This window comes from Diabrotica virgifera, chromosome 5 (assembly GCF_917563875.1).
Source record: "Diabrotica virgifera virgifera chromosome 5, PGI_DIABVI_V3a".
Taxonomy (NCBI): domain Eukaryota; kingdom Metazoa; phylum Arthropoda; class Insecta; order Coleoptera; family Chrysomelidae; genus Diabrotica; species Diabrotica virgifera.
The window spans coordinates 20,326,598-20,398,686 of NC_065447.1; the positions used below are offsets into that span (position 1 = coordinate 20,326,598).

Here is a 72,089-nt window from a genome sequence, read left to right on the forward strand (position 1 = left end):
AATGTATTAAAAAAGATAGGTGAGAAAAAGGAGGTCTGGGGTGCAGGTGCACCCCGCACCGCCTTACGAGGGTTAAGAAGGGCGTTGGGTTTGAAATCAACATTTCAAGCACATTTTTGTGATTTTTTTTTTGTATGGCAGTGAAAGTTGGAAACTGGACTCTGAAACATAAAAGAGAATGCCTTTGAGATGTACGGGTGTTCCAATAAGAATGGCTCTCGGCCATATCTCAGGAACTGTTTATAGTACAGCTTTGAGAAAAAAATATTTATAACAAAAAAAGTTGCCTCCGGAAAAGCCTGGAAATTATTTTCATAATTTTAGGTCCACAGCTAGGGGGCGTAATTAAATATCAAAAATTAAAAAATCAAAATTTTACAAAATTTACCTAATGAAAGGGCACTGGAAATCCAATCATAGTATTCTTCATAAAATTCTGCGCATATTTAATTTCACAAGTTTAAGTCTACCTTTGCAAAGAAGAGGTGGGGATGAGTGGGAACCTTCTTATGAAAAAATGGCTGTAAGTTCGGTTCTGCTAAATCGAATTTTGCATACTTGGTCTTGTTGAAAACAGCTCTTTTTCGTCAATGTAAGAGTCTTATTTTCAAAATAGCCTAATAAGTGATATGCCAGCTAGTAGGCGTTATTTAATGATTTTCGGAAATCTAGTTTTCTTTGGAGAATATTAAATAGAAGTATGCATTTTTAATCCTGTATTACAAAATTATACCAAATTATCAACATAATACCGAAAACCGCATATCGATACCTTTTTTCTATCTCGAGATATCTTAATAAAAGTGTAAATTTTCAACAACTGTTAATGTCACTAGTAAACTAAGTTAAGGAAAAGTAGTGTGCTATGGAAAAAACAAAGAAACATTTTCCAGATGTAAACGTATATAATTAATTAAAACAATAATAAGACAAACAACACTATATAATATAACAAAGAAATAAAAGCAACTACTTACTTAGTGACGACTTAAATATTCAAATTGTTGCCTATCATTTTCGATGCAAGCATTTACTCTTTCAAGAGTAGATTGAACAGCAGTCTCAATTTCTTCTTTCGCAATGCTTTGAATGGCATTTCGTATTCTTTAGATTCTAAATCATGTTTTCTCGAGTAGTGGGCCTAGCGGCAAAAACAAGGTCTTTAATCCGTCCCCATAAATAAAAGTCTAAAACAGTTAAATCTGTTGCTATTCAATCTACTCTTGAAAGAGTAAATGCTTGCATCGAAAATGATGGGCAACAATTTGAACATTTAGGTCGTCACTAAGACTAAGTAAGTAGTTGCTTTTATTTCTTTGTTATATTTTATAGTATTGTTTGTCTTATTGTTGTTTTAATTAATTATATTCGTTCACATCTGGAAAATATTTATTTGTTTTTTCCATAGCACACTACTTTTCCTTAACCTCATTTACCGGTGACAGTAACAGTTATGTTTCAAATTTACACATTTCTTAAGATATCTTGAGATAGAAAAAAGGTATCGACATGCGGTTTTCGGTATTATGTTGCTAATTTAGTGTAATTTTGTAATACAGGATTAAAAATGCATACTTGTATTTAATATTTTCCAAAGATAACTAGATCTCTGAAAATAATTAAATAACGCCTCCTAGATTGCATATTACTTACTAGGCTATTTCGAAAATAAGATACTTACATTGACGAAAAAGAGTTGTTTTCAACAAGATCAAGTATGAAAAATTCGAATTAGCAGAACCGGACTTACAGCCATTTTTTCATAAGAAGTTTTCCACTCAACCCCACCTCTTATTTGCAAAGGTAGACTTGTGAAATCAAATATGCGCAGAATTTTATAAAGAATACGATGATTGGATTTCCAGTGCCCTTTCATTAGGTAAATTTTGTAAAATTTTGATTTTTTAATTTTACTGTAGGGCCTGATAGGATGGTTTGACCACTTATCTACAGAAATTTTTCGTACAGCAGTTTCCAAAGCTACAGTTGCCATTTGGATCACCAACCTTCCAAAGGAGACGGCTCAATAAGAAGAAGAAGTGAAAATTAAGTTAATTTACTATGTTATTGGCCTATATTGCCTATAGGTTGCCTATATGTTAAGATTTTTCTTCAATTTTTGTTGCCGATAAATCCGAGCTCTGATAATAAGAGAAAGAAAAAGAATACTTTCACTTTGAATGTCTTCTACATGGAATATACTCACTAAAAGAATAAAATACTACAATCTTGACGTGTTTTTCAATATTCTAATAATTTTAAACAACAACAGCTACAAGCAAACAATCTCTAACTTGCGTTCGAGCTGTCAGAGCAAGAGACAAGAGTTAACTTACAGTGTTGTGTACGTGAATATCCTCATTTATCTTAATTTGTGGCGCGTATTTTAGTCATAGGGATTCTTGGTCCCATAAACCAGCAGATATCGTTTGTCTGTCTTTACCGCAAACTTGAGCCGCACGATGGCGATGGCTCGATGCGAAAAGACGCACTAACTCAAGATATTGGAGCTGGGAGTTGAATTGACGACCCAGGCGGCACGCTGCTAATTGCAAGAACGGGCGAAATCCCGGCCAATATGGCTATCTTTTTCTTTCTTCAACTATAACGGACGAGTTCTTATTATGTAACCAGGAATTTATTTGCCATTTGATACGCGATTTGCTCAAAAATTACGACGTCATTGTTCGTTCGCATTCGTTTTTTCATTTGTCTTTATATCATCGGGAAATATCTAACCATTAATAAATGGTTTTTTAATAACAATATCATCTTCTGGATAATTGTCGTACAGCTAGATTTTTTTATTATTCACATTTTTAAAGCACCCTTAAATATTAAAGGCATAGGCGCAAAATGTCGCTTGTCAAAATGTTCAATGTGTTTTAAATGTATTAATTTTTGAAGTTATACAGTCGAACCTGCTTATTGGTATAGCATTCGTGCCAAGCAAAAGTATTCCTATGACCGGAATATTCTAATAACCGATCATTAGTGGCTAGTAAAACCGTTTCGGGATCTCAAATTTCTATTCCTTAAACCGGTATTCTAATAAGCGGGTTCGACTGTACTTCTTTAGGCACGAGGGTAAATTTTTACATTCCCTGGCGCATGCGCACACCGACAGTATGTTGTTAGTTGCTAAATCATCCAATTTATGTATGTATCAGCGCAACTAAGGTTTGAAAATAATATATTAGTGTTTTTAGTAAATATATTTATTATAATTTTTGTGTCTTTTGATTTGTCTTTCTTGGGAGTAAGATAATAAGTATTTTAAAAATTTTTATATTTAATACTTCACTTGATCTATTTGTCACCGTCGTTTGTAATTACGTCCCAGAAGCCGTAATAAAAAAAACCCTAATGGGTTATTGGTAGAGCATTCGACTACATAACGCGAAGGTCCCGGGTTCAAATCCTAACACCGACGATTGTTACCGACCTTTTTTTTAATTTTTGGTGTTGTTTTAATAAAAAAAAGAGTGTGTGTACTTGTGTACGCACGTAAGAAGTTATACTTATTTGTCGTCATAAAAAACAGTTTTTTTATATATCTCATACAAAATCGATAATATTTTATATAAGATGGTTATATTTTAGGTTTTAGATCATGCAGAACATTCTATAACTTTTCTTTCGTAAAATTAATAACAAAAGTTTTCATAATTGAAATAACAGAAAATAATGTTGATGATATATGCCGAGAAAAATTTTTAATTTCTTTTTCAATTAGAAGGATATAATTGCATATTAGAATATAGTTCTAATTCCAATTAACTGTTCATAATAACAATGTTCAGTATTGTAAAAATGAAGCTACTTTTCTCTTGAGTGAAATTCATATTTTTTGACATACCCTGTGTAATACCCATAAAAATTTACTATCTGATGGTTGAATCAGAGATTCTAGATATTGCAGAACCTTTTATGTAGAACAACTATTTTTCGTAAAATGAATAATAAAAAAGTTTTCCATATTATGGTTCCAACTTACAGGGACATACTGTATATTATGACAAAAATATTTTTAAATCTGTAGGCAAGTCAAAAGTATAAACTCAACCTTAATTTAACAAGAGTTATAGTCGGTTCGCTAAACTCAGACACAACTGGCTAGTGTTTTTAGTAGATATTTTTTTTGTTTTTGGCCAATTTTGCGAAAATTGGCAAAATTACCAACTATTTAGTAATTATTTTCTTGCCAACTTTACAAAATTGGCAAAATTATTTACTAAATTCACTAGCCATTTGTAGTAACACTGGTGGTACTCATTATTTTCTTTTAAAATATCATACAATATATTATTTACAAAAGTATATACAAATCCCGTATAATATCCCTACTTTATAGCATTTTCAATATCTTCCGTAAGTCCAAACGGTGAGTTTAAATTTTTTTTCAAGGCGTCCAACTTTCTTTGAAGCGAAGCTGAATTGTTCAAATATAAAAAAACTCTCCTGCGGTGTTGTCCGTATGAGATGATATGCCAGTCTCTAATGCATCATTGTCCTCTATGTTTACTTTTTGATTTATCTGTATAGCCTACAAAAAAAATTAATCCAATTTAAATTTTAGATCACAACTACACCTGATATGAATAACATTGTAACTCCACTTATAATGTTTTTCAACTATTGCTTAAATGATTTCTATAAAGGACAACTTTCATTTTGATCTAAAAACTTTTATCCTATCTTATGTACCTAAATATAAAGTTTTTAATAAAATAACCTCATTGTAAGTGCAAATTTTGAATCACTCAGTGGAAAAAACTTTGTAACCAATGTTACAATACTATAAATTTCTATTATTGATGAATATTTTTATAAACACATTGTAACATCTATATAATTTACGAGTGAACTAACTTCCACTGTTATATCTGATGTTCACAGTGGATTACATGTTCAATTACAACAGCGGAAACCCCTTCCTGCATCAAAGGCATTAGTTTTATTATTAGATACGTCTGCTAAGGAAAAATTTCCAAAGAAGAAAAATCTTGGAAAGGAGAGACAAAGAGATCAAAGTGTTTCCAAAATTAATATTTTGAAGAAACTGAGGAACTCTGACCAAGAATACACTAGAAAAACTGTAAAATTAACGTAAATGAGAGAATTGGGACCTCGATGTAACGATAAATGTAACATTAAATGTAAATCGAAATTATATAAAAAAAGAATGACTCAATTCATTTAATAATTTTTGGGCAATAGCTGATCATTATAAACAGAGTGATTTATGTAGAGTTTGTAGAGCATACTTATGCAGATATAGTCCGTCCGCTCTAACTTTTCCCATACGGTATGAATCATTTTCAATCAAACTAAATCAAAACATAAATTGAAACGAACGTCGATGTGTATATACATTTTGTATACTGTATACTATATACTACACACATCGGCATACGTTCCACTTCCTGTTTTGACTTAATTTGATTGAAAATGAATCGTACCACATGGGAAAAGTTGTAGCGGACGGACTATTCTCAAACAATAGAGAAAAGTTAAATGAGTCCACGTAAAACTGTTAAATATGAATATAATTTGCAGTTAGCAGAACACTGACACCAAGTTCGTAAGAAACATTTTTGGATACTTAACCAGATAATATATGGTTAACTACGCTATTCAAAAAAAGTGGCATTGCAGCCCGACTTAAATCAGAACCATTAATGCTAACAACAATGTGATACATGAAAGCGAAAAGCTGAGGAAAAGTTATAAAATATGGGTTAAGCAAATTGTAGCTGGAGCATCACATGAGCTAATGGTTTATTGCATATAAGGAGACAGTCTGCAGTTCTGCTGCAAGAAGTTGCAGCTAAATAGAACATGTTCATGCAATTTTTTCTGCAATTGTTATATATAACACATATTATAATTTTCTCAATAATCTAACCTTTTTAATCTAATATCTGATAACTCTACTTAAAAAATCACATTTAATTTATAAAAACAACATAACCTAAAATTTATGGTTAGGTCAAAGTTTCTGTCTATTTCATGTCAGCTTATGCAATTACTTGTACCCTGTAATCATTTTATTGCAGAAATCTAGTTGCAGGTTGCAACTGATTGCAGAAGTTCTTGCTGCAAGTGCTGCAATTTGTAAAGTGGCTATGTTCAAATGTAGGAACCAAATTTTATCACCTTATTTTTAAAACACTTACCAGTAATCATTGACAGTAATAACTGGATTCTCCGATTCTTTAGTTTTGAATAAGTGAGATCGTAAATCGTTCCGGGTTGATTGATGTTATCCACAACAGTTCTCCACACTCTACCTCTTCGAGCGAATAGGTTTTTATCAGTAATTTTGCGATTGAAAATGGCACTCACACAGTTTGGGCTTCCACAATGACATGCAACAAGCATGTTAATAAGTCCAAAAATATAATATGAAAACTATTTAAAAAGGCAGTATAACAACCACTCTATATTTATCAATCAACGACATAACCAAAACCGGTCCAAACCACAGCTATGCTACAGCTGCCATATTGGATAATTTCTGACATATCATTTGAACATCCAATCAGAACAAAGTTATAATGCGCATGCGCCCGGTCGCTAGGTTTTACCATATAAAAAATTCAGCCTCTATCGCCGGTAAAGAAGTATAACTTCAAAAATTTTTGAAAGTGGTAATATTAAAATTAGTTTATTAATTAAATAAAATACAAATAAACTTTTAAGTACATATATTTATTTCGTTGAAATCATATAATAGAAGTATAACTTCTTACGTGCGTACAACGTACACACACATTCTTTTTTTTTCGAAACCTGGAAAACTAATAAGTATTTTTAAAAAATTTAAACGCAGTATGAAAGATTGCATTATTACCGAGGGCCGAAAGTCATTTATGATAGCCAAATTTTTTTTTGAGTGAGATATTTGCAATTAAAAGTCACACTATAGTTTCTCTTCTTTTAACCCCTTTAACTTCTTAAAATAAACATTATAGAAGTTTTCAGGGACTTTCGGCCCTCGGTAATGACGTAATATTTCATTGTGCGTTTAAATTTTTCAAAAATACTTATTAGTTTTCTCAGGATTCGAAAAAAAAAATGAATACATTTAAAACACATTAAACATTTTGACAGGCGACATTTTGCGTCTATGCCCTTAAGTTGTTATGAGATGTTTTTATAACAAACACATAATTATAAGGGAAAATCTAAAGGATTTTTAGTAACAAAATATAATTAAAATAACTTTCTGGTGTTGATACTTCTTCAGAAAGTAACATACCGTGGTATCGTATATCCCATGTTTAACAAGTTTTTAGTATTCTTTTATTTAAACCAAAGTTTAAGGATTTGTTGCTCGTCTCTATATCAGATTTTACTTCGTAATTTCAATGGAGTCTCACACTTCTTTTTTCTTTTCAAATATTTTTGGAGTCAATTGGTAGTCTCCAAAAAGTGTCTGCAGCCTGTAATTGCATGACCTCGCAGTCTTGCAAAATATGCTTGACTGTTTCAGGTGTGGACAGGCTGTTTCAAAGCAAATTGCTGCTTATTTTCCGCAGTAATTCTGATGGTGATTTTATAGATCCTCGAGGAACTACAAATTATGGTGGAGGAGCTCGTAGACAACTTCCATTACATCGGACTACATTTATGAATATGAATATGACAAAAATAAAAACAAAGACAAAAACGACGGCCCTAGACGTATAACTATAAATGGCAATGAGGAAGAATAAGTCCAAGAATATATCTACTTAGGCCAAATTCTGAAACTTACCAAGAAGAACCAAAGTGCACCAAATCACTAGAAGAGCAAGATTGGCATGGATTAGATTTGGAAATCTCAATTGGATACTTAAGAATTGCAAAATACCCCAATACTTGAGGAGCAAAATGTTCAACCAGTGCATCCTTCCCATCATAATATATGGATGTCATTGTTGCAGAGGTTGCGTCAGTTGAGTGTGGGAAAAAGTTATAACTCAATAATATTGTAAGCTCCTTTTCTAGTCTTATTATAGTTTCATCAAATACTATATAATATAGACTGTAATACATACAACTCTTGACATTTCCCATTAATTTTGAGGAAGCAAAAAATAGCGCAATCTAGTGGTATAAGTAGGATAACAAGAGCAATCTAACCTTACATTTATAAAATTGCTTTATTATTGTTTTTGTGTAAGTGTTTGAACTATTTTTATTTTAATTTAATTTAGCAAAATTAGCTCGTTATTCAAAAATTTATAAAATTAAAATTTGACTGTTTACGTCAAATTTTACGTTGTCAAAACGTAGTTCAACTCAAGCCGACAGTGGCGCTAGTGGCAACGTGCTTCCAGATTTCTGTGGGAGTTGGATGTATTACAGTCAATAGTATTTGGTTTCATGGACTAAAAATAGTGTCATCTGTCAAATGTCGCCTGTGACTTCTTGCCAATCGTCTTGCCAATCCAATCGTCTTCTTTTATTATGTACTGTCTTCACTAATTTCAGGTTAGTCAACTCGTGTCTAGCAAATCGTTTGTCAAATCTTTTTTACGTGCCGCATTGTCCTCTTTTTTATCCTCTTTATTAAATAATGTAAGACAGGAGAGAACTTATATGTTACTAAAGAAGTTTTCTTATTAACCCAACTTTTATTACAATCTATCTATACGCCCTGAGCTTCGCTGGTGTCGCTCCTAGCGGATTAGTAATGCAACTTTCACCGGTAATTTTTAAATTTATTATTTAATTGTTATCGCTTAATATTTACAACGCAAAAAAGTAATTAAATTGTAATCGATTTTTTTAAGATTTTGCTAATTATTTTGACGTTCTATTGATGAAATATTAATTTCTTACTTCGGATACTTTAACAATTATCGTGTGGATGGCGCTAAGATTAATAGATTAATTTATAATTACACATTACAGAACATTAAAAAAACTTAAATTCAGTATTTAAAACGTAAGTATATTTAAGGTAAAAATATATACCACAAAAATATTACCAGCTAATATTTTTTATAATCAATGTTTTTATTTTTAATTTTAAATTAATCACTTTGACACTTATGTCAAATTTCCAGTAAACGTTTACAGACTTGTGACTACTGGCGTTCACGAATTTTTAAATATCCCCTCTACGTGCGAGCTCACAGCGTATACAATCTCAACCTAAATGTTTAGGCAGATAGAAGGTTAAGAGTTATAGAATTGATACCCAAAGGGGCCTTAGACCTGCAATGTAGTGATGTTGATTATAGTTACTTTCGAGTATTCGTTACAAATCATTACTTTTGTATAAAGTAGTCATTACTTTAATTACTTTGATTACTTTTGTTACTTTTGTATTTGAGTACCGGTAATCATATCGAGAATCGTATTTCTCAGTAGGTAGATATTTTATATAGAGGTATTCCGATATAACAACGACCTTCACCGATCTGTTTAAGGTGAAGCAGTAGCGATCAACAGGTAGCGAAAACGCGTTCCAAGATTGCGGCTGTAATTTTGAATATTTTTTCGAGATATTTGGCAAACGTATTCGTAATATAATAAAGAATGGCGGTACAGAGCCCAATTTGAAAAATATATTAATATGTGGAAATTACTCTGTAATTAAATACAATATTAAAAAAAACGAGCCTGTAGCCCCATTAAGAAGAACAATAAAATACACTTTCTTCAAATAAACTTTTTTATCCGATGCCTAGATTTTGTGTCATTTTGGAACTACTAATGAAATAAAAAATTTTAGTAGTTCCAAAATGACACAAAATCTAGGCATCGGATAAAAAAGTTTATTTGAAGAATGTGTATTTTTTGTTCTTCTTAATGGCGGTACAGGCTCGTTTTTTTAATAATGTATTTAATTACAGAGTAATTTCCACATATTAATCTATTTTTCAAATTGAGCTCTGTACCGCCATTCTTTATTATATTACGAATACGTGTACCAAATATCTCGAAAAATATTCAAAACTACAGCCGCAATCTTGGAACGCGTTTTTGCTACCTGTTGATCGCTACTGTTTCCTCTTAAGGGATAAAAATGATTTGATTACTATGATTACTTTTGTTACTTTTGTATTTCAGTACCGGTAATCATATCGAGAATCGTATTTCGCAGTCCTCACCCTCACACCCTTAAAACGCTTCATACCGATAATGATATTCGATAACACTCGTAAAATACCGGTCCCGTTCGTTACTCGCTGGGGTACGATTGGTAGAAAGTAATCAAGTGTACTGGTTGTAGATACAATAGTCGTTACTCGCTCTGATACGATTGGTACGAATAAATCAAAGTAGATACAATAGTCGTTACTCGCTCTTATACGATTAGTACGAAGTAACGAAGTAATCAGAGTAATCAAAGTAATCAAAGTAACGATTTGCCTCTCTGTGTAGTAATCGTTACTTTCGGTATTCGTAAGTAACGAGTACTTTGTAACGAATACATACTTTTTCAACATCTCTAGTGCAGTGCCGAGACGAGTAGGCCTATACGCTCTGAGCTTCGCTGGTGGCGCTCCTAGCGGATTACTAATTCAACTTTCACCGGTAATTTTTAAATGTATTATTTAATTGTTAGCGCTTAATATTTACAACGCAAAAAATTAATTAAATTGTAATCGATTTTTTAATATTTTGCTAATCATTTTGACGTTCTATTGATGAAATATTAATTTCTTACTTCGGATACTTTCACAATTATCGTGTAGATGGCGCTAAATTACATATTACGGAACATTAAAAAAACTTAAATTCAGTATTTAAAACGTAAGTATATTTAAGGTAAAAATATATACCACAGCTTTGACCAACTAATATTTTTTATAATTAATGTTGTTACTTTTAATTTTAAATTAATCACGTTGACATTTATGTCAAATTTCCGGTAAACGTTTACAGACTTGCCACTACTGGCGCTCGCGAATTTGTAAATATCCCCTCAACGTACGAGCTCACAGCGTATAGGCTCTGAGCTTCGCTGGTGTCGCTCCTTCTTCTTCTTCATGTGCCATCTCCTCTAAGAAGGTTGGCAACCATCACGGCAATTCGCACTTTCGATACCGCTGCTCTAAAGAGATCAGCAGAAGTGCAATTAAACCAAGCTCTCAAATTGTTTAACCAGGAGATGCGTCTTCTTCCGCGACTCCTTCTACCCTGTATTCTTCCTTGCATTATCAATTGTAACAAGTTATAAAGCTCGCCCCTCATAACATGTCCCAGATATTGCAGTTTTCTGACTTTAATTGTATTTAAAACCTCTTTATCTTTTCCCATTCTTCTCAACACCTCGATATTCGTGACTCTATCCACCCAACTTATTCTTAATATTCTTCTGTAGGCCCATAACTCGAAGGCTTCTAATCTGTCCGAAACATCCTTCTTTAATGTCCAAGCCTCCAACCCATAGAATAATACGGAGAACACGTAGCATCTCAGAAGTCTTATCTTTAAAGAAATTGTAATGTCCCTGCTACAGAGTACTTTTTTTAGTTTGTTGAAAGCATTTCTTGCCTGTCCTATTCTTGCTTTAATCTCTTCTGTGTACTCATTAGTTTCATTAATTATTGTACCCAAATATTTATATTTTTCAACCTTTTTAATTTGTTCTCCATGTATTGTTATGCTTTCTTGGCGCTGTTGAACTTTTGTGATTACCATAAATTGTGTCTTTTTTGTGTTTAGGGACAGTCCGTTTTCTTGGCTGACTTCTACCACTCTGTCAACCATTTGTTGTAAATCCTCAAGACATTCGGCTAATAAAATAGTGTCGTCGGCAAACCGTATATTATTGATTGGTCGACCATTTACTTTTATTCCCGTGGTTAGGTCTTCTAGTGCTTCCTGGATTATTTCCTCTGAATACAAATTGAACAAAGTAGGAGACAGGACACAGCCCTGTCTGACGCCCCTCTCAATACGTATTTCATTTGAAAAGGCGTTGTTCTCTTTTACCACAGCGATCTGATTATAATAGATAGCACTAATGATCCTGATGTCCCTCATATCTAAGTTTTTCTTTTCAAGTAATTCGATAAGGCGGTTATGTCTGACCTTATCGAAGGCTTTGTTGTAATCCAAGAAACACATATATACTGGCTGATTAACATCCATGCACCTTTGCACAAGTACATTTACAGCGAACAGGGCTTCCCTCGTTCCCATTGCATTTCTAAATCCAAATTGCGTGTCGCTTATGTCCTGCTCAAGTTTGTTATGTATTCTCCGGTGTATAATTTTTAAAAATATTTTGAGTGTATGACTCATTAAACTTATTATCCGGTGGTCTTGGCATTCTTTTGCATTTGGTTTTTTTGGCAGTGTTATGAACGTTGACAGCAGCCAATCTCTGGGAATGATTCCTGTACTGTATATTGTATTAAATAAGTCGACCAATATTCCAATTTGCTGGTCCTCTATTAACCGTATTATGTCTACAGGTATTTGGTCAGGACCTGTTGCCTTGTTGTTCTTTGTTCGCTTTATCGCCTCTAGTACCTCATCTTCTGTTATGTCTGGGCCGTTGTCGAACTTTTCCTGCTCTAGTACTATTTCAGTCCGTTCGTCTTTAAATAGCTCTTGAATATATTCCTGCCATCTTTTAAGCCTTTCACCGACGTCTATAATTATTTTTCCGTTTTTATCCAGCAGTATGTTTGATTTTTTCTTAATATTAGTGCCTGTTATTTCACTAATTTTCTTATGAAGGTTTAAGTTATCATGTTTCTCTACCAACTGTTCAATCTCTGCGCATCTGTCACTATACCATCTTTCCTTTGCCTCTCTGATCTTTCTCCTTATTTCTGTGTGTATAATATTATACATGTTTTTGTCTTTGGTTTTATAAGATCGCCTTGCTTCCATGAGATCTAGAATCTCCTCGGTCATCCATTCATTTTTATTCTTAATTAGTTTAGGTGTAAGTGTTGTCTCACATGTGCGGATAAGAGCATCTTTTAACATGTGCCATTTCCTGTTCGCATCTTCAGTAGGAATAATTTCTATTCTGGTGAGCTCTTCTTTAATTTTTAGTGTGACTTGCTCTTTTGTTGATGGATCTCTCAAACGAGATACTTGTATCGTCTCTACTTTAGTTTTAACCACAGGCTTCTTTAGATTAATTCTAAACCTTCCTACAACTGGGTTGTGATCTGATCTCACATCAGCTCCAGGGTATGATTTTACTGATTTTATGGAATTTCGGTATCGTTTGCAGATGAGAAGGTAGTCAATTTGGTTTCTGATGACGTTATGTTGGTTGTCTGCTGGTGATTTCCATGTATAGAGTCTCCTGGTCGGCAGATCATAATAAGTATTCGTGACAATAAAATCGGTCTCTTGGCAGAATTGAGCCAATCTTTCTCCTCTCTCGTTACGAGTGCCCAGTCCAAAGTTTCCAATAAAATCACCTTGACTTCCTCTACCGATTTTTGCATTTAGATCTCCCATTACTATTGTAACGTCTCTAGACTTGGTTACTTCTAAAGCTTGTTGTAATTCGTTATAAAACTGTTCGAGCTCTTCATCCGATTTATCTGCTGTGGGAGCATATACTTGAATTATATTGACTCTAGACTGGGCTGTTTTGAGTGTTACCATCATAACTCTATCCGAGATGGGTAAGAAGCCAGTTACAAATTTCTGGGTGGTTTTATCAACTAATATCGCTACCCCGTTCCAGTGATTTGGGTCATTGTCATTACCAGAGTAGTATATCTTTGTTTGGCCTACTAATATGTCACCTGAATTGGGCCATCTGGTCTCACTTAATCCTAATATTTTTATGTTAAGTCTTTCCATTTCCTGAATGACATTATGGACTTTACCTGCTTGGTATATTGACTTAACATTCCACGTGCCTACCTTCATGCACTTTTTGTCGATTTTAGTCTTCTTTTTGGACGATGTGTTACTGATGGGTATTTCACAGGGATTTCGTTTGATATCGACCTGAGAGGCCCTGTGGTCTATCTGTGATTTGCCTCCCCTGCCGGATCTTGGTCTCCGATATCCATGATCAGTAACAGAGTTACTTTTTTGTACAGCCATGACAATTGTACTAGGGATATCCGTATATGATCTTTAATGTAGTGGTTTCCCCTTGCCTTCTACATCCTTATGCCGTTGACCGTTTTTTTTTTGTTCATCCGCCTTCGAGGCCGATTTCTCAACCCCAGGACAAAAGAGTGCCCTACCACTTACTAACTCATCCGCCCGAAGCCGTTGGTCGGTAAGTGGGAGATTGCTTATACCGGCAATCACTCGGTGAAATTATCGCCATATCTGGCTACCCTCACTTAGTTTAGCCTGCAGACCAATGCAGTTGCCCGGGGTGTGGCACGTGGAGCCATAAGTGAGAGTTAGTTGTCTTATGAGGACCAGTTATCAAGAACCATCTCCCGTCTATGACGCTTGATGTGGTCGTTCCGATAAAAGGTGCTACCTCTATAACACAACCCTACAACCCTGGTGTCGCTCCTACCGGTTACTAATTCAACTTTTACTGGTAATTTTTAAATTTATTATTTAATTGTTATCGCTTAATATTTACAACGCTAAAAAGTAATTAAATTGTAATAGATTTTTTTAAGATTTTGCTAATCATTTTGACGTTCTATTGATGAAATATTAATTTCTTACTTCGGATACTTTAACAATTATCATGTAGATGGCGCCAAGATTAATTTATAATTACATATTACAGAACATTAAAAAACGCAAATTCAGTATTTAAAACGTAAGTATATTTAAGGTAAAAATATAAACCACAGCTTTGATCAACAAATATTTTTATAATTAATGTTTTTAATTTTAATTTAAAATTAATCACTTTGACATTTATGTCAAATTTCCGGTAAACGTTTACAGACTTGTCACTACTGGCGCTCACGAATTTATAAATATCCCCTCTATGTACGAGCTCACAGCGTATACGCTCTGAGCTTCGCTGGTGTCGCTCCTAGCGGATTAGTAATGCAACTTTCACCGGTAATTTTTAAATTTATTATTTAATTGTTATCGCTTAATATTTACAACGCAAAAAGGTAATGAAATTGTAATCGATTTTTTTAAGATTTTGCTAATCATTTTGACGTTCTATTGATGAAATATTAATTTCTTACTTCGGATACTTTCACAATTATCGTGTAGATGGCGCTAAGAGTAATAGATTAATTTATAATTAGTTATTACGGAACATTAAAAAAAACTTAAATTCAGTATATAAAACGTAAGTATATTTAAGGTAAAAATATATACCACAGCTTTGGCCAACTAATATTTTTTATAATTAATGTTTTTTTTTACTTTACTGGTGCTCGCGAATTTTTAAATATCCCCTCTACGTACGAGCTCACAGCGTATACAGTTTATCGTATAAAGCTGCATGTCATATCGTTAGAAAGGTTAGTATATTTTTTAGGCGTATTTCATAAAAATAAATAATTTTTTTCTTGGTAATTTTTCGAAAAATGCTGCTTCTTTGAGTTATTTGCAATTTTTGGTTGAGAATTACCTACAGTATTTTTCATGATCATCTTTCAGTGCGTCACATTTTTTCGATTTCTTTCTAACGCATTAAATTGTATGTGACAGTAAAAAAGGCACGTCGGTGACTACATTTCGTCGGTGACATTTTTATAAAATTTATTCTAGTTATTTTAGTTGTCGATAGATGTCGCCATAATAAAAAATATTTTTTTTAATTAGATAATAATATTACAAATATAATCTGTATAATTTACAAGACTATACAAATTAAAGAAAATACCATTTTATAAATGCAAGAAACACTTTTGATATGTTTTTATTCCAAATTGAAAATAAAATGTGACAACTGTCAGATTTAACTAAAATGTCATGTTAGAATAAATGTCATAAATGTGTATTATCACGGACTTACCCTTTTTCCTATCATTTGTTACGCACTGAAAAATGATCATGAGAAATACTGTAAATTAGTGACTTTTGGGAATCTTTTTCTAAAAAGTTGCAAAATAAATTGCAATTCTACAAAAAGTTTTATTTGAATATTAAAAACATTAAAACATTATTAAAAATATTAAAGCTTTATTTAAACTTAAAAAATATAGAATCGATTAAAAAATAATTGGTGCGGTGGAATGTGGAATGCAAAAAAATAATTTTCCAAATGTCTTTTCAGGGGCAAACTGATCGCCTTGGGTCCATCTTTTCAGTAGGAAAGAAACTATCTGACCTTGTCGAAATATGTTCACTTGTATTTGAAAGTTTAGAGATTATAAAGTTTTTTGTAGCAATTTATTATTATTAAGTCAAATCAAATCGAATAACAATATTCTTGAATAAATTGAAGCGTAATTTACGCGTTGAAACACGTAAATTATTTATTTTACTATAATTTATTACATAAAAATATACTGAAATCTGAAAAAGAGTAAATTATTGATTTCTAAAATAATGTATAAAAACACGTAGCACAACTTTTGGATTAGGATAAAAATAAAATACCTTTTTTGTATTTTTTGTACCTTTTTTAATTTAACTGCAGCTGCATCATGAATTATTTAGCGTATCGAAAGGTGAATCTTTGACAAAAATTCTGCACAGTCACATTCTCAAGGTAACAAAATTTCTCAGTTGAGATAAAGCAGAATTTACAACTGAAGAATTACAAAACGCCTGTAAAGAATACAATCAGTGGCAAAGCGAGGGTGGCACTCGTCGACAGTGGCTAGACAACCTCCTGTTGAAACCAGTCGACTGACTTAAAATTATGATCCCGATGTAAAAGGCAATGGCAGATTAAACTTTGCGACATTCTTAACAGCACTTAATATACATACGGTATTGGTCAAAATCAACAATGCCGAAATCAAATTGTAGGTACTTGACGTATCATTAAAAGGCTACATCAGCGCGTCATCAAAGCAGAAAACGCGTTCCAAGATTGCAGCTTTAATTTTGAATATTTTGTTGAGATATTCGACACATATATTATTAATATAGTAAAGAATGGCGGTACAGAGCCCAACTTGAGAAATATTTTAGTATGTGGAAATTAGTCTGTAATTAAATAAAATATTACAAAATCGAGCCTGTACCGCCATTAAGAAGAACAAAAAAAAAACTTTCTTCAAATAAACTTTTTTATCCCATACCTAGATTTTGTGTTACATTGGAACTAATAAAATTGATTATCTGTAACAAGACATCAAAAATCTTTTAACTACTTAATAACTGATTAGGCAACATAGAGAAATAGTCACTGTCATTTTAACAAACCTACGTCGGTTTTCTAAGTGTACCTAATAGCACGATTCTGTTATCTGTTCTGTTATTTGTATGGATATCTGTTCAGTGCAGCATTGTATTATTTTCTAAGAGATTGGAATTCGTTAGTCTTGATCCATAGTAAAGTAGTGTTTGTTTATAATTAAATTATTATATTTTTGTGTAATAGAAATAAGTTGCCGGGCTATTTGAAAAAAATAGATTATTATTAGTTTTATAGGTAAGTATATTTTACATAAAAATATTTCGAATTCTAATGCGAGTATATAAAGATTTAGGAGGATTTTTTATTCTAGAAATATCATCAATCGTTTAAAAAAATGGGAAAAGTTTATCAAACGAAAATAAAGTGAGGACTTCCAAGACAAGTCCTGTAATAACCGTGCTAAAATTATGCGAAAATCGAAATTAGAGCCGCCACAAATTTTAATAATGTAAGAAGTTGTCACTGTATACTGTTGTCATAAATAAAAAAGTGTGAAAAGTTGTTTCACCGTATCAAAAAAGACACCGCCACTATTTGTAAGTGAAGAAAATAAGAAACCCTTTTTACAATATAAAATACAAAAGATGCCGCTATAAACGAATCAGAATTAGACAGGGGATTTCCTAAGCCTGGATTGCTCAACCTGATCATGGATGAAATAATAGGAAAAGTAAAAAAAAGATTAGAAATAGGCGAAGCACTTCTCATGAACTTACTACCCATTTCGGATATTGATATTATTAGTAGACGACACCAAAAAGAAAATTGGCAAAGGTATTATCGAAACACTAGAACTGGTAGTAATTACAAACGAATTCATCCTGAAATTCCAATTAAAATATGGTTTCATTCTGTATCAAATCGCCATTTCATAAGAGTTATAAATAGGTTGAGATGTAATCATGCTCTTACCCCCCTCCATATGTACAGTTTGGGTCTCACAGAGTCACCTAACTGTGAGTGTGGAATAGAAGGTGATCTACTACATATTCTGCTCGAATGTTCACAACAATCAGTAAATATAACCAAATTTTATGTTAATCTTAATATTCATATTTTCAAAATTCCACTTCCCGTTTATCTGAACAATTTGATATTTTCTGAAGATATTAATACAATAATAAAAACAATTTACGAACATATCATAAACGGTAAATATAGATTGTAGCAATAAAATTTACCCTGCATTTAAGTAATTTTGTTAAAACAAAGCAGGCATGTTTGTTAAAACAAAACAAACATGTTTGTTTGGTTGTTATTTTTTTATACCCTGTAGATTTAAGTAATTATTGGATATTATAATTGAAAAAAGAAAAGAACAAGAAAAAAAAAGAGAAAAAATAGCAAAACAAGCAAAAAAAAAACAAAAAAAAAAGAAAAAAAAATAAGAAGATGTAAACTGGGTTTATGTCTTAACGTAGTAAAAAAAACAATTAATAAAAAATAATAAAAAAAAAATAAAAAAAACAAATTAAAGATATAAGAAAAATACAAAAAAAAAATAAATATATACAAAAATATTCACAACAAAAACAGTGTATTATTTAGATAATAATTGTGATATGTTAGTTTGTTATGTATTTAGAGATAGAAATACAGAAAAAATTCCTCTGATTGAAAAAACAAATTTGTTTGTTTTTAAAATAACAAAATGTCTGGCTAATTGGCTCGACCAAGGCCATCAAATTCACAAAAAAAAAGATACCAAATGGAAGAACCGTCCAATCGCAAACTTTCGTGAGTCACGATCACACACCATGGCTCACGTTCACACTCAGATACGGAAGAATTCATTATTTTCTCCAGAGGTATATAACTTATTCGGTTTTTCACCGATTATTAGTTTAAAAAGAAAAAATTGGTTATCACCGAGACAAAAAAACTGGAAAAACCGATTATTGCGAAGTAAGAGCGGTTTTAGGTTATACCCGGTCGGTTTTTCCCGCCCTCAACTGAGACAAATAATTTTTTTAAATTAGAGGCTCAATCTATCTATCTATATATTGCACTTCATTTGTCTAAAGTTGAACGTAGGCCTCCCCCTTATTTTTCAACTCTTCTCGGTTCAGTGCTAATCCTGTCCATCTGGTCCCTGCGTATCTTTTTAGGTCATCCGACCATCTCATCTGCGGTTTGTCCCTTCCTCTTTTGTAGTACCAAGGTCTCCAGTGGGTTATCGCTTCATTCCATAATCCGTCCCTTTGTTTGCTGTTGTGTCCTGCAAATTTCCATTTGAGAGTAGCTGCATGTTTGTTTACGGTTTTCATTTTGGCTTTATTTCTGATCCATGTATTTTTCTTTTTATCACTTAGCTTGATACCCAACATCCGCCTATCCATTGCCCTTTGAGTATTGGCCATCTTTTGCTTTCCTTTGTGAAGGTCCATGTCTGTGCTCCATGTATGTAAGTACTGGTAGAACACATTAATCATAAACTTTTGTGCGGAGGTATTTGGCATATTTCTGGTTTTTCAGGATGTAGCTCATTTTTCCAATGTCACACATACGAGTCGTATTCTCCTTTTTATTTCTGTTGTTTGATTTTCTTTATTCAATTTTATTATTTTCCCTAAAGGTATATGTACTCCTTGACTTTCTGTATTGTACTTGTTCCTATTTGTATGGTTTCGTTGTCGTCTTCTACGTTTGTCATATATTTAGTTTTTGTGTAGTTCATTTTTAGATCTAACTCGTTTGCTTCCTTGTCCAATTGTGTCATCATTTCGTTAAGATCTTTCTTATTTTCTGATTTCACCGCTATGCCATCCGCATCCGCATATCTCAGGTTATTCAGCAGTTGTCCATTGATGTTGTGTCCTTTGTTGTGCCATTCAAGTTTTTTGAATACATCTTCTAGTGCTTGTGAAAATAATTTTGGTGATATTGTGTCCACTTGCCTAATTCCTCTATGTATTTATTTTTATTGATTTGGGGTTTGGGTGTGAATATTTTACTCTACTTGTTGCTTTTTCGTAGATGTTTTTCAACATTTCTGTGTATCGATAGTCCATCCTTCCAATTATTAGCGAGGATTGTATGGACCAGTGTTCAATACTTGATAAAAATGGCATCTCTTTTCTTATAACATAAATGGAATAAACTCGGCAATGTTAATATGCAAAAAAAGTAAATAGGATATTAAGTATTGAAATTTATCAGTTTTATGGCAATTTAGATCGCTTTTAGTAGTTCTAATACTAGACGATGTGCAAAGTAAGAACAGTTATTATTGGAAATGAATCAAACGTATTAAATCTTATATTATTAGTGTTTAATAGCAACCACGTACGACCAAATGAAATAAGATAAATACCTATTGAAGTGTAAAAAGCAATGATTGCTTAATACAGGATAAAAAATTACCTACCTCAGCGCACACAGTATTATAATAGCCCAGGCAATAAAAGCGACAATTTCGTGAAGCCAAACTATTGTTTTATTTAAATAATTATTTGAAATATTTAAAATAAAATGAAAAACGTCTATAATATTTAAAGAAAAAATAAATGATGTTTGATGATCCCGAGGGAATCTGTATCTTCTTTTTATTGTCTTATCTAAAAGACCAAATAGTCCAGAAAGCCACTGCGCATCCGCTAGGAAAAATATTTTAATTCGAATTTTTTGCACAATCTTACTCAAAAAGGACTCCTTTTAACAAATTTGCATGTTGCCAGGACCAAAAGGTGGTCAAAAATTTTTTGAACGTTTTTTTTTTGTTTTTTTCCTAAAATTATTTTTTTTGCATGGAAAAAAGTTTTTTGGGTTTTTTGGATCATTCCAAACAGAAAAGGTCTTCAGTGACTTTTCTCTAAAAGTGATTGTTTTTGACATATAATCGATTAAAAATTGAAAAATTGCGAAATCGGCCATATTTAACCCTCAAAGTGAAAAACTGAAAATTTGAATGTTGCCAAGGTATATATATTCTTTAAGCATCGATTGATAAAATCCCAAAGAGTTTTTTGCAATACAATATTCAAAACTCCTTTGTTTTTTAATTGCTAATCAAGCGTGCGCGACACTATTTTCCACCGACAGTATGGTGCAAATGAAAGGAATAAGTTCGTTATTTCATAAACCGGCGACTCTAAGGAAAAATCCCGAAACAGGTCGATTTTTATTTTTAAGTTATCATATTGTGGCATATATGGTATACTAGTGACGTCATCCATCTGGACGTGATGACGTAATCGATGATTTTTTTAAATGAGAATAGGGGTCGTGTGCTAGCTCATTTGAAAGGTTCTTCAATTCTCTATTCAGTAATGTAAACATTTACATAATTATTTATACAGGGTGTCCAAAAAATTTTTACAAATGTAAAGACTGAAAAAGTTTTGTACACACTTATGACAACAGGTAAAAGGGGGAGAAGTGTACTTTTGAAGTGTGTAAAATTAATAATTCTTAGCTGAGCGCTTTCGGCTTATAAAGCCATCTTCGGAGCTATGGTCAAAAAGGTCAAAATACCACTATGAAGAGAGATGGGTTCCATTTATGATATGAAATACTTCTGTTTCTTATGTAGTTTTTTATTGGTTGGAAAAAACCTTGCCTGTCTGTTTAAAAAATTGTTCAATTTGCTGCTGGTTAATTTTGTATCCAGAAAAGTTAAACATCAAGAACGAGCACAAAGGACTTTCACACGAAAATTACATTATATATAAAACGAATATTTGATCATGGTAAGGTCAAAAAGACCTTACCATTTGAATACTGCGGTATTCAGTATTCAAATGGTAAGGTCTTTTTGACCTTACCATGATCAAATATTCGTTTTATATATAATGTAATTTTCGTGTGAAAGTCCTTTGTGCTCGTTCTTGATGTTTTACTTTTCTGGATACAAAATTAACCAGCAGCAAATTGAACAATTTTTTAAACAGACAGACAAGGTTTTTTCCAACCAATAAAAAACTACATAAGAAACAGAAGTATTTCATATCATAAATGGAACCCATCTCTCTTCATAGTGGTATTTTGACCTTTTTGACCATAGCTCCGAAGATGGCTTTATAAGCCGAAAGCGCTCAGCTAAGAATTATTAATTTTACACACTTCAAAAGTACACTTCTCCCCCTTTTACCTGTCAAAAAATTTTTATTAAATTAAATTATTTGACAAAAAAAGAAGTAGAAGGACACCCTGTAAAAATAATTATGTAAATGTTTACATTACTGAATAGAGAATTGAAGAACCTTTCAAGTGAGCTACAACACGACCCTTATTCTCATTTAAAAAAATCATCGATTACGTCATCACGCCCAGACGGATGACGTGACTAGTATACCATATACGCCACAATATCATAACTTAAAAATAAAAATCGACCTATTTCGGGATTTTTCGTTAAAGCCGCCGGTTTACGAAATAACGAATTTATTCCTTTCATTTGCACCATACTGTCGGTAGAAAATAGTGTCGCGCACGCTTGATTAGTAATTAAAGAACAAAGGAGTTTTGAATATTGTATTGCAAAAAGCTCTTCGGGATTTCATCAATCTATGTTTAAAGAATATCTACCTAGCTTGGCAACATTCAAATTTTCAGTTTTTCACATAGTTTTTGAGGGTTAAAAATGGCCGATTTGGCAATTTTTCAATTTTTAATCGCTTATATGTCAAAAACTATCATTTTTAGAGAAAAGTCACTAAAGACCTTTTCTGTTTGGAATGATCCAAAAAACCCAAAAAAACTTTTTTCCATGCAAAAAAAACAATTTTAGGAAAAAAAAAACGTTTAAAAAATTTTTGACCACCTTTTGGTCCTGGCAACACGCAAATTTGTTAAAAGGAGTCCTTTTTGAGTAAGATTGTGCAAAAAATCCGAATTAGAATATTTTTCCTAGCGGATGCGCAGTGGCTTTCTGGACTAAAAGCAATTCTCTTTCAGTAGACGAAAAAGAGCGCATAAATATAAATGAATATTAAAAGCTACTGGTATTTAAAAGGAAGGTTCTCAGGTCCTAAAAAGAGATGAAATGACAGGAGAGTGGAGAAGGTGCCGTAATGCTGAATTGGTGACTGACTAGTACTGAAAACATCGTCAGACATATAAAAGGTCATGTGGTAAGGTTCGAGGAAGACAAAGTATTATGAGAGACCAGACAGTAGAAGATCAGTAGGCCGTCCCAGAAAAAGATGGAAGGATGATGTTGAAGCCGATTTATCTAGGATTAAGGTACAACAATGGAAAATAGAATAGAATCACCGCGAGTTGTAAAGCTAGTCAAGAAAAAGAAGATAAAGAACAGTAAAGAGGGATAATGAAAGAAAATTTGAAGTTAAACTACCTTTCAATTCAGGGACGTCTAAACAGCAAGCATATCCAAGACTGCTACAATTAGAGTACAAATTCCAAAGGGACGGAAAACTAGAAAAAGAGTATAGGAAATTTATAAAGGGATATGAAGACCTAGGTCGCATGAAGTAAAATGCAAAAGAAACTGGATATAAACAAGAACATTGTCTTCCCCATCATGCTACAATAAAATAAGATAGTAGCACAACGAAATAAAGGGCTGCGTTTCACTTTTCAAACTTCAATAGGAATCAGTCAAAATGATATAATGTGCCCTGCACCCCGTTTGCAACAAGATCTTACAAATATGTAGGTACATATATTAATAACTTGGAGGATGCATAAAATAGCATATGGAGCAGATCTATAGAAACTATTTAAACACCTAAAGAGGACCAAGTTTAACAGAAGATATTATGGAGAGAATCTGTAAAAGAACCGATAAAGGAGTATCAGTTATCAACAGTAACATATACTAAAATGGCAGTGCCATACCTTGTATTAAGGACAATACAGGAATTGAGGCCATGAGAGCCAGAGTGGCCTAACTGATTTTAACATTACATAATCAAAGAAAATGATCAGAAGCTAACAATGTCCGATTGTTTTAGTAGTTTTATGTTGACCAAGAATCATTATTGGTCAACATACAATTAATAAAACAATTGGATATTGATAGCTTCTCATCATTTTCTTTGATTATATGTAAAGTAATGTTAAAATCAGTTAGGCCACTCTGGCTCTCATGGCCTCAATTATTTAGAGAAGAAATTAAGATATCCACTAGCCAAAGAAATTGGTAAAATTGTTAATTAAATTTAAAATCTTCAGAAGATCGAGAAAGGACCCCGCAACACTCCTTATGGAAAAGTGTCCAGGTCAAATTTAACGAAAGTTTGGTCAATGATACTTCTCGATGTGTAGATTAAAAAAGTCCATGGGACCTGGGACTGAATAACTACTATTCTCGAGCTACAGCCTTCTGAAATTATTGGATTCGAGTGCTCGGTTTACGTGAAGTGCACTAACTCACGGTAAGGTGAACGAAAATATTTATTATTGGAATAAGAAAAATTCATTTTCTTCATGCATTCTTGCGTGTTGTATGTATATGAATTCGTGGTCAAAAATATATGTATCGTATTTTAGTCTTCAGAAAACCTCCGAAAAGTCCTCAGAAAACTAAAGAAATGCGATAAAAAATATGCTACTAGAGCAATATAAGAATTATCATGTTTTCATTTATGCTTCACAGTTATGCAATAACAGCAAAGCTGCAGCTCCGCCTTATCTTTAGAATATGTACTACTGAACAGTGATGGATCTAGGGGGAATGGGGTAATTCCACCCGTAACATGCTCCAGAATTAAAGAAAAAATTGTTTTTCATTTAACGAGAATGAACGAGATGGAGCCGTCAAAACACATTTATAACCAAAGACCGGATGGTGTGAGGAAAAGACGTAGGCCCAGAGTACGATTTAAGGACCAGGTGGAAGACGAGTTACGGGTGTTAAGAGTACGAAATTGGAAATCCAAGGCGAAAGATAGGAAGGAATGGAAGCTGATTCTTGAACAGGCCGAGGTCCACCAGGGGTTCTAGAGCCAGTGATGATGAACTTTTTAATATAAAATATTGTACAATGGAAGGTGCTACAGCTGAAGATGCTCAGCAATTATTACAGAGGTTATTAATTCCCAATATTATACAAGCTGGAGTTAAGAGTGATAATCTGATTAGAAGAAATGGTCAAAGGAGAAGGCTTCGTAATAATGATTTTGCCAACTTTCCTGTTTTCGACTTATAATAACTAAAAGACCTTACGATTGAGATGTATCAAATTAAATTGGCACTATCTTACATATTAGATAAAATAATTAGAGACAATGACGAAGAGTTTCAAATTGATGAGAATATGGATGAAACGGGATTCATAAGTGTTCGAATATTTTCTAGGTTTCGGTAAGCTACAAAACACCAAATATTCATTTCCTACACGGTTGATGAAGATGAGCCTGCAGAAGAACCGATTAGCGGGTAGTTTTGTACCTGTCATAGTGCGAGAACTGTGGGTACTTGTGCTCATATAACTAGCGTGCTATGGTTTTTAGGCTTTGCAAGACATCAACCCAATGTTAGTTATCCTGATAGGTCGTTAGTTAATACGACATATTATGATGCGAAATTAGCAAAATCTTAACGTACAGACAATCGAAGATGAGTTAAACCCGATTTTTCCATAGACAATTGTAATTAATATGTAGCGTTTACTGACTACCAGGTACTTTTCATGTCTGCTAATGTCTTTTTATGTTTCGACAACTTTTCTTTAGTTCTGGACCGTGTTACGGGAGGAATTTCCCCATTCCCCTAGATCCTCCACTGTTCAGTAGTATTATAAAGATAAGGCGGAACTGCAGCTTTGCTGGTAATGCATGCCTGTGAAGCATTCATGAAAACTCGATAATTCTTATATCGCTCTAGTATCGCACTTCTTTAGTATTCTGAGGACTTTTCGGAGGTTTCCTGATGACTTACGATGCATCTATTTTTGACCACGAATTCATATACAAGACGCAAGTATGCATGCAGAAAATGAGTCTCTCTTCTTCCAATAATAAATATTTTCGTTCACTTGACCGTGAATTAGTGCTCTTAACGTAAACCGAGCACTCGAATCCAATAACTTCAAAAGGCTGTAGCTCGAGAATGGTAGTTATTCAGACCCAGGACCCATGGACTTTTTTAATCTACACATCGAGAAGTATCATTGACCAAAGTTTGGTTAAATTTGACCGGGACCACTTTTCCATAAGGAGTGTTGCAGGGTCCTTTCTGAGTAACCAAAGACTCAATCTGCAAATCTGATATAGGATGGTAAACTGTTATATCCATTCAATTTTTATTTATGGAGCCGTGTCTTGGACTGTTAATGTTGACATAACGGGAAAGCTGGAAAGTTTTTAAGACGTGGTTTTTTAGGTGAATTGTGAAAATACCTACTATGAAGAGTCCATATTACGAACGAAATGGTGTTGCACAAAAGACAGAGCACTTTTGACCACCCTTAATGGAGAAAGACAGCATATTATGGGCACATACTTAGAAAAATAAGTACCTACGAGTTGTTGCAGCTGATTATGAAGTGTAAGATCGAAGGAAAAAGGGATCCTGGTAGACGACAAATATCCTGGGTGAAAAACATTCGCAACTGGACTGGATTAAACACACAGAGGCTTTTAAGAAAAGCGGAAAATAGATACGAAATTGTAAAAGTTATAGCCCAATCTTCATTAGTGGAATCGGCACTAGAAGAAGAAGAAGAAATTTAAAATAAATATAACCAAACATGATAAAATAACAAAGACTCTGGTATTAAAAAAAACAGCAAAAATATACTCATTAGGATGGATTGCAAGATATTCATACAAACATAGTTGTATTTGACTCAGAGGATTTCTCATTTAACAACGTAACTAGTGACGATACCCATTGTTATGTTTGTCATGATTATGTAGAAAGTAGTAAAATATCGGAATTCCATGAGAACTAAAAAACAAGGATAGCAATTGTGGACTAAGTGCTGTGGGACTTGACCCAGCATCTCTACTCTACAGATACAATGATATCAAAGTCCCTGAATCACATCTCAGCCAGCTGACCAAAAACATACCCTATTGCAACCAAATTTAAGTAACACTTTGGAAATAGTCCCACCTAGATTATCTTCATGTAATGAGATTAGATTTGAATTAATAGTTTCTCTGAATCATAAAATCTAAATGTTGGAGTTAATAATAATTCAAAAACCAAGTCTTTTTAGTAGTAGTAATAATTATTACTCTATGGTTATATTAAAATTATATGAAATTAACTGGACTATATTTTTTATACGTCAAGGCGGATTCATAGCTACTGGATTTCTGCTCCGGATTACACGCTCAATTACCAATTAGCGATACCTGCTAATTATCTTCTCGAAGAGTGACGAGAAAAGTCCGTTCTTTCTAAGAGTAATTCCATATCTCAGGACAACGCTACGTTACCATTTTATTTTTTGCTTTTCGTAAAGTTCGTCAACTTCTTAATCCCCGGACTTTTCTTGATACTGAAAGACGTGAGAACGTAGAAATATGAACGGACAAAAGGATTGATGAGAGTATTTTAAGTACGAGAAATGTAATAAAAGAGATGAACGGTAAGATTTAAATATTTAAGAGCATCCACTAAATGTAAATTATCATAATATATTGGGAAATAATTTTTTGTTTTATTAGACTATTGTTAGTTGCAATAACATGTTATATTTTTTAATATTTTCCAGGATATTTTCTTTAGCTTATGCCTCACCATCCGGTGAGTACCGAAGTACCGGTACCACAAGGATAGAAATTATTTTCATTTATTACATGTATCCCATAAAAATAATAGTGAAGAAAAGTCAATAAAATTTAACATCGGAAAACTGCTTATATGTCCATTGGTCTCTATATGTCTGTCATAAGCCTCTGTTAGTCCAGATTAAATCAAAAACTTATACAGTAGGAAGGTATCTAGCTATATTTAAAAAACAATTAAAAACAATATAAAAATAATAGCAAAAGGAGCATTTTAGAAGGATAAATAAACCAGATTAAAAAAATTTTAAAAATCAGGAAAATACTGCTATTATGCAATACATATATTTATACAATATAGGTACCAGAAGTGTAACCAGGATGAGCCTAAGGGGGGGTTTCAACTACTTGATGGTCTCCGGGGGTATCGAATAGTAATGGTGTTAAGCATATAGAGCTCAAAGTACATCCCAATGGGGGGGGTTATAACCCCCAAAACCCCCCCTGGTTACGCCTATGCAATATAAAGTATGGTGCAATTGTCTGAAATAAATTCGATATTTCGTAAACCGGCGACTACAAGGAAAATTCCTGATTTTTATTTTTAAATTACGATATTTTGGCATATATTTCATGCGAGTGACGTCATGGATGTGATGACGTAATCGATGATTTTTTAAATGGCACTAGGGATCGTGTGCTAGCTCATTTAAAAGGGTATTCAATTCTGTATTCAGTAATATAGATATTAACATAATTGTTTATACACAGTGTCCAAAAAAAATTTAAATTAAATAATTTGACAGAAAAAGAAGAATGTATGTAATTTATTTAATTTAAAATACCTTTTACTGCTGTCAGAAAACAGCAAAAAAAACATGTGTGTGTACTTTGTACGCACGTAAGGAGTTATACTTCTATTATTATATATGATTCCAACGAAATTAATATATGTACTTTAAACGGTTTATTTGTATTTCATTTAAATATTGAACTAATTTTAATACTTACTACTTTCCAAACATTTTTATTAAAGCAATAGATACCAAAAATAAAAAAAAAATAAAAGAATAAAACACACACAAACACATCGAAAAATGCACCAAAGAAATGATTTCTGAACAATAATTGTTGGCAAAGATTTTAACTAAATACGCATTTTCTGAAAAAAATTATATAACGAATATATTCACAATCATAAAATGTAAAAAAAAATAAAAAAAAAATAAAAACTTGCATTGGCATTCGAACCCGCGTGCTTAGACATGAAATCCACTTACACACACCCGTCTTGACCACTAACACGTACTTGTCATGTGGGAAGGTAGGCTAACTGAACGTTATACTGCTTGGCAGTTCTGAACTTAATCAAATTACAGTGGAACCTCGATAACTCGGATTAATCGGGACCGCGGCCGATCCGGGTTATCAAAAATCCGAGTTAGCCGGAGAATATGGTAAAAATTAATAAAATACGGTATACTTACAGATAAACTCCGTTAGAATTGAAAAAACATGAAATATATATATATATAAATATGCACAGTACCTACACATCTAAATGACTAAAAACACGCAAACACAAACGTAAGCAAACGAAAGCGAACAATATACAAGACTGTACTACACACAATACATACAGTCACAATCGATGTTATGTTATTTAAGAACAGTGAAAACTAAAGACCATTGTTTGAAAAAGAATTTTTTAAATAGTCTTTTAGTCTTTAAACAATGCTGTTTGAAATATATAAAGGAATACTACAGACAGGTGTCTGTCGTTTCTGCCGGCGCGGCGTGTGCCATGAGTCATTTTTACTATCGTATAGTTCAAATTACACAAATTCACATTATCTCTCAAATATTATATTACATACATACATTTTTATTGTTGAAATGTTTATCTGATATAATCCGGTCAACTTAGACATCAAAATGCTTGGCAAATAACAAAAATTCCCACAGAGCCAAATTTTGGTGGAGAGCTAGGGTATACCATAACAAATAAAGTTTAAAAAGTCCCCATCGATCCCATGTGTGCGTCAAAAGTTATTCGGGGTCAAAGGTCAAAATTTGAGATTTTTTGGATTTTTCTCGAAAACGGTAAGATTTATCAAAAAAAAAACCTCAAACCAAAGTTGTAGATCTTAACATTCTCTACAAAAATTGTCCTTACAATTTTTTTCCTAAGAGTTACCATTCCTGAGATATCGCGATTTTAAAAGTTACTTTATACATTATATGTGACGCTCGCTGAGAACATTAGTGACGTAACTCAAAAAATACCAATTGTGACTTAATCTATTAAACATACTCCTAATATTGAACTTGATATTATGCTTTAATGACGGAAGTCTCGATACGTCAGTAATACTCTTTGACTTTAGTTCCACTTCTGCATGCATTAGTGACGCAAGTCACTTTACTACAAACTACGTTTTTGAAGTCACTTTACTACAAAACGTTTTTGAAGTTACGTCACTAATGTTCTCACCAAGCAATATAAGCTACGTATATACATATGTGGCCCTTAAGTGTAAATGCCTATTTGTGTCTCTTTTATATAGTATATTATACTATTCTGAAAATATTTCTTCAAAAGGTAATCAGTCCCAAACTGAATTTCCTCTATCCACGTGGCCTTGAAAAACATTTGGCTATACCATTGCTTAAAAAAGAACAGATTGTCTTTTATAGGCTGCAATATTGTTGGCAGGTCTGGTCCATAATATTATCTGTTTCTTTTAGTGCTAAAGGTTCAGTTCAAGTGAATATAAGTACTTATTACAAGCGTCTACCATTTGGTACTGTTACCGTTGTTTGTACAATTTTATAGTTTTAAAAATGTCTCAGTTTTGCTTTATTTGCAATAAACTTTTAAGTGAAACTAAAACAGTTGTGGTTGATCGTGGAATGCCAAATTTAATCGAGGCTAGTGTCGAGAGAGGTGATGAGTTTATTGAGTATTTAAGAACTCAAAAATCCGTTACAATACACGTGAATTGCAGAAAATCATACATTCGGAAAACTTCAATCGCTGCAGTGAAAAGACAACGTGAGGAGGAACAGGCTAGTACTTCAAAAGTAAGTCCACCTCATACTAGAACGCGAGTAAGTAAATCACATTTTTGTTTTAAAAAATACTGTTTATTTTGTGGCAATGAAGCCAATGAAGAATCTGAGACAAAGAAAGCACAGCATCTTCGAAAAATAATTCGTAACGTGACTACACTAAAATTCAAAGAATCCCTGTTGAAATTAGCTAAAGATCGTTCTGATGATGTTTCGAAGGCTGTTCTTGAACGTATTAATTTTGAGTATGATTTAGTCGCTGCTGATGCAAAATACCATGACAGTTGTTACAAATCTTTCTTAAAACCTAATAATGGTCGTAAAATTGGCCGTCCACAAGATGAAACTGTAAACTCTGCGATGGAGAAAATGTTTCAATTCATAGAAACTAGTGATGATTGCCAGTTTTCGTTGGATGAATTAAGGAATGTTTGTCAAGATGTAGTCTTAGATGACAGAACTATAAAAATACGATTGAAATTGAAGTATGGTAGTAGAATTATTATTACAGAAAAGCCTGGAAAATTAACATTTATTTGTTTTATTGACAATTACCAAGATATTTTAAGTCAAGTCTGGTCTGATAAAAAAGACTTGGATGAAAAAGACAAGCGGTTAAAAACTTTGAAAGCCGCAGCAGCAATTGTTCGTGAAGATATTCAATCTTGTGTTTTCGATAATACTATGTACCCCTCACCAGGTAGAATGTTCGAGGATATAAATAACGATATTCCCGAATCATTGTCATATTTTTTGGAACAAGTCATCTTAAAAAACAAGCGTCATAATTTAGATCATCTAAAATTAGTTTGTACGAATATTAGCCACTGCATCATGACAGCTGTTCGGCCTAGAACCTTTAAATCTAAACTACAGCTGGGTCTTTCAGTTTTTTTTCATCGGCGGTTTGTTTCGAAACGTCTCATACAAATTTTTTCGTCTCTTGGTTTATGCGCCTCTTACAGTGAAACAATGAACTATGAAGCAGCAGCAGTTCTCAGTCATCCACCTCACATTTTACCACCAGAAACAGGCACATTCATCCAATATGTTGCAAACAATGCTGACATTAACGTAAATACTTTGGACGGCAATGATACGCTTCATATAATGGGTATTATCCAAGTTGTGACTCCCAAAAATTCAGTATTACAAGAAGAGCCGATGCCACGAGTAACTGAAGTTCTTTCGGCAAAAGATTTTGCAGCAAAGGCCCATGTACCTATACAGGTCTATCAAAACTCTGGTGTGGTTGGGTACAGCAAAATAAATATGCGAAATTTTGATTATGAATGTGAATCTCAAGTATCTTTTTTGAAAAAAGTTGATGTGACATGGTTCTATGGCAAATACAAAAATTTTTCTCTACCTGGTTGGAATGGTTACATTGAATGCGTGACGAGTAATATTATAGATTTTTATAAGTCAAAAATTACTTTTTTGCCATTTGTTCATCAACCAGCAAGTAATTACAATACAATATACACAACTTTACTTTGTCCTTTAGAGAATGCTAAACGTTATAACCACAAAGTATGTATAATTACTTTTGATCAACCTCTGTATGCGAAAGCTCGTGAGATTGTATCTGCTGCGCCTGAAGGATCTGAAGTATCGAATATAATAATAAGACTAGGAGGATTTCATTTGCTTATGTCATTTTTTGGAGCAACCGGATACATTATGCAAGGAAGTGGTTTAAAGGAAGTACTCGCTGAAATTTATGCACTGAAATCTTTAGAGAAAATGCTTAATGGCCATGCTTACGCGAGAGCAGTTCGATCTCATACAATACTTCAACTCACTTTAGCATTAAGAATATTAAAAGAACTCACTATTGATGATGAAATGGATGCAAATCTTATTATTACCTTTGAAAATATTTTAAATAACATTCTTTCATACTATGACATCGAAGATGATAAAATATGTAAAAAATTACTTGATCAGTTTAATAACAAATTAATTGATTATCAGAAACGAGGGCCAACCGCACAATTATGGGTACAATACTTTCGGATGGTATCCATCGCAAAGGAGTTTATAAGAGCAGAACGTATGGGAGATTGGCAAGCACATTTGAACTGCGTTAAAGAAATGCTGCCTTATTTCCATGCATCTGGACATTTATCTTATGCTAAGTCTGCGCACTTGTACTTACAAGACATGCTTCAATTGAACGAGGTAATGGATCCTAGTATTTATCAAATGTTTACAGAAGGATTTTTTACTGTTCGACGTTCTGATAAACTTTGTTGTGGAACTTCAACAGATATGATTATTGAACAATCGATGATGAAATCTATGAAAACACATGGGGGCATTTCTCGAGGAAGAAGTACGAAAGAAAGTGTGATAAGTAAATGGGTTTACGGAATGCATGCAATGAATACTGTGTGTGAGGGGTTGCAAGTTCTTGCTAATGTTCGAATGGACACAACAGATCAGCATGTAGATGCAAGTGACTCGCGGCTCATAAAAGATGCTAAAGATATTAAAAAACTTCTAGACTGGTTTTCATCACATGATCCTTTTCCTAAAATTAATAAAATCATATCTATTGCTTCTGGAGTGGTTGGTGATGATAAGATTAATTGCCATAAAGCTCGTGAAGTTGGGATTGCTTCAATGGCCAAAATGACAGGTGAAACATTTAATAATATAAAATTAAAACGCTCTGAAAAAGTACTGCCTCTTTTAGCTGCGAGTAGCACCGTGAAAGTTCATGAAGAAGAAGTAGCTATAGATCCTGTATTATTATTTCAACGCATGAGTATCACTGAAGCTTTTGAGGATGAGATTGAAAAATTTTTTGAGTATGAATTAGCTCCTTACCCCTTATCACTTTTCGATGCAGCTGGAATGCGTAAAACAACAAAGTCAGCAATTTATGATTGCTTTGAATCGGTCAATACTGAGGTTGATCGTAGAAACGCTACTTACATTATTGATGGAGGGTACCTACTACATCACGTTGTGTGGGATCGAGAAGAAACCTTTAGCGTTATTTTTGACAAATATGTTCAGTATCTACGCAGACATTACGGGCTTACAGTGACAGTGGTATTTGACGGCTACAATGACTCGACAAAGAATATTAAATCTGCAGAACAACGTCGACGAACTACAAAAACATCATCGGGTTCCGAGATTATCTTTGATGAAAATATAACAGTTCCAGCGAATCAACAACAATTTTTCGCCAACATTAATAATAAATCTCGTTTCATTTCCATGTTAACTGACAAATTAACAGCTGCGAATATTGAAGTGAAACAAGCTAAAAATGACGCAGATGTCCTTATAATTGAGACAGCAATTGAAAAATTTAAGGCAACAAACACAACAATTGTAGTTGGTGAAGATGTTAATTTGTTGGTACTGATTACTGCATGGACTCCAGTAGATAAAGTTATTTATTTTCTGAAACCTGGAAGGGCTCAACAGCGAACAGAAATATATTCTTCGAATAGTTTATCGGCTTATCCCAAATGCCAAAAGTACATTTTATTTTTACATGCGATAACCGGCTGCGACACTACATCCGCAATGTACAGGAGGGGCAAAACGTCAGTACTTAAATTATTCGAAAAAAAAAGATTTGACTGACTGCTGTAAAGTTTTTACAGAACTTGATTCTACACCGCAAACAATAATTACGGAAGGAATTCGCTTTCTTCTTGCGGTTTATGGAGCTCCAAAAAAAATTATTTGTCTTGATAAATACCGATACTTAACTTTTGTAAAAAATACGCGAAACAAGAAACAAGTACAACTATCATGTCTTCCTCCAACATCAGCATCTGCTTTTCAACATTTGTATCGAGTATATTATCAAGTTCAAATATGGCTAGGCAATGAACTGAATCCAGAAGACTGGGGTTGGAAATTAATAGATAATACTCTGGAACCGATTAAAACCTTACTCCCACCTGCTCCAGAAAAACTCCTTAACAGTATTTTTTGCAATTGCAAAAAAGGTTGTAGTGCCAAATGTGGATGTAAAAAAGTCGGGTTGCTGTGTTCTCTAGTGTGTACCAACTGCCAAGGTCAGTCTTGCTCAAATGTCCAGTTTAGTACAACAGAGGAAGACTCCTGTGATTTTAATGAAGAGACCAATGACTCAGTCACATTTGAACAATTTTTGAACATCCAGCAAGAGGAAGAGGAAGAAGATGAAATCGAAGAAGACTTAACTGTTGAAGTAGACTTTCAAGAATATGAATCTGATTAAAATATCTAAAGAAATCAAAACAATACTTAACCTAATAATCAATAGTAATAAAATATATTCAATATCAATAATCAATATCAGTAATAAGGTAATATCTAGAACTTGACCGGTATTGTTTCCTTAAATTATCCTAAAATTGTCAAAACAGTTAGTGGAGTAGGCCTACAGGGGAAACCACGGTAAAAAAAACGCGCCGAGCACACTACCTCACAGGTGGTGTGGAAACGTGTGCATATCATGTATAATGTGACTCTTTGAATCGCGATATCTCAGGAATGGCAACTCTTAGGAAAAAAATAGTAAAGACTATTTTTGTAGAGAATTTTAAGATCTACAACTTTGGTATAAGGTTTTTTTTTGATAAAACTTACCGTTTTCGAAAAAAATCCAAAAAATCTCAAATTTTGACCTTTGACCCCGAATAACTTTTGACGCACACATGGGATCGATGGGGACTTTTTAAACTTTATTTGTTATGGTATACCCTAGCTCTCCACCAAAATTTGGCTCTGTGGCAATTTTTGTTATTTGAAATGTCTATATAGACCGGGTTAATAATTAACTACAATGTATGTATTTTGATGGGAAATAAGCCACAATTAAATTGAAAAATAATTTTATTAACATTTCGACGCCCAAATCGGGTGTGGTTGTCAAAATACAAATTACTGAAAATCAAAATGTTTATCTGATGAAAATCGGTCCGGGTTAGCCGGACTTCCGGGTTTTCGGGGGCCGACTTATCGGGGTTCCACTGTAGTTTGATTTTTGTATGTGTGTGTGTGTGTGTGTGTGTGTGTGTGTGTGTGTGTGTGTGTGTGTGTGTGTGTGTGTGTGTGTGTGTGTGTGTGTGTGTGTGTGTGTGTGTGTGTGTGTGTTCACAAAGGGAATTAAAATATTAAAATACAACAAAACATAGAGTAAGAAAACAATAGGTATATTAGATGAAGAGTGGTAGAAATTTTGTTTGGTAATCAAATTATGTAAATCAAAGCATTACCTACTATAAATAGATAGGTACATACATTTTCCAAATAGGTAAGTACCTACCTATGTAATTTTTTATTACAATACTGAAACATTTACAATTAAGTACGTACCTGTTGCTTTTAAAAACTATTTAAAAAGTTACTACAATTATAAACTTGATTTTGTCTGTGTCCTCACAACAATAAAAACTAATATACAATATTTGTTTATGCGTAACCTCCATATCGAACAATTATGGTCATGTCATTTGCATTTAAACACCCAACGAGAGCAAAGGTATAATGCGTCTGCGCCGGGGAACAAGGTTTTTTATGAATTCGCGCATATTAAATTTCACTCCCATCGCGCCTAAAGAAGTATAACTTCAAAAATGTTTATTTGACAAATAAGGATTGCTTTTCGCGTAAATTAAATGTTCAAACTTCCAAGACGCAGGTGGTTGGCGAGTGCTGGTTTGAACATTGAATTTAAGCGAAAAACAAATGCTTATTTGTCAAATAAGTATTTTTTCCTGTTGTCTGATAATAGTAAAATGTATTTTGAATTAAACAAATTACATACATTCTTCTTTTTTGTCAATTAATTTACTTTAAAAAAATTTCTTTTAGTCACTGTGTATAAACAATTATGTTAATATTTATATTACTGAATACAAAATTAATACTCTTTCATGTAAGCTATCACACGGCCCCTAGTCTCATTTTAAAAAATCATCGATTGCGTTATCACGTCCATATGGATGACGTCACTCGTATGAAATATAATATTCCAAAATATCGTAATTTAAAAGTAAAAATCGAGCTGTTTCAGGATTTTTCCACAAAGTGGCAGGTTTACGAAATATCGAATTTATTCCAGACATTTGCACCTTACTGTATGCTATGAAGAATACGAATAATTATACGAAGAATAATGGAAGATTCTTGAAAATTTAACAGACAAGAATAGACGACGAATGGATAAGAAGCATTCCGATCACCTCCTTATTCTTCTTCTTTTCTTCTTCTTGATGTGCGTATTAGTGGCGAATGGAGATCATCATGTCAAACTTTATTTTATCTGAAGCAGCGTGTAAAAGCTGCACAGACGTGTTCAACCATTTTCTAAGTAAGATTGCTGACTGCGCATCATCTTTCTTCTCTGGATAAACTGTGTACTAGTTCCTTCCATTCACTTCTACTTCTTGCTCTATTTTTGACTTAGCCCATCGTAGTCCAATTTTTTCGTATTCTACCGTTGTAGTTCTTTTCCAACTGTTGTTTGGCCGTCTTATCTGTTCTCTTTATTTTTCACTCTGGATGGAATTCAAGTGCTTGTCTCGTTATGTTGCTTTGATCTTTTCTTAAAATATGGCCAATCCATTTTCATTTTATTTACTCGATTGTAGTAGATTTACTGTGTTCATTGCAATAGTTTTGTATTAGTTATTCTGTTGGGTCAGTATATTTTTGGGATTTTTCTTAAAAATTTGTTTACAAAAGTTTACATTTTTTTAGTTTTACTTTCGTCCTGTTTCCATGTATCTGCTCCGTAACGTTTTATATTAGTCTATTATTTTTTAGTGTGACTACTTTTGCTTAATGGAGTCCTCTTTAATGATAATAAAAAAATATGAAAAATTTTTTTTAAGAAACGCTTTTCTTTATTTGCGAGTGACTAAAATTAAAAATATTATAAAATAATCAACTAAAAAGCCAAAAATAAAAAAATTTGAAAAAATCTAACACATTCGTTAAAGAAAAGCGTGGCGCGTCATCATCGAATAAACGGTTTTCGACCCACGCTTTTTTTAACGAATGTGTTAGATTTTTTAAATTCTTTTTATGTTTGGCTTTTTAGTTGATTTTTTTATAATATTTTTAATTTTAGTCACTCGCAAATAAAGAAAAGCGTTTCTTAAAAAAATTTTTTTCATATTTTTTTATTTTTTTACTTTTTAGTCTTACACTTTTCAAACATTAAAATATATCGTCATGTTTATTAAAATATGTATAAAACATAATATGATGTACTAACATGAAAAGTAGTCGAAATCGGCAAAAAATTTGAAACTTTATTGTTTATTTATGAAGCATAACGTAAACAATTAACGTAAAAAGTGAAATTATGTATAGTTCATATAATTAGCTACAAGCTGTAAAAGTTTCAAGTTTCTTCATTGTAGAAAACAAGAGAATTTAAGTATTTTCCGTTAAAATCGTTTTTTTATTTAAACAATTATTAATAAACATAAACAATTTTTTTGTTGACTGTTCGTGTATTGTTCCCGCGAATGCATATGTCTGTAAATTTTCAGTCATTTACATTGAAGAAAAGGCAGTCAAATTAACGTCTAAAGATTTGACCCAAACAATTGAGCTAAAGAAAAGCTTTTAATTAATACGCCAAAACAACTTTTAATATTAATTGCAGCACAAAACGTCTCTACCGGTGGTTTTTCTAAGACTACGATAAAAACACGAATTTTTTGAATTCGAGTTTTGGTTGAAGCTTTATTTCGTATCGTATTGAAATTTGACACGAATAAGCGCCGATTTTTATACTTATAAATAAATATATGAGCTTTCAAAATTTGAAACTTTATTGTTTATTTATGAAGCAAAACGTGAACAATTAACGTAAAAAGTGAAATTATGTATAGTTCATATCATTAGCTACAATCCGTAAAAGTTTCAAGTTTTTACATTGTAAAAGACAAGAGAATTTAAGCATTTTCCATTGAAATCGTTTTTTTTTATTTAAACATAACAATTAATAAACATAAATTTTTTTTATTGACTATTCGTGTATTGTTCCCGCGAGTGCATATCTCTGCAAATTTTTATTCATTTGAATTGGAGAAAAGGCAGTCAAATTAACGTCTAAAAATTTGACGCAAACTATTGAACTAAAGAAAAGCGTTTAAAAATCAACAAAAAACTCTGTAACAACACATAGCCAATGAAAAAGAACGAGTATTGGAATCATCACCCAGATTATAGTTTTTAAAATACTTCCGAATAGACTTCAACCGAACTTACAATCTCTTAAAAATATTTGCTTCATCCAAGCGAGAGAGATGCCTATCAAGTAGTCTGTCAGCGATCCTGTCAAATTCTTAAGGAACAGCTACTGCACCGAAATTTATTATAAAAAAATTGTGAAACTCGGCAGCGCGTCAAAACCGTATATTAAAGCAATAAAGAGATTATATCAGCAGCATACGCTCGTTTGACAGATATATGGCTTTGATTTTCGATTCAGTAAGTTCAAGTTTATTGCCGAGCTTGGCGTGTTTTTTACACAGTTATATTTTTTTGTATTTGTAACTTACGATCTGTAAATCTCTTAAAAATCTTGTTAAAACAAATATACCATATATTGTATATGTAGTACTCGTTTGGAGGTATTATTAAAATGCGTGTTTGTTAAATTTTTTTTAACAAACTCTACATAATTATTTGTGTCCTTTATTTAATCCATAATTTTTTAAAAACGTTTCTCATAAATCTTTTCCTTGATTTAATCCAGTTGGTTCCTGGCGGTTCGTCAAACTCGTATAATTGGTGCTGATGCTAACTTCTCCACATATTGCTAGGCGCATCTACTGTCTTCTGGTGATGTGAATCCAGGTCCCAGTACAGTAGGGATAGATGAGTAGATCTCATATAGCCGGTTGGTATTCTATACGTTTCATTTAATCCAGTGGTGACCTCTGGGTTTGCACCCAATTTGCTCCCTACAAGTTTCCTGAGAAGGTTGTTTCTCTTAGTAACCTGGTGTCTTGTACTCTGACAGTGGATCCTGTTACTAGGGCCTGTCAAAAATCTAAATATTTAAAGCGTATTTCATTTTCCACTCTCTTTGTGTGAGAGTTTTCCCTTTACGGCGGTACCAAAGTGGTCAGCGTAAACAGATCTTTCAGTTTGGGGGTGCATTGACTGTTCGTTGGTGTAGAGTTTAAATAGAGACGGTATGCTTCTTTTCATGATTATTTTTCAGTGCGTCACAAATGATAGAAAAAAAGGTAAGTCCATGATAATATACATTTTAGGGACATGACATTTTAGTTAAATCTGACAGTTGTCACATTTTATTTGCAATTTGGCATACAATCAAATCAATTGTGTTCATTGCATTTATAAAATGGTATTTTCTTTGATTTGTATAGTCTTATAAGTTGTACAGATTATATTCGTAGATATATTATATAATTAGTAAAGAATGTTTTTTCCGATTATAGCGCCATCTATTGACCACTAGAATAAATGTTATAAATGTCACCGACGAAATGTAATCACCGACGTGCGTTTTTTTCTGTCACATGCAATTTAATGCGTTAGAAAGAAATCAAAAAACTGTGACGCACTGAAAGATCCTCATGAGAAAAAGCATACCAGAACACTTCCTTGAGGTATGCCATTTTTTTTGTTCTCCATTAGCTTCTCTTTTTATTTATAACAACGCAGAAACCACTATGACATGATCAAGGTTAGCAATATTCACTAAAAATCCCCTGTAAATATACCAGCATTGCCTATTTCTTATATTAATTACGGTAATACAGGTAAGTTCTGAAATTTTAAAACTGCCTTCCTGTTCGTTTCTTAACTGTATACAGGGTGAGGCAGATAACTGGCCTATTAGAAATATCTCGAGAACTAAAGACAACAGAATCATGAAAATTGGAATACAGGGGTTTTGAAGGATGATCTATTAAATGAAAATATTTTCATCTCTTTGCAACTTCCGGTTATACCGGAAGTTGATTATAACTTTGTTTTTTTAAATGGGACACCCTGTATATTTTTACATTTTTGGATTCTCTTCGATGTCTTCATTCTTAAAATATGAGGATTTGTAATGTTATACAGGGTATTTTAAAAGATAATTACGTTTTTTTATTAATTTCGTAGCAATGTCCACACCCTGTAGAATTGTAGTAGTTTGACAACTAAAACTCTACTTACGTTCAAATGATTTTTAATATAGTCTACTATTGTTAAGAATCATTAGTATAGCTAAATTTTTAATTTTAGTATACAGGGTTGGTCGAAACTCGGAATGAGTATTTTCTGAGTTTTCTTAAATGGAACACCCTGTACTTTAGTATTGTAGTGAAATGATATTTTATGGTACTTTTTTATTTCTCAAGCATTCCCTATACCTAACTGCTTTAATTTGTGCTTAATTGTTAGTCGCACCAACAATCTTAATTACGTAGGTATTTTGATAGCTAAACCATTATTGGTAATTTTAAGGATCAGTCTGGATTAATATGTATTTATTTCTGAAAAATTATTTGTAATTGAATATTTTCACGGCCAACCTAATAAAATTTTACGTATTTTTTGTTGCAATTAATGTTTAGCTATAATCACCAATAACTCACAAATTAAAGCAGTTAGGTATAGGGAATACTTATAAAATTAAAAAGTACTATGAAATACCATTTCATTACAATACTAAAATACAGGGTGTTCTATTCAAGAAAACTCAGAAAATATTCATTCCGAGTTTCGACCAACCCTGTATACTAAAATTTCAAAATAAGCTATACTAATGATTCTTAGCAATAATAGACTATATTAGAAATCACTTGAACGTAAGCAGAGTTTTTAATGTCAAAGTATTACAATTCTACAGGGTGTGAATACCCTGTATAGTATTACAAAATCTCATATTTTAAGAAAGAAGATATTGAGGAGAATCCAAAAATGTAAAAATATACAGGGTGTCCCATTTAAAAAAACCAAGTTATAAGCAACTTCCGGTATAACTGGAAGTTGCAAAGAGATGAAAATATTTTCATTTAATAGATCATTCCTCAAAACCCCTTTATTCCAATTTTCATGATTCTGTTACCTTTAGTTCTCGAGATATTTCTAATAGGCCAGTTATCTGCCTCACCCTATATAATATTTTTATTTAAAAGAATATAATAATCCAAACTCATAATTAGGATTTTTTTTTTAAATTTTTTAAGAAATGTTTTGTAGTAGATCATATTGCTAAAGATACCGCATGATTTCATTTTTAATTAGTGAGCAGTAGAAAATTATGTATAGTGCAATACGCTCTTGATACCTTTTCGCAACCCATCCAATTCATCATGTCCATCAGATCAACAACTCTTCAGCAACATTAATCCCTGACGTAATTCCTGACACGATAAAAATTCTCACATCCTCTTTCGGTCGAAGAGAAGAAGAAGAAATGCAGGTTATTTATTCGTTTCGGAGGTGTATTGCCCGCGGTAACGAGACCGGCCCATAATTCACCAGGTAGGGACGTGGGGGAGACGATGCTCTCTGAAGGAGACTGCCACAACCTCCAATTTAATTATTAATTACTGATGATACTCGACGCAATTAAATGTTTTGTAATGCTTTGACCCCACGGCGAACGATGATGCACGCAACATGTGGGAATTATTGCAGTTTTTTAAACGAAGATAAATTGGCTCACACCTTTTTCTCCAAAATATTACATAGACATCTTAAATAAATACAAAAACCATTATTTATATATGCACTAGATATTGATTATTAGGTTTAATATTTTCATCACTCTCTGAGTTTATTGGTTTCGTTTGTTTAATTTCATTCTTTTATTTTTAAACTTTATTTACTTTACCTTTACTTGTTTTGGTTATTTTATTGTTTGATTTTAGAGTTTCTGTTGCATCATTCTTAATGTCAAGATGTTCAACAATTATACTTTTTCAGTTTTAGATCATATTCAGTTTACCAGCTTCATCTGATATTATGAGATTCGTTATATTCGACTCCATTTAGTCTTTTCTTAGAAAAGAGTCAGTAAGTGGCTTTTTGAACTTAGATTTAGGTTACCTGGCATCTGGTATTTTCATTTTCAACTGTCCATTATCCAATATTTCCAATATTTTTAATTATCTCTCCAGACTTTCTACTTATTTTTCCTTTTAATTATCTTCCCGTATAAGGAAGACAAGAATAAAAAACCGCTAAACGCCGTAAAAATGAGTGGCGCATAAAATATTCCAGCTACAAAAGATCTGATATGAATATTACGTGGCGCGAAAATGGATTTTCATTAGATGCAAAACAAAATTCTAATTTTATTTTAAAAGATTTTTCCATAATATTTGCTAAATTTTAAGTAAACGCGCCACAAAAGCGTAACTTTGATACAGTTTAAATTTTGAAACTCTTTTGTGGCGCGTTTACTTCAAATTTAGCAAATATTATGGAAAAATCTTTTAAAATAAAACTAGAATTTTGTTTTGCATCTAATGAAAATCCATTTTCGCGCCACGTAATATCATTGATTATAAACACACACATAGATACCTCACTCAAAGGTAAAAACGAATTCAGTGTTAAACTCCGCCTACTTACACCTCTTTACCCCTCAAGCCTAAGTACTACCTGACTGTATGGTGGCGACATTAATTGAAATCTTTGCCAAGATTGAAAAATAAATTTGAGTTACCTGCTCCAGCCATTGTCCAGTGCAATAGACGACAATATAAGGGTGGCATTCAGCATTTTCACAAATAATTTTAACGTGCTTGTAATCTATATTATGGAATTCCGATTTTACTTCAGAAAAAACGCTAAAAATTGATTAATGAAAACAGTAGAGGATTTTTAAAAATTATTTATTTATCAATACACTACAAAGGAATAACAAAATATAAAATACATAATAAAATTAGCAGTGATAAATTACATGTCATGTAAATTACTTTTTTGTAACTTTTCAAACAAATTAATTTCCAGAATTGATGCAAACTAAAATATTTCAAGCTAAGATACATAATTTATTTCCAGATTTAGTCCATTCACTCACGGTAAAATATTGCAAAAAACCTCCTAATTTTAAAGAATCGCTTGGATTGACATGAAATTTGGCTTACGCCTAGCTAAGATGTCAAAGAAAAACAAATGATGTACCGATGTGTGCTTTGGCCCTATGGTTCAGTATCACCCCTTCTCGGGAGTGAAAAAATATATGTTCAAGATAAGTTCAGAAGTGCCTAAAATCACTAATTCTAAGCAACTTTTGTTCTATAGAGTTTTTTTCACTACGTCAATACTTATTTCGAGTTATTGAAAAATAAGTTCTTTTTCGTCAAATTCCATGTTGAATATTTCAACGTGAAATAATAAAAAAAATGAAGCACTTTTCGACGAAAACTCATTACAACTTTTTTTAAAGTGTTTAAAAAAGGTTTATTTATATTATTTTTGTTAAGTTTCTAGCGTCAAAAGTAAGCAAGTTATGATCAAAATATATTTGGTTCTTATTTTTTTGTTAAAAAATCGTGAAAATCACCCCCTAATTAGCATCCTAAATGAAATTAATCGTTACAACTTCACAAGATCACAACTTGCTTTACTCGTGTATGTATTGTTTCATCGGTTCAAAGTGGAAATTTTTGAAGGAGCTCTAGTTGAAAGGGCTTGAACTAGTCAAAAATCACGAGTGTATGCAAATTTTGAACAGCCACATCTATACCAATTTTTGCCTTACAGAAAAACAAAAAATCCAAAATATTCAGAAAAGCAAAACCTACATTTTTTTTACTCTTTGTGATTTTTGGTGTCACTAATAAATTTTAAGTTATTTTGAAAAAAACATTTTTTTCAAAATAAAAAAAATTGTTAAAAAATAAGCCCTTTGAACAAATGAAACTTACAGATCAGTATAAATAATACATAAGTAAAGTAACTTGGGAAGCGGTAACGATTAATTTGATTTAAAATGCTAATTGGGGGCTGATTTTCCCGAGTTTTTTTGACCAACTTTATTTTGAGCGTAACTTACTTTTTATGCTAGAAACTTATTAAAAAACAAAAATGAATATTTTTTTGAACACTTTAAAAAAGTCGTACTGAGTTTTCCCCAAAAAGTGTAAACTTTTTTGGTTATTTCACGTTGAAATATTTGCTTTGAAATTTGACAGATATGAAACTATTTTTCATTAGTTACAACTTTGCTTCTACTGGGTCTAGAGAGTTCATACATACACCATTTTTTTCTCTTTTTAGAAGCTATATTTTTACTGGAAACCTTTTTTTCGGTAAAATACATATTTACTTTTTCAGTTATTTGCAAAAACCCACCTAAAAAGTGTTTTTTTTTTGTTGAAAAATGAACATATTTACTCGCAAATACCTCGAAAAGTATTAACTTGCTTAGAATTACTTTTCTTCTTTCCTATATGTATTCCAAAATTTCGTGTCAACCCAAGCGGTTATTTAAAATTTGGAGTAAAAACCGTGATTCAATGGTATTATTGGTTTCTATTATAGTTTTCTACTGTAATTTTAGCTATAGTTTTATAATAGTTAAGATTATATTTAGAAAATTGTATCATGTTGTGACTGGCTGTATGGCATTTACCAATTCCAATTAAATAAATAAATAAAAATGTTATAAAACTAGACAATAATACTACTATAACTACAGCTAAATTAATCGCAATAGTTGAAGTATTCAAATATCTACATTATTAATTTACCAAAAATAAAACCTAATATATAGCTATAAATTTTTACAAAATAACTGCAAATATCTAGGAACCTGGGTAAATAAAAACGATTACCAAAATGTATCTATTAGAGAAATCAGGACACACATTGAAATTGCAAGACAAGCATTTATAAAAATGAAAAAAATGTTTGTTAATCGAGATCTTCCTCTGTAGCTGAGGATAAGAGCCTTAGGATGCTACGTGTTCTCGACTTTGTTACATGGAATGGAAAGCTAGACACTAAAAGTAGACAATATAAATAAGTTGGAAGCATTTGAGATGTAGTGCTATAGAGGGATTTTGAAAATACCTAGATCTAACGAGTTACAAATGCAAAAGTATTAAGAAGGTTACAATGTTACAAAAGGATTGCGAGGTGATAAAGAACATCAATACAAGAAAGCTGGATTTAGGCCAAATTACCAGAGGAGCGAAATATGAGATATTAGGCTCATAATGCAAGGTAAAATTAAGGGTAAAAGATCCATAGGTAGAAGAAGAATTTCCTGACTGAGAGACTTAAGAGAGTGGTATAGTTGCAGCTCAATAGATATTTTCAAAGCAGGCGCCAATAAGGTACGGATAGCTGTAGTGATGGCCAACCTTCGATATGAGAAGGAACTTCGACAAGAAGAAGAGGATATAAATGTTGTTCTGATAGTAACATTCTACTACAAAAAATTGACAATTTATCTAGAAAAGGCAATATAGAAGTCTGTGCAAAATAAGAAATTGTACAGAGGTGAACTAAAATCAATATGATTTACTGTTCGATCGCATACTTTTTACATTTAAAAATTATCTAAGGACTTTCTAGAATTAAGACATCGATGTTTTAAAAAAAAGTAGTGGTGAGTACCAAATACAATAGATTATTATCTTTCTTTGAAAAAATACCACAAATTCCCAACGTTCAAAATGAATAATGTAAGTACATACATATCTTGATAAAGTGACAGGGAATTTCCAACATATAAATAGTTGAAGGCCATTTGCCTAGGAACAATAGGTAAAAGCTGGATTAAACAGACAGGATTAGAAAGTTTAAAACATCACTAATGAGATCATATTTAAAAACAAAGTAAATAAGTATATTTGAATGTTAATTCTTTTCAAACTAAGATCACAGTATAAAGAGGGAACCTCTATATACTGTGATAAGATTGTAAAATTAAAATATTGGGAAAAAAAGATATATATTTATTATTTCTTTTTCTGAAGAAGTACTTTCATTGTTGACAATATTGAAACATTTTATTATTATTAAAAGTCGAGAACAATTAAAAACCACGTTAATATTTATATGAAAGTGCTTTAAAAATGAAGGTATATGACTCTTGAGAAGAATTAATATTTTTTAACAAACTTGGTATACGACTCATAATATCTGACATCTGATTCTTTTATTTTTAGTTTTGAGACATGCAAGTTTTTATCAATAATACATTTTCCCCTAAACTTAATAAAAAAGTTTTCTATATGATTCCAAGGTTTTAAGACATACTGGTATTGTTTTCCTGATATTATAAAATACTTGTTAATATCTACTGTATATAGAGACTAAAGCTGATAGTGTAGTTTAACATACAGTTAAGTCCACGGTTATTTACCCGTGCGTCATTCATACCCGGCGAGATAAAACATATACTTTTTATCTAGCATCATTCTCTTCCACGCATGAAACTAAAGACAAACCAGCTACCGCCTGTTATTAAGTAAAAACACATGTTATTTTTATGAACGCACTAAACTCAGTACATTGAAAAGATCTAGGTAGAAAAAAAGACGTTTTCACATTTTAAATACAATTTGTGACGTTTCTGGTTTGTTTACTTTTGTGGCTGTCAGTCTGTTGAATTTTTTGCTGTTTATTTGTCGAATTTTTGCATTTTGATGTTTGTTTACCTTTACTTTTATCGAAAATAAGTAATTTTCTGTGAATCTTTTCCCTTTTAGTTTTCTGTTTGCTTTCATTAACGTTATACCACTGACAAGTTTTAAAAAGTTTGATTTTTACCAAAAATTTTATAATTTTCCTTTTATGGTCTTCGCAGCTTTTAAGCCAATTAGTAGTTAATAAAATATGGTTAGTCACATAGGTTTCAATTTTTTCGAAAACTGCATTATCTACTTTAAATAAATTAAAAGCCTCGTGAAACTTTTCTAACAATATTGTAGTAATAGTAACAAACAAATCTGATGGTCTCTGAAGAAACTTTATTTCTTCATTTGCGCCATAATCTCTGAAAAGTAACATTAATTCGTGTTTCTGTAATAGAATTTTGTTGTCTTTTAGCAAGTCTTCCTGGCATTTACCACAATTCAAGTTCTTTATAATCTTATAGTAAATATAACCAGCGACATATGTAACAGCACACGTTTCTAAATTTGTTATGCTACATTTGCTGGAATGTGCCGTGCTTAAAATTTGGTTGTCATTATTTTCCTTTTGCATGTCTAAAGATTGTTCTACATGAACTGTTTGGGTTTCAATGGACTCGTCAGATATTTCGACGCTGGTTACTTCGTGGGTTAAATCTAAATTATCAGTTTGTGCTATTTCACAATTTCCATTGTCTAAAGCAATTTTTAGTTTAATATTTGTGTTATGCTTAATGGCAATTCTTAACTGACTAACACTAGGTGTTGGATTGTAACCACCCCGATTGCGCACAATAGAGAAAAAATTTTCTAGAGGATCTTGGTTCAGAAAAGATGTTAAAAGATATGACACATTATATTTTTGAAGTTCCTCCCACAAACATAAAACTGACAAAATTGTCCACTGAAAGCCGTGTAGACAGTGAATATTATTTCTCTCTTTCTGATTTTCAAAAACTTTAATTTTTTTAAAATATTCTAAACCTGCTTTTAAGTTTTCAGTTGACTTGCTTAAAGTTGACATTGGCTTTCTGTTTGGGTTACTATCACTACAATATTTGCTGTTAAGACCATCAAAAATATTATTTATAATTTTTAAAAATTCGGCAGTATAAGGAGCCGTTTTGGTGTGTAACTGGCCTACAGATTTTGCTGTTGATATTGCTGAGGCAACTGAGTTGGAAAAAATTTGGGCTGCTAATTTTACACGCATTTTTTGGAAATTATTAGGGTTTATGTGAACGTCTGTTATTTTCACCATGCATCGTGCTCTCACATTGGTTCTATCGATGTTGTATGTGTATTCAATATCTTGCCACGATATCTGGTTAGAATCTGCAAAAAACGTCAACTTTTTGTTAAGAAAATTATTTCTTAGACTTTTTAATAAGTGGGGTGTATCAAAAACAGTGAAAATCCTCTGATTTCCTATTTCTATTGCAGGCTGATCCTTACATGCGCCTAACAGCTTAAATAAAGCTCTATTATTAGATGCTTGATCACACACTAACACTTTTGGTATATACCCAATATTTTGTAATTTTGAAACAACTTCAACTACAATGTTTTTTAAGTTGTCGCTATGTATTGGACCACCTGTAACAAAATAGCAAATCGGAATCTTCCAGTTATGTAGCAAGCCGCGCATCATGAAAACCAGACCTGTGTTGGCAAGTTTGTTTGTTCTTCCTAAAGCACCTAAATCTTGAAACCCTTCTATAATGTCATCTAATTTATTGTACTCCAATTTTTTTTTCAAAGAAATTTCATCAAACATTAACACACAAATTTTTTCCAACTCATCCATTGTCTCTGCTTTTTTCTTCAACTTGTCAATTAAGGAAGTGTTTAAACCAGTTCTTAATTTTATGACACGCAACCAAGTTTGAATTGTTTTTACTGAAGGTAATATAAAGTTAAGAGATCTAATTAAAAATTTGTAACAACTAGGAGACTTATAATAAATGGCCAGAGCTAAATCCTTTTCATTGTGACTCCATTGTGAACGAGTTTTGTGTGAAAACTGCATATTAACAAATGTGTGCACGTATTTGCTTTTATTTTCTAACAGTACCTGTAACATGAATTTGGTTGCCGATTTTTTTTTTGTTGTTCTTCTACAACGCTGACTGTTCTTCTGACGGCACTTCTTCTTTAAAGCATTTACTTGATACTCCAATTTTTTTACCTTCTCCGTCAATTCAGTTTCAAGTTTTGTGGGCAAATTAATTTCAAAACTGGAAATATCACTGAGACTACTACTTGATCTCTTAGGCGATGGAGTTGACCTAACCATACAATCGTCACTTGTAGATCTTTTACGTTTCGTACCGCAATAAACGTATGTAGAGCATACTGGTGGGATATCACCTAAAATAGGTGTAATCATTGAAATGTATGTGTAATTTTAATTAAAGCAAAACAAGCATCATCATTATTTCTGGAGTGATAGTAACAACGCATTCATATTTAAAAAAAAAATCTCTTTTGATTTAATTGTATAAAAATATTTAAATCATTCAATATCCACTGATTTTATATAAAATATATTTTAATAGTAGTATTCTCATTGACAAAGCGCATTAGGCAAACATAAAAATATTTATAAAATTGAGTACTCACCTAAATCAGTTGTTAACTGTGTAAATTTTAGAGGAACAGCATTTTTCCTTAATAACTTTCTTTGGCCACTTTGGTAAATATGTTCCACTGCAAAATGATGCTGGCAAATTACCCTCTGTATAAGGTCAGTGATATCCATCAATAAAATATCAATGTTCCCGCAGTTTTTTTGCCAAATTTTTGTACGCTCTACGTCTTTCAGTGGAAATTTAAAGAAAGATATATTATTATTTGTTCCATCGTTTCTTTCAAAACATCCCGCGTAAACACACTTATGAGTTACAGAGGCCATTTTGTCTAAAATATGAGTCCTTTTTTTATAAAATTCCGCTCTAATTTGTCACAACACCTGCCTGTCACAGATAATACACCTATAGGGTAAGTTCGGCCCTGACACTACTCCTACCTCCTCGCAAGTCAGAGAGAGAATGAGAAATCTCGATACGGTTTTCGAGTAGCGCCATCTAGTTGTTGATACGTCTTTCGGTTACCAAGAGGTGAGCTATCTATGGGTTTTTTTAATCAATGGTAATATTCATATCAGATCTTTTGTAGCTGGAATATTTTATGCGCCACTCATTTTTACGGCGTTTAGCGGTTTTTTATTCTTGTACCAGGAGTTTTTCAAAGTTATTTATAAATTAAATGTATGAAGTAAAATGCAATGTTCCCCTATTACACGTCAAGCTTTATAAATGGTCACCTTTGTTGCATTATATCCCAAATGATCTAGTGTCCATCGAATGTACACTAGATTTTTTTCTATTCGAAATAGATTGAAACAAAAATATTGAGATGGCCAGTAAATGAAATCGGATTGCCCGTTGCTAGATCAAATTTAGCGTCGTAACCACTACAACTACATAAACCATTTCGGGAATAATCGTTAATTGGATTATACTTTTGTAGCTTAATAACTTCTAAACGGCTTAACCGATTTTGATCAGTAAACATGAGTTTGAAACGTATTGACCAGTAGTATCTGATGGATCTAAGGTCAAGTATGATAACTGAACCTATTACAGGAATTATTGAGCTTGAGAAACCGTTTTTCCCACAGGAAATATATTTATCATACTTATGAAGCCTATAACCTAAAAATTCGAATTTTTCCGGATATAAGGTATACACCGTTAGATTCGTCTTGAGTCTTTCTACAAACGCTAAGTTACTGGCGCAATTCGTAGGTTGAAATGTTGAGCAATTGTCTAAAAACCAAAATTTTCAAAGTTTAGTTTTTCAGTTTTTCGGCTATACTGAGCTGTGTGTATGTCTGATCCTGACGGCTTAAACACGATTTGAAATATTGATAAACACTATTGATTTGATGTATTTGCAGTTCTCCTGCCTCGTCTTGGTCCGAATATATATACCCCCAAAAAATATGCCGTTTTGTACTTACCAAGGCGTATAGCTGGCTTATGGGTGGTCAAAAGTCACAAACTACACCAGTTCTAAATCGGCCCTGACCCCCTCTTCAAACACAGAGAAAAAATATCAAATCGGTTTAACTTTCAAACACACATACATACATATCCACAAACATTTTCCCTTTTTTAAATAAAAATTGAGTCACATTTCTAAACTCTATAACTTTTGAATGGTATAACCGATTTTCAAAATTAGACATGCGTTGGAAAGGTAATGGTCAGGTTCTATTAGAAGCCGCAAAGGTTGGACTTAATTTTTAAAGTTTTTTGGAGTTTTGGGGACGAGAACGAAAAACAGACCTTAAATAGGAAGGGCCGTAAAATCTACACCCTTGGACCAAAATGGATGGTTGACATATAAATCGTTGAGTATTTTTCTGAACTTTAAGATGGAAGTTGGTCCAATTTTCAATTCAGTCAGATTTAGAAAATCGAAAATTTGTGTATATATACTGTCGCGTGTAGGGGGGTGTGGGTGTGCGCCACTGGCGAGAACTACCGTTCTCTGGTAATGTTCAAAATTAGACATGAGTTGGAAAGGTAATGATCAGCATTGTTAGAAGCCGCAAAGGTCGGACTTAAATTTTCGAAGTTTTTGGGAGTTTTGGGGACCAGAACGAAAAACAGACCCTAAATAGGAAGGGCCGTAAAATTGACACCCTTGGACCAAAATGGATGGTTGACATATGAATGGGTGAGTCTTTTTCTGAACTTGAAGATGGGAGTTGGCACAATTTTCAAGTCAGTCAGATTTAGAAAATTGAAAATTGCGTGCATATAATAGTGTCGCGTGTAGGGGGTGTATTTCTGCGCCACTGGCGAGAACTGCCGTTCTCTGATAATTTTTTCGATATAAAACTAACAGCTTCGATAACCACTAAATCGAAAACTATTAATTTTATCAAAAAAAATGTATAATGAACATTTTTTGCTTATAATTAATGATTTTACCAGCATTTGCGGTCAAAATATAATAAAAAATTTCCACCCTCGAGATGAGGTGGCAACCACTCCATGGTAAAAGCGTATTTCTGCATCATATAGATTTTTGTCCTTGGACTATCTACTATTTATTGTCAAATTTTCAAGCAAATCTATCCTTTCTGTAAAAATTGCGAAGTGAAAATTTTCAGTTCCTGGACTAATTATACATTTGGAGCTCTATAACTTCTGAACGGCTTACCTGATGTTGATCAGTAAACATGAGTTTGAAACGTATTGACAAGTAGTATCTGATGCGTCCAAGATCCAGTGTGATAACTGAACGTATTACAGGAATTATTGAATTTGAAAACCAGTTTTTCCCATAAGAAATAGATTTGATCATATTTATGAATCCTATAACTTAAAAATTCGAATTTTTCCTGATATGAGGTATACACCGTTAGACGCGTCCTGAGTCCTTCTATAAACTCTCAGTTATTGGCGCAATTCGTAGGTTGAAATTTTGAGTAATTGTCGAAAAACCAACATTTTCAAAGTTTAATTTTTCAGTTTTTTGGCTATGGTGAGCAGTGTGTATATCTCAGCTTGATTGCTTAGGCGCCATTTGAAAGCTTAACTCAACCCTATTGATTTGGTGTATTTGCGGTTTTCCTGCCTTTCCTTGAACCTAAGATATATACGCCCAAAAAATATGCTACTTTGTATCTACCTAGCCCTCTAGCTGGCTTAAGGGTAGTCAGAAGTCAAAAATTAGAACGGTTCTGAATCGGCCCTCACACCTTCTTGAAACACAGAAAAAAACATTCAGATCGGTGTAACTTTTCCACACACATACATACATACATACATACATACATATCCACAAACATTTTCCATTTTTTAAATAAAAATTGAGTCATATTTCTGAGCTCGATAACTTTTGAATGGTATAACCGATTTTCAAAATTTAACATGCGTTGGAAAGGTAATTATCTGTGCTATCAGAAGCCGCAAAGGTCGGGCTTAAATTTTTAAAATTTTTGGGAGTTTTGGGGACGAGAACGAAAAACAGGCTTTAAATGGGAAGGGCCGTAAAATCCACACCCTTGGACCAAAATTGATGGTTGACATATGAATGGACGAGTCTTTTCCTAAACTTTAAGATGGGATTTGGCCCAATTTTCAATTCAGTCAGGTTTAGAAAATCGAAAATTTCGTGTATATATAGTGTCGCATGTAGGGGTGTTGTGCGCCACTGGTGAGAACTGCCGTTCTCTGTGGATTGAGCCGTATCTTTATTGGAAAATATCGGGTTTAACATTTCACTCGCGCCTTTTTATTCATAACAACCTATACCCCCTCTCTACAGTACTAAAACCTGTATACATAAACTTTACTCTCGCAAATCCCATTCCCTTACATCCAATTCCTCCTTGGATTATACATCCCCCCCCCAAACTAAAACATATTTAACTAAATTCAGTAAACACGAAACACCTAAAGAACTCATAGCATTTTTTGAAAATATACACAATAACCGATGCGATGGTTCCAAAAGTGATTTGGGAGTTGGCTGTTCAGTCACTTCTAAAAACAATCTAATTTGTGCTTCTCTTATTTCTCTTTTGTGCAGAGTACATATTGGAGAGTGTATAGTGTCTTACAGGCTGTTAAGCATATTAACCTCCAGAACAAAAATGTTGCAATTTGTATAGACTCTCTAGCTTCCATTTTATGCATTCAGGAATTATTTACCGATCATCCCCTTGTCAACTGATTACCTTTCTACATTTAACGCTAAGCTTATTTTTACATATACAGTCGGAAAAATGAAAGAATACCCATCAACGAACATATAAAACACGCTGTATTTTCCTGTCACCGTGTCACAAAGAAAATTGTCCAGTGCAAGTACATGTAACAATAATTATTACATGTACTTGCGCTGGCCAATTTTTTGTGTGACACGGTGACAGGAAAATACAGCGTGTTTTATATGTTCGTTCATGGGTATTCTTTCATTTTTCCTACTGTATATCAATTCTCACGTCTCTCGTCTCAGATTGGTACACCTGGCAACTCGCAGATGAGCACGCTAAAACAGCTTCAGCTTCAACAGATACCACGTCAACAATTCACATCCAAATTTTCACAGATTTAAAAACAGAACGTACAGATTCACCTGAAGATTATGGCAAACCCACTGGAGCTCCTTAAATTCGTCCTTACGTACAATCCAGCACTTTAAACCTTGTATAAGCTAGTTTATGCTGACCACATGGGACTCTCTATACAAGGCCTTGAAATTGTACGAAAAATTCGTAAAGCCCACGCCAAGCTAACACACAGCTTCCTGATGACATCAGAATGTTCGGTCTATCTATCAAACATGTCAGTGCGAAATAACAGTGAAACACTTGCATGTCAAATATCATCAATTCAGTGAAGTAAGAACTTATTAATGCTATTATATATACCTCTTGCAATATTGTTTGTAATCGCCCCCCGTGCGGGTGGGCATAGTTGCCGAGCACGTAACTATAAAAAACTATAGGTACCTATTTTGAAATTGGCAAATTCACCCAATTTTAGGAAATTTGTCTAAAAATTGTTATAAATAAATAGTTTTTTGTGGGAAAATGTTGGTAAACTTTTGAATAGCATATTGGCATACTAATAAATCGACTTGAACAAGTTGCAGCTTCCGGGTATGAAAACCATTTTCGACAAACCATTTTCACCCATATAGGATTTCTTTAGGTTTAGCCTTTACATAGGTAACTATTTTTTGCAATTGTTACCGAAGTACATTTTAATATGTACAATTATCAAATTTTAATGCAAAGTTTTAACATTGTACGAACAGGACTTATAAACTGTTATTACATTCCTGAAAATCAAATATTCAATAAAAGCACGGCAAAACCAAAGGGTTAACGTACTTACTAAAATTATTGACTCTTGACCCTTGATTATATGTACAAAACGTAAAAAATAGTTATTACGATAATTATATAGCGGCTAGGCGGTCATCACACGCCTTTAGCGGCTATATCAGAATATTTTGTGAGTGACATGGCTAAATATAGCAATTTCACTCTCGTGGAGCTGTTAACATCAACACCTTTGTTATTATCAACCTGGCTCCATTCACATACGTGTAAAACAAACCATTACATTTGGGTGTTCCTTTTTCCAGTTCAGTAGAAAACTGTCCTAGTAGTTTATCGGAAATAACATCTTATAATTCGAAGACATAGTCTTTGTTTAGCTTTGGAAAAAAGAAAGTACATGAAAAAAATATATTTACCTATTTATATTTTTTGTAATATTTCTAATATAACTAAACTAATACAGAGTGAGTATTATGTATGGAAACACTCAATTAACTCGAAAACGGCTTGCACGATTTTTATGGATTTTGGTATATAGGGGTTTTCTAATGCGGCCGATATTATAGTGCTAATTATTACATTGTTGTCATATTTTCCGTTTTTCTGGAAATCTACTGCACTTTCTTATTTCAAATAGAATACCATGTATAGTTTTTATGTTTTGAAGTCTTTAAGAAATACTGATTATTTTTCATGTTATATTCCCTATAAATAAATGCCATAATTTCGGAGTTATTGCTACATTGATTAAAAAAAAATAAAACAAGTTATAAAAATCAATTTTTTTGGCTATGGTAATTACTATTTTAGGTTGTTTGGATCATTGGGAACAAAAAAGATCATTTGTAATTTTTCTCTAAAATTAATCATTTCCGAGTTATAAACAATTTAAAACTGAAAAAGAAAACGAATAATGACGATTTTCAAGGTTCAAGAGCACAAATTAACAAGAAGTAACCAAATTCAAGCTCAAGCCTTATTTTATCAGCCACCGATAAGTAATTTGAGATTGTTTCATTTTAAAACATTGATTTTTAGTTGTTAGTGCAGCCCGATCGCCTGTCTTCTCATACTATGCACTTCAATAAAAATTAAAAAGTAATATTTTAGAATAAAATGAGCCAAGAAATCTTATGGCAACCTATTAGAAGAAAAGTTTTACTTGAATTTAGGTACTATGTAATTTCAAAAATTATATTTTTTACTTGTGTTTTTGAACCTTGAAAATCGTCAATATTCGATTTTTTTTTCAGTTTTAAATTGTTTATTACTCGAAAACGATTAACTTTACAGAAAAATTACAAAAAACTTTTTTGTTCGCCATATTTCAAAAAACCTAAAATAATGTCTACCCGGGCAGACAAAAATTGATTTTTATAATTTGTTTAAAATTTTTTTTAATAAATGTAGCAATATCTCCGAAATTATGGCATTTTGGTGTAGGGAATGTAACATGAAAAATAATCAGTATTTCTTAAGGACTTCAAAACGCAAAAAATATAAAGGGTATTTCATTTGAAATAAGAAAGTTCATTACATTTCCAGAAAAAACGGAAGATCTGACAACAATGTAATTAGAACTATAATATCGCTCGCATTAGAAAACCCCTACCAACCAAAATCTATAAAAATTGAGTGTTTCCATACATAAAACTCACTCTGTATATCTAATTTACTTTTTGTTGCTTTGGTTAATACATACTAAGATATTTTATACAAATTAAAAATTATGGTACACATTTTAAATTGCAAAAGACTGTATAACTAGTAGGTACACACTTCTAAATAGGTCAAACCGGCAACAGGTGTATGTGCTCAAAAACTATAGTGTGTAAAAAATTATATGATGTTATATTATATCAAATGCCATCATCAGAGCTTCATCTTATAGGTACAAAAACCTCATAGAAGAGTAATTGTTGATAGAAGAGTAGTTTTAATGTATTGTTTGTCAACAATATTACTCTTCTATGAGGTTTTTATAACTATAAGACGAAGCTCTGATGATGACATTTGATATTTCGAAAGTACTTAGCTCATTTTAATAAATTTTTTACACACTATCAGTTTTTGAGAACATAAACCTGTTGACAATTTTAGGCCTATTCTTGTCCGATCTTAAGTTATTTATTGTAGTATTTGTAATGTTAATTGTCAGCTATCCGGTCATCTTTTTAAAGATCTTTCCTGATGTTCTGGTGTATGCTGGACTTAAATCTCTTGCTATTCGGGTAGTATCGCACTATCACTTCTGTTATATGCTTGGTTCCATCCCCGTCATTTCAATTAAGGCGTGGGTACAGCAAGGTAGTGTGCTATGACCCTATTCTACCTATTATACACTAATAATATTTTAGAATTTGAAGAAGATATAATAAGCATTCTCGCTAAAGATCAAGCTATCGGATCAGTTGGTGAAGACTATGAAGAAGATGCAAGAAAACTCAAGATTTCAGTGAATAAAACTTATAAAAGAGAGCGATATCAGACTCCAATAAACAACATTCAGATCCCTACTGTAGATTCTGCACAATACCTTGGGAGACATTTAGATAAGAGACTGTGTTGGAAAGTTCGCATTAAAAAGAAGAGAAAGATGAATTTGTATGCTTGGAAAAAATTCTAAACTATTAATTTATAACAAAGATCACAGAGATCGGGTCACAAATGAGGAGGTCCTTAAAAGAATGGGGAAGAACCGAGAGGTACTAACCACCATCAAACCTCAAAATTTGCAATACTTTGGACACATTATGCGAAATGAATTCAGATATGCCCTCCTACAAGCCATCCTGCAAGGAAAAATATTTGGAAAGCGAGGTCCAGGAAGAAGAAGAACATCCTGGTTAAAGAACCTCAGAACCTGGTTCAACACAACATCTGTGCAGCTTTTCCGTGTTTCTGAAGATAAAGTGAAGATGATCGCCAACATTCGTCACGGATAGGCACATCAAGATGAAGAAGAATTTATAACAAACTACTGATTTAGAAATAAATACTAAGATTAGTCACTAGTCACTAAACATAAAGAAAACGATATTCATGGTTATTAGTCCATTCATTAACGGTAAAATATTGCAAAACCTTTAAAATTTAAAGAACCGCTTGGATTGACATGAAATTTGGCATACACAAAGCTAACAAGTCAAAGAAAAAAAGTGATATTGTGCCGATATGTGCTTTTGCCCTGGGGTGGTTTTCACCCCCTCTTGGGGGTTAAAAAATATTCGTCCAAACAAAGTCAGGAAATGGGTAAACTGGCTAATTTAAAGTAACTTTTGTTCTATAGAGTTTTTTCACTAAGTCAATACTTTTCGAGTTATTTGGTAGTGAATATGTTCATTTTTTCAACAAAATAACCACGCTTTTAGACGATTTTTCGCAAATAACTCAAATTGTAAGTATTTTGTCGAAAAAGCATTCTTAGCAAAAATTTAGCCTATAAAAAATTTAAAAAAATAGCGAATATAGCACGTTTTTTATTTATTAGAAGCAGAGTTATAGCTAATGAAATATAGGTTCATATTCGTCAAATTCCAAGTGGAATACTTTAACGTGAAATAACCAAAAATGAAGCACATTTCGGGGAAAACTCATTTAAACTTATTTAAAGTGTTTAAAAACAGCTTCATTTTTGTTTTATAAAAAAAAATTCTAGAATCAAAATTAAACAAGTTGCGCTCAAAATAAAGTTAGTCCCTTTTGGTTTTGGTAAAAAAATCGAGAAAATCACCCCCTAATTAGTATCTTAAATGAACTTAATCGTAACGACTTCACAATTTTCTTGACTCGTGTATATATTGTTTATATGATCTGTAAGTTTCATCGGTTCAAAGTCCTTATTATTGAAACGGCTGTAGTTAAAAGGGGTTGAACGAGTCACAGATCACGAATGTTTGCAAATTTAGAAACACCAAATCTTGATCAATTTTTGTCTAACAGAAAAACAAAAAAATACATGATATTCAGAAAAGCAAATCTGACTTTTTTTGTATTTCGAGACTTTTGGTATCTCTAACAATTTTTAAGTTATTTTGAAAAAAAGCATTTTTTTCAAAATTTAAATTTTTAAAAATTTTACTTTGAAACCAAATTTTTTCAAAAATAAACACTTTGAATCGATGAAACTTACAGATCATATAAACACAATATAAGTAAAATAATTTATGGAGCGGCAACGATTAATTTCATTTAAGGTGCTAATTAGGGGGTGCTCTTCCCGATTTTTTTTTGCAAAAACAAAAGGGACCAACTTTATTTTGAGCGTAACTTGCTTAAATTTAATGCTGAAAACTTTTCGTAAAAACAGAAATAAAGCTTTTTTTAAACACTTTAAAAAAGTTAAAATGGGTTTTCCCCAAAAAGTGCTTAATTTTTTGGATATTTCACGTCGAAATATTCTATTTGAAATTTGGCGAATATGAATCTATATTTCATTGGCTATAACTCTGGTTCTACGAGATCCAGAGACCTAACGCGTACACCATTTTTTACTTTTTTATAGGCTATGTTTTTGCTAAGAACTGTTTTTTCGACAAAATACTTACTTTTTGAGTTATTTGCGAAAAACCGTCTAAAAATGTGGTTATTTTGTAGAAAAATGAACATATTCACTCGCAAATAACTCGAAAAGTGTTGACTTGGCGAAAAAGCTCTATAGAACAAAAGTTACTTAAAATTAGTCAGTTTACCCATTTCCGGAGTTGTTTTGGACTTATTGTTGTGGGGACACCCCCCAAGAGGGGGTGAAAGTCACCCCTAGGGCAAAAGCACACGTCGGCACAATATCACTTTTTTTCTTTGACATGCAAGCTATGCGTATGCCAAATTTCATGTCAATCCAAGCGGTTCTTTAAAATTTAGAGCAAAAACCGTGAAAGAATGGACTATATATCAAAGAAAAATATTAGAAACATCAATCTACACGTAAATAAGAAAACGATAAAACGAGTTCAGAATTATAACTATTTAGGGACAAACATTAGTGAAACAAACGATTATATAAATAAAAAAGGCTAGAAGTGCATTCACTAATATGAAACAAATATTATGTAGTAGAGACCTCAGCCTAAATCTTAGAAAGCGAGTACTAAAATGTTATGTATTTTCTGTTCTTTTATATGGTGTGGAGACATGGACTCTCAATAAAAAATGCCTCAATAGATTGGAAACATTTGAGATGTGGACGTATCGAATAATGCTTAGAATCTCCTGGACAGACAGAATAACTAATGAGGAAGTACTAAGGAGAATACAGAACAGCTGGGAGATACTGGATTCCATTAAAATAAGAAAACTTCAATACTTGGGTCATATAACACGTGGTGACAGATATGAACTCCTAAAATTAATTATGCAGGGAAGATTTAAGGAAGGCGCAGCATAGGTAGGAGAAAAATGTCCTGGCTGAGAAATCTCAGAGAATGGTTTGGATGCAGCTCAACTGAACTCTTTCGGGCTGTAGTGACAAAAGTGAGAATAGCAATGATGATTGCCAACCTTCTTCGCGGAGATGGCACGTAAAGAAGAAGACTAAGATTAGTATGGACATGTGGCCCATGTCACAGCTCTGTTGATGTGCCAGTAAAAACAACATCGGAGTAATACAGAAGTTTCAGAATAAGGTACTAAGGAGCAGCGTTGACGTTCCATGGTTCGTAAAAACCAGCTGCATCCGCCGAAATTTGAAGATGGAGATGGTAAAACAAATAATTGTCAAATGTGTCAGCAGACATGGGCAACATCTACTTTAACATGTGAATATTGAGGCTATCCAACTCCTGAAAATACAGATATAGAAATAAACCTCAAAGAGAACAGAACCCTTCAAGTTAGTGAAATGAAAATGCTTAGTGTAAAAGCCGAGCAATTTGCGAGGTTAATACACTGTGTCACGAGTAAATATTTCTGTAATTCAGTTGGTACCTTCTTCTTTAAATGCCGTCTACGGACCAACCCTTTATCAGATAATAGGTATTATGATAAGGGGTGCCGTCTTCCTCCCTTACACATCACAGTGAAGGGCGAGGCAAGGATGGGGTTACATAGACTGCAGGGAAATCAAAGCAAAATTGCAGTGGGCAAAGGACACTGCAGCATCAAAGATATATGCGGGGATCCGCTATGAGATATGATAACAGACAATTCTATACCCAAATATAAAATGGAAATACCTTTCCAGGTAGAAATACACTCCAGAGAGGTATGGGAAGATCCTGGCAGACATCTGAAGTATGAGGGCCACACCTGGTATACAGATGGGTCCAAGACAGAAGATAATTCGGGATCAGGAGTATATAGTAAGTATAGGAACTATAACGGTTCCATCCACTAGGAGAATATACCTCTGTATTTCAGGCGGAGGTATATGCAATCCTGCACTGTGCACGGATAAACAGATTGAGGTCTTATACTAATAAGAGAATCAATATCTGTTCAGATAGCCAAGCGGCCTTGAGGGCTTTAAAGAACCCAAGGATAACCTCAAGGCTTGTATGGGAATGCCGCGAAGAACTTGACACCCTGGCGGAACATAATGAGGTAAAACTCATTTGGGTGCCTGGACATCAAGGGATCGCTGGTAATGAAAAAGCTGACGAGCTTGTTAGACGAGGATCAGCAACAAGATACTTCGGTCCAGAGCTGGCACTGGGAGTGCCCAAAAGCACAATCAGAGACCGAATAAGAGGCTGGATACAAAGACAGCACAAAGAATACTGGGAAGAAATTCCCACGCAAAAGCATGCGAAGAGATTTATACCTCAGACATGCGCAAAAAGAGCTGAAGAACTGTTCCAAATGAACAGGAATCAGCTCAAAATCACTACAGGTTTCTTAACTGGACACTTTCCAGTAAAAGGAGACCTACACACGATAGGACTATATAATAACGGAGATCTCAGCTGCAGACTATGCAATAGAGAGACCGAGACAGTCAGACATTTATTGTGCGATTGCAAGGCGCTGGACCGTAAGAGACGAGCAATATATGGAGACTGCAAACCAAGTCCGACAGTGTATGGTACTAACCCAATGGACCTTTACAGGCTAGTGAAGGGCACTGCTATATTAGATTGGGTGTCATGAGAACAAATGGAAGAAAGCACAATAAGATGAAAAGCTGAAGTGCCACCGGGGTGCATGCACGGACGGCTTCCAGGAAAAAAAAGGGATGCCGTCTAGCACCCCTTAACGCGCTAATGCCATAAAGTGGCGGTCTTGAATGAAACTAAACTTTTCATTGTTATTGACAAACAAGAGAGCCTGTATTATTAAGAACTTGCAGAAAAAAACGTTATTAATGGTACTATTAACGTAAAGATAAACTTTCCAATTGAGTAAAACGTTACAAAAGGCCGTTGATCCTTTTGTTTTCGCATCGCTAATGACCTGTACTATAATAAAGCATGTTCTAATGGTCTAGGCATTACTTGTTTTAATCAAAAAATTATCCTGACAATTGGTGGAATAAAATGGGATGATTAGTGGCACGCTTCGTTTCATTTGTCAACATGAAATTCCGCCAGCGAGATAAGTGAGCATCTAGTTATCCATGTCCGGGATGTCTTAAATGAATTTATTGCTTAGTGGATTTAGTTAGACTTGGGTCACATCATCATGGCTCGCTAGATTTTTTATAGGTTTTCAAATTAGATTAAAAGCGTTAGACGGGTCGTAAACCATAATCAGATGACGCAATCGATTATTTTTAGTACGATATCGGCCATAGATAGGCGACGCGACTAAGTAGGTAGGCGACTATACAAAAGTGTCAAAAGTTCGCCTTATTTATTGGAAAGTTACGCAGGTTAATCCTTTTTTCTACGACCGTTTAATAATATACTCATTATTCGCTATTTTTGAATAGATAATAACACCCATTACTTTACCCGTGAGTAATAATTTATTACTCACGGGCTGAAGTTACTCGCGGGTCATTACTCACGGGTTGAAGTTAGATTCAAGTGGTGCATGGCACTTTTAATATACCTATTAGCAAATAAAATTACTTAAACTTGTTTATTTAATAAAATAATCATTGTAATTTATATGAACAATTAAATTTGAAAAATGTTTAAAGGATGTTTAACTTTAACAATGGGTTAGTATATATTTACATTTAAATTTCAACATTTGACATTTTAAGATTGACGTTATTAAAAGGTAAAAAACAAACAATCGGTATTAATTTCGTAAAAGGACTTACGGATATGAAATTCATATCAATGAATTCTGTTTTACTTACTGTTCATTGTACAATAGATTTTAATTGAGAGCACACGTTCTTTTTCATATAATTTCCTTAAAATATATCTTATTTTTAAAAGCCACCGCCATTCCATGACATAATGACAACTGATTGTTTCATAATCTCAACGAATGTAATTCTAACAGTGTTGCCATAGTTATATAAAATATATTTTCTTATGAAAAATAAAATATTTCGTTTTAAATAATGTGATAATTATATTTTTCTACTAATCCAAATAAAAAAAAGGTAGTAGAAAAAGTACTACGCCAACAGCTCGTGTCGCAAACTTCATCATCGTGAGTATAATAGCCATCATTACATGCTCGTTGAATAATATACTATATTAGACGTAACAAGGTAGATTTTATTGACAAACATGTTTTTTTAAGGCTGTAAAAAAATTTCATTCATTATTACTTGAATCAATAAAAGAAACTGGACTCAATTTTTTTCGGGTTCATAGAAATTTCTTTCACAAATTATCAGTAGTAATTACACGAGAGCTCTAAATTATCGATTTGTATACCAAGTGACACTTTGACAGTTTTAATTTCTCGAATGACTCGAAGGGAAGTGAATTTTTGTCAAAGTGTCACGAGGCCAAAACAAATCGATAATTTGAGCTCGAGAATAATTTGGTAAGATTATCTAATGAATAAAACTGTCTTTTAAATCATTTTAACTAATATTTTATTGATATCTTCGCCTGAATATTTGCTGAAGCTGTTTCTTGTTGTTCTCTGTGACAAATTGTATAATATTAATGGTCATTAATGTCACTGAATGTATTTTTGCGTAGAAACGAAGGGCATCTGACGTAAAATACTTGACGACGGGAAATTATCAAAAATTATCGGGGGTAATTACGCAAGTGCATCAAAATTTTCGATAATTTTGCTTGAAAGCGTATTGCCTAAAAACTACTAGAGTTCATTTTCATATTTTGGCGAAAGATAAATATATTTTCATATTTTCATATTTCGCCAAAATGTCAAAATGAACGAAAAGGCAATACACTTGAAAGCTAACTTATCTGATTATTTAGATGCACGAGTGTAAATTTGTAGGGAGAACATTATACGAAGAAAGTGAAACTATTTAGGGAAGAAATAATAATTTTCTAAACAATTAATTTAATAATACAACAAAACCCAATCTTAAAAAAGTATTAATTATTAAAGACACAGTTATTATAATTGTTTACATTATTTTCCGATTTCTTTGGATCGGAATTTAAATTTTTGGTACAACTAAGACATTTTAAATAAACAAAGCTGTTGTTAGTCTCTCTGTCTGTCTCTCTCTGTTTGTCTCTCTCTGTTTGTCTCTCTCTGTCTGTCTGTCTCTCTCTGTCTGTCTGTCTGTCTGTCTGTCTGTCTGTCTGTCTGTCCCTCTCTCTCTCTCTCTCTCTCTCTCTCTCTCTCTCTCTCTCTCTCTCTCTCTCTCTCTCTCTCTCTTGTCGTTTCCGCATTACTGAGGATCGTGATTTCTTCCAATATTCCTAAGAATTCTTTTTAGTATGTGGTTGTCAAATTCAACAATTAAAACATGACAGTGTTTCGATTTCTACTATGCAATTATCAGTAGTAATTGCACAAGAGCTCCGAAATTATCGAATTTTTTCCAAGTGACACTTTGATAGTTTTAAATTCACGACCCGAAGGGGAGTGAAATTATGTCAAAGTGTCACGAGGGCAAAAATTCGACAATAATTTTAGAGATCGATTGCAATTTGTTCCGATTATTTCATGAATAAAACTGTTCAAAACAAAAATGATATTGTAATTAATTTATTTATGTAAGTACAAATTAGTAGAATTAAACACACAGTTGTTATAAACATTTGACGGTTGAAAGTCATCACTTTTATAACTTTTAAAACATTAATTTTCATTAATGTCACTGAATGTATTTTTTCGTAGCAACGAAGGGCATCTGACGTAATATACTTGACGACAGGATATTATCAAAAATTATCACCTTAATTTTCATTTCTGTAGCTTTCTATTGGTCAGAATCTCCTATGAATGAAATAATCAGTAGTAATTGCACAAGAGGTCTGAAATTATTGAATTTTTCCCGAGTAACACTTTGACAGTTTTAATTTCACGAGCCGAAGGCGAGTGAAATTATGTCAAAGTGTCACGAGAGCAAAAATTCTATATTAATTTCAGAGGTCGAGTGCAATTTGTTGAGATTATTTCATGAATAAAACTGTTCAAAACCAAAATTTTGTTGTAATTTATTTATGTAAGTGCACAAATTAGTACAATTAAACACACAGTTGTTATAAATATTTCACGGTTGAAAGTCATCACTTTTATAATTATTAAAACATTAATTGTCATTAATGTCACTGAATGTATTTTTTCCTAGCAACGAAGGGCATCTGATGTAATATACTTGACGACGGGAAATTTTCAAAAATTATCGATTTAATTTAGATTTCTGTAGCTTTCTATTGGTCAGAATATCCTATGAATGAAATAATCCCTGTAATCAAACGATAATTGTCGAGTAAAAAAATGATTGAGTGTAACTTTCGCTGTAATTTTTATTATTGTAGGTTTTTATTGGTCAGAATATCTACGAATGAAATAATCGGAAAAATTTAAACTAGTAGGTATTAGAAATCCTTAATTAAATCTGGAAAAGAAATAACTCAAAGATGGAGAGAATTCTTCGAAGAAATATATGCCAAACATGACAGAATCCCAGAATTAGATGATGAAATTGAAATACAATAATTAGAGGTTAACACTTGGGTAATTACAAGAGAAGAAATTACCCCAGTAATTAACTTAAATTATTAAACAATGGCAAATCTACAGGACAAGAAAAAGCATAGATCTACAAGACAAGAAAAAGCAAGATACTACTGTACCCACCGACCTGATAAAAGCAAACATTAAACAAACCATAGATATGCTTCTGAATATAACTTCTGAATATAATATGGACCAAACAAGGACTGCCAAAAGAATGCAAAGAGGGACTGAAATACTTAACAGATTTGATATTATTTGTTATTTCATTATTTCAAATATTTTTCATTTGAGTTTGGAAATTCATGTTATGATTTTCTCGACTTCTGTTTTTGTTCTTACTCAGTCGTACCTCTTCCTGGTTTAACATTTTGCTCCTCAAACATTAAGGTAGTTTGCAGTTCTTAAATATCCAACTGAGTTTTCCCAATCCTTCTCATTTTAGTCTTGTTCTTCTAGTGATTTCCGCACTTTGGTTCTCTTTGTCAAATTTCCGAATTTGGTCTAGGTAGTCATACGTCTAGGGTCGTCAGTGTTTTTCATAGCACACTACTCACAATTAAAATAATATTTTTTTAAAATTCTTTCCTCACACTCTAAATTTTTTCTCGAAAAGTCTTTGTCACATGTCATATATCTTCGAAAATGTTTACGTCATATATCATATGTCATATTTTAACCAACTCGATTTCATCATTAGGAATCATCCACGTGGCGTCTCATGTAAGAAATGTAAAATAGTAATTAAAATATTATTCCTGATTTATTAAAGTTATAAATTTTAATAACAATTTATAAATATAAAGTAAAATTTTCTTTGTGATAATATTTCACATTACCGCCAAGGATAGATTATTGTGAAGAATTTTAATAAGCAAGCAATTTTGTTGCAAGAGGATAGTTACTCACTTAGGTATTGCTACTGTCTGATTAGCAGACGCGACACTTGTTCAATTGACTTAATTTGAACTCCGGATGGAGTTTAAGAGTAAGGAAAGTTATACTTTATTATATTTTAAAATTAATTAAAATAAGACAATCCATTGTCGTATAGACAATTTTAATGGAGATTTCTAAGAAGAAAACAAAACCTATATCATTTATTTTATTTTATGCTATTATTTTCATTTCTTTTTATTTTATTTTATTATAATATATATGCCTAAAAATCCAATGGTAAAAACGTGAAAACTGCCGAATAATAAGCCTTATAAACAGGGAAAAAGATAGAAGAAGCATTAGTACCACTCATCGATCTACTGCAATGGTCAGTGGCAACAGAAATATGACATCTCACTAAAAGGTATAAGATTTTATGATCTCTTTCTTCTTTCTGGAGAGAGAGTAGTGGTCATCGTGATTTGTCCGTCTCCAAATATCTGTCCCTCTGTCTCTGATAATTTCTTTTAACTCATGCATAAATGCTTGAATCTGTCTATAATTTGGTAGATGCTATCTCTATCTTGTTGGCATCTTCCTCGTGGTCTGCTGTCTTCTACTTTTCCTTGGATAATAAGTCTTTTCATGTTTTCTGTGTCGTCTCTCATAACATGTCTAAAGTATTTTAATTGTTGAAGATGTATTTTGCTGGATAGCCATTTACAGACTTTTAGCTCATTTACAATTGAATTATTTGGCCTGTGGTCGGTCCATAGAATTCGTACCATTCTTCTCAAGCAGAACATTTTAGTGGCATTTATCTTTCTTCTTTCCGCTTGTTTTGGAGTCCAAGATTCACATCTGTATGTCATTATTAGGAGTTTTAAGAGAATATGTTAGGAATATGTAATCTATATTTTGGTCATCTTTCCTACGGCGACTTTTGCTAGATGACATCTTTGACAATTATAATTTATTACATTGCTTATTACGCTCTAAATGGTAGTAAGATCGCTATCCTAATTTATTGTTAATCTTCCTAGTTTTGTTGAACAGATCTTCCATTTATCATTACCATTTTTGGTGGTCATTAGAGCGGATGGTGAACCAATCTTCTACAAGTAACTGAATCTAGATGCTTGTTGAATGAAACTGATTTTGTCTTGATTTTATTAAACTTGATTTCATTGCTGTCCGTAGTGCTACATCACATCTACATTTTATTTCTTCCTCTGGTGATCATCAGCCGCCAGAGCAGCCACCAATAAGGTACGGATAGCTGATGATAGCCAATCTCCGATAGGAGAAGGAACTACAAGAAGAAGTAGTAGTGATCATGTAGCTATCTCTGATCAATGATCTCATATATAAGTCTGAGTTCACAAACTCAAACCGGTCAGTCGTGGTTACCTGTGAATGGTTGTTATCTAGTTTATCCACTATCATGTTCTTTGTCCTCTTTGACTTTAGTTTTCAACCAGTCGTATGAGATCAGTTAACCTTCCTTGATTGACTATTTGTAAAAAGGGTTGTTTATTTTTAGGCCATTTACTGAGATGTCCTTTTCCTATCCTTCAAGCGATCTTCTCATAATATGCTTCCCGTTATGGATAAGATAGGGATTTTATATGGACACTTGTTTTTCGTCTAGTTATGCATCAAGAATTGTTTAAAAAAAGTCTGACTATATACGGAGAGGAGGAAATAACAAATGGCGCAAAACATAGATTAGAATTCTAATTACCCTTAAATATTAAAACAAGAATGGAAATACTGGAGGCCTATCGAGCTAGCTCGTATGTACTAGTTGGACTTAAAATTAACTTTTCCAAAACACAATACATGGCCAATATTGTACTGGCCAAAACCATCTTAACTAACGGCACTCAAATTGAAAAAGGGTATAGCTATAAATGTCTGGGCTACGAGATTAAATTATAAAGAGATAATCAAACAATAGCGTTAAACAAAAGACTGGGAATGGTATGGGCGGCTTACGGAAAACTGAGGGATACAGATATTCCCATGTGCTTGAAAAGGAAGGTCTTTGATCAATGTATACTCCCAGTACTAAAGAAGTACACATTGATGTACTCTATGTACACACTGATGTACTTTATTACTGGTAGTATACATTGATTAAATACCTTCCTTTTCAAGCACATAGGAATATATGATCCAAAGACTTCCCTCAGTTTTCCTTACAAGAAAAGAAATCAATAAAATACAAGAATACAAGTGGCGCAGGGCGCAGAGAGCAATGGTGAGGTCAATGTTGAATACACCCCTCAGAGACAGTGTTTCAAATACAATAGTTAGGAGAAAAACTGGTGTTACGGACGCAGTTCAAAGAATTACAACGCTGAAATGGAACTGGGCTGGAAATGTTGCCAGATTGAAATATGGAAGATGGACAACGAAAATACTAGAATGGAGACTTAGACACGATGCTTATCGTAATTAAGGATGTCCTCCAACAAGGTGGTCGACCGAAATCAAGCACATCCATCACAACCGGATTCAGGGTGCTCAATATGGGATACAATGGGATTATTTACGGAAGGCCTGTATCCAAATGTGAAGAAGACCAGGATGAAACACAATTTGGCTTCAGAAATGGACTGGGAACCCGGGACGGACTCTTTGCACTAAATGTATTATTGCACAAATGCCGAGATCAAAGGAAAGACGTCTTTGCTGTATTTATTGACTATGAGAAGGCCTTTGATCGAGTACAACATCACAAATTAATTAAAATGTTAAAGGATAAAGGAGTTTATAGTCAAGATGTACGAATCATAGAAAAATTATACTGGCGTCAAACAGCGACAGCTTGTATAAATGGAAAATCAACAGAAATATGCAAAATACAAAGAGGTGTCAGACAGGGCTGTATACTGTCCCCACTGTTATTTAATTTATATTCAGATAGAATATTTAAGTAAGCGCTGCATAATTTGGAATGGGGTGTGAAAGTTAATGGCATTCTGATAAATACAATCATATATGCAGACGATACAGTTATTTTAAATGATGATATGAATGGATTACAACACCTTTTAAATGAATGCCATTGACACAGTGGGAAGAGAGTTTGGCCTAAACATAAACTGTTCAAAAACAAAATATATGGTATTTAGCCGCTTGGCCCATCAATATTCATGGTTATATGTTTCAACGCAATTCAAAGAGTACCCAATTATAAATATCTTGGTTGCCATATTACTGAACAACTAGATCCAGATAAAGAGATAAAATGTAGAATCGAGATAGCCCGCACGACATTTTTAAAAATGAGGTCATTCTTCTGTAATGATAACTTGCAACTTCAACTTCGAAAGCGCATGATTAAATGTTACATTTGGTTAGTCCTTTTGTATGGTGTCGAAGTATGTACATTAAAAATATCCACCATTAATCGTTTGGAGGCCTTTGAAATGTGGCTGCACAGACGTACACTGAAAATACCATGGACGGCTATGCTGACAAATGTGGCAGTCCTTAAGAGTGCAAATGCTGCCCGCCAGCTGCTTGATAACATCAAAGAAAGATGGCCTATTTTGGACACGTAGTAAGGGGAGACCGGTATAATATTCTTCAACTTATTATGATGGGTAAAATCGAAGGACGCAGAGGAATTGGTAGAAAGCAGGCCTCTTGGTTGAAGAATATCAGGGAGTGGGCAGGAATAAAGAAAGCAGAACAACTATTTATAATAGCTCGAGACAGAGACAGTTTCGCCATGTTAATCGCCAATGTCAAGGGGACTTGATAGGGCACGTTACGAAGAAGAAGGCCTATGTCCAGCAGTAGACTCAAAACAGTTGATGCTGATCGACCTAGAATAGGCAGGATTTTGAAAATGTTATGGATTAACCGATCATCTAGGAAACATGAAAACCCTAATAGAAAAATAAACGGTGGAATAAAACAGGTACTATTTTAAAAATTAAAAATAACCAGGCGTAGACAAGGAATCCAAGTATTTTGAAGAGATGATTGGTGGTATTAAGAGAAATAAGTAAACTAGTAAGTGTATAATATGGTTTCATTCTTCAGTTTGAACAGTTTCTCACGTGGCTACGTAGCATGTTAATTAAACGTAATCGGCGCTGTAGAGATATATTAGAAGAGTTGACATATTTAAGATGGCTCTTTAAGAGTGGACGGTTTGAAAAATTGCATTAATATTTCTTTTATAAGCAACTCCATCCAATTAAGCAGCTCGGCGGCGCCTCGGGCCAAATAAAAGGGTCTTGATTATTAAGGCCAACAGCCAAGGTATGTTGCTATAGTGTGCTAGTGCCGATGATGATGCGCTGAATGTATTAATAAATAAAAATTTAATTATATAATGAAATGTCAACTTTGATGGAGCAGTTGCAAGTTGTGGCTGATGATTCTTAATAAGAGGAAGGGCTTTTGGAAATTATTGGTTAGAAATTTAGCAATTGCATATTGTACAAATACTTTAACATGAATGAAAAGCCGCTATACGCCGTAAAAATGAGTGGCGCATACAATATTCCAGCTACAAAAGAGCTGATATGAATATTACGTGGTGCGAAAATGTATTTTCTTCATTTTGATGGAAAATAAAATCCTAGTTTTATTTTGAAAGATTTTTCAATACTAGGTATTTGCTAAATTTGAAGTAAAATGCGCCACAAAAGAGTAATTTTGATACAGATTCCATTTTGAAGCTTTTTTGTGGCACGTTTTACTTCAAATTTACCTTTTTGCGGCACGTCCAATTAAATTTAGTG

At 32.9% G+C, this 72,089-nt stretch overlaps 1 protein-coding gene across 1 annotated transcript; it reads right to left on the bottom strand.

Annotated features, from left to right (window-relative positions):
• Window positions 1-39,732: 39,732 nt before the first annotated feature.
• On the bottom strand, window positions 39,733-50,634 carry LOC126884888 (uncharacterized). Its single transcript, XM_050651198.1, has 4 exons — window positions 50,181-50,634; window positions 48,679-49,928; window positions 47,994-48,288; window positions 39,733-39,974 (listed from the first exon to the last, which is right to left on the bottom strand). The coding sequence occupies exons 1-4, from the start codon at window positions 50,470-50,472 to the stop codon at window positions 39,733-39,735; spliced, it is 2,079 nt and encodes a 692-aa protein (XP_050507155.1). The 5' UTR covers window positions 50,473-50,634.
• Window positions 50,635-72,089: the final 21,455 nt, after the last annotated feature.

What these genes read in the sequence shown, in the direction of transcription:
- LOC126884888 (XM_050651198.1), bottom strand. Translation starts at nt 50,472, where the DNA reads ATGGCCTCTGTAACTCATAAGTGTGTTTACGCGGGATGTTTTGAAAGA. An exon ending in GCCAGTTACACACCAAAACG is followed by an intron (nt 48,289 to 48,678) that starts GCTCCTTATACT and finishes ATTGCCATTAAG; the next exon opens with CATAACACAAATATTAAACT. An exon ending in TATAAAGAACTTGAATTGTG is followed by an intron (nt 39,975 to 47,993) that starts GTAAATGCCAGG and finishes GATTTTTGACAG; the next exon opens with GCCCTAGTAACAGGATCCAC.